This window comes from Rutidosis leptorrhynchoides, chromosome 8 (genome assembly GCF_046630445.1).
Source record: "Rutidosis leptorrhynchoides isolate AG116_Rl617_1_P2 chromosome 8, CSIRO_AGI_Rlap_v1, whole genome shotgun sequence".
Taxonomy (NCBI): domain Eukaryota; kingdom Viridiplantae; phylum Streptophyta; class Magnoliopsida; order Asterales; family Asteraceae; genus Rutidosis; species Rutidosis leptorrhynchoides.
Window position 1 is genome coordinate 180190091 of NC_092340.1, and position 72089 is coordinate 180262179.

The window sequence follows — 72089 nt, forward strand, 5'->3', positions numbered from 1 at the left end:
CGAGTAAAAATTTAGTATCCAAAGGTGTCAATGGGCAACTTAATTTAGCACAAAATTCTCTACTCATATAGCTTCTATCCGCACCTGAATCAAATAAAACATAAGCATATTTATCATCAATAAGAAACGTACCCGTAACAAGCTCTGGGTCTTCCTGTGCTTCTGTCGCATTAATATTGAAAACTCTTCCATGTCCCTGACCATTAGTATTCCCCTGATTTGGGCAATTTCTAATAATGTGGCCCAGTTTTCCACATTTATAACAAACAGCGTTGGTATTACTTGCTCCGACCCTATTCGTTTCTGCATTACTTGTTCCGACATTATTTGTTCCTTTAGTTCTGTTAAACTTTGGTCCGTAGACCTCACACTTTGTCGCGCTATGACCATTTCTTTTACACCTGTTGCAAAATGTCGTGCAAAACCCCTGATAATTTTCTTCACACCTATGACATGGCTGTTTTTGGTTTTTGTTGCCGTTGTTGTTATTGAGGTTGTTGTTGGGATTGTTATTGTTGTTGAAACAGTTGTTGTAGTTGTTGTTGTTGTTGGGATGTTTGTTGTAGTTATTGTTAGGATTGTGTTTATTGTTGCGATTATTGTTGCGGTTGTTGGGATAGTTGTTGCGATTGTGGTTGTAATTGTTGTTGTTGTTGTTGTTGTTGTACTGGTGACTCTTGTCACCGTTTTCCTCCCACTTCCTCTTGAGTTATTTCGTGTTGGCTTCTTCGGCCGCCTGCTCTTTAATTCTTCCCTCAATCTGATTTATAAGTTTATGAGCCATTTGACTTGCCTTCTGTATAGAAGCGGGCTCGTGTGAACTCACATCTTCTTGAATCCTTACTGGTAACCCTTTTACAAACGCGTCGATCTTCTCTTCTTCATCTTCAAATGCTCCCGGACACAATAGGTACAACTCTGTGAATCGTCGTTCATATGTGGTAACGTCGAACCCTTGTGTTCGTAACTCTCTAAGTTTTGCCTTGAGATTATTGACTTCGTTTCTAGGACGGTACTGCTCGTTCATCAATTGCTTGAATGCCGACCACGGTAGTGAGTAAGCAGCATTTTGTCCTACCTGTTCAAGATAGATGTTCCACAACGTTAACGCAATACCTGTGAAGGTATGCGTAGCGTACTTAACTTTGTCCTCTTCAGTACACTTACTTATGGCAAACACCGATTCGACTTTCTCGGTCCACCGTTTCAATCCAATTGGTCCTTCAGTTTCATCAAATTCTAAAGGTTTGCAGGTAATAAATTCTTTGCAGGAGCATCCTACACGATTTCTTGCGCCGTTAGCTGCATTGCTAGATTCAGAGTTATTGTTGGTATGTATCGCAGCCTGTACTGCGGCTATGTTTGCAGCAAGAAAGGTACGAAATTCCTCTTCGCTCATATTCATGGTGTGTCGAGTAGTCGGTGCCATTTCCTTCAAAATAGCCAACTGAATCGAGTTAATCATACAGAATATTAAGAGTAGTCAATAGTATTTCGTAGCATAATATGAACTCATTTATAAAAGCTTTTTCTTCATATTAGCGTTTTATAAGTTTAAATTCGGGTACTACCTACCCGTTAAGTTCATACTTAGTAGCTAATATACAATTCAACTACTACAATTCCATATGAAAAACTGATTATAATAATATATCACATACAAATATTCTTCAAACTTACAACTTCGCTATATTACATATAACATGAAATATAGTACACTATGATACAGGATAGTTTTGAAGATAAATCTAGTTAATACGCAAGTTGTTCTGCAAAGGAAATAAAGACAAGTAATTCATAAGCCCAGAAACAAGTCATGCATTCTGGTTTTACTAAGATGACTTTCCATCCTTGGTCTTGTAGAAAATAACCGTTATGACCATTGGCTAGGCAGCATGTTGTAATGTCGTCAAAAGGACGAGGGTTTCGTAATGTCCAACAGCCCCGTAATAATCTAAAAACCTTGTTTCTCACCCCAACTACTGAATCCGTCACTTGTGGGAAGGTTTTATTTAAAAGTTGCAATCCGATGTTCTTTTTCTCACTTTGGTAAGAAGCGAACATCACTAACCCGTATGCATAACATGCTTCTTTATGTTGCATGTTAGAAGCTCTTTCTAATTCACGAAATCCTATGTTGGGATATGTTGAGTCAAAATAGGTTCTTAACCCGTAGCGTAAAATTGCATTTGGGTTCCCCGCATTTAATGCTTTAAAGAAAACACGGCATAACTTACGGTCTCCCCAATGTGATATACCCCACCGATCAAAGGAAAGCCTTTTATAAACTAAGGCATTTCTGGAAAGTCTTTCAAATGTTTGACAAGTTAATTTCGCCATAACTAAATGTGCTGATAAATTCTGACCGACTCTAGATAAGATTTCCTCAATCATATCCTCTGGTAGGTCTTCTAAAATATTCGGTTGTCTACCCTTAACGTCCATTTTGTTTTTATACTGTAAAATAGACAAGGAATAGATTTGTAATAACAAACAATACAAGCAATTTTTACATAGAACATAAAAGTACAAGAACACTACAATACATATAATACACAACATGATTACAACCCTCTAATCTGAATCACTGGTTTCTTCTTCTTCGGACTTGGTTCGTTTTCCTAATTTTCTAGGAATATATGGTGTTCCTTTAATACGAGCCATCGTTTTCCATAATGGTTTAGAAAAACCTGGTGGTTTAGAGGTTCCCGGGTCATTGTTACATTGTAGAAAATACGGATGTTGCCGATACATATAAAGTTCATCGGGGTTGGAATCGGGTTTCTCTATTTTTATACCTTTTCCCTTATTATTTTCTTTCGCTTTATTAAATTGGGTCGAGGTAATTTCTATAACATCATCGGAATCCTCATCGGGATCCGATTCATCGAAAAATTGATAATCTTCCCAATATTTTGCTTCCTCGGCAGAAACACCATTGACCATTATTAACTTTGGTCCGTTGGTTGAGGATTTTCTTTTATTTAATCGATTTACTATAGGTATCAATATTTCTTCCTCCAGAACCTCTTCTTCATCTTCTGGTTCCTCCTCTTCCTATTCCTCCTCTTCTGGTTCCTCTTCTTCCGGTTCCTCCTCTTCTGGTTCCTCCTCTTCCGGTTCCTCTTCGGAAATTTGTGAATCTTCCCAAAATATATTCGACTCTTCATTATTATTAGGTGAATCGATGGGATTTGTACTAGAGGTAGACATCTATCACACAATATCAAACACGTTAAGAGATTAATATATCACATAATATTTACATGTTAGTAATATATAGTTTTCAACAAAAAATGTTAAGCAATCGTTTTTTAAGAAAAACATGATCGAAGTCCAGACTCACTAATGCATCCTAACAAACTCAGTAAGACATACTAATGCAATTTTCTGCTTCTCTAAGACCAACGCTCGGATACCAACTGAAATGTCCCGTTCATATTGATTATAAACGTTCCATATTAATTGATTTCGTCACCAGGTTTTGACCTCTATATGAGACGTTTTTCAAAGACTGCATTCATTTTTAAAACAACCATAACCTTTATTTTATGGTTTATAGTCGGAAATATAAGTTACAAGTCATTTTTGTAAAGGTAGTCATTTCAGTCGAAAGAACGACGTCTAGATGACCATTTTGGAAAACATACTTCCACTTTGAGTTTAACCATAATTTTTGGATATAGTTTCATGTTCATAAGAAAAATCATTTTCCCAGAATAACAACTTTTAAATCAAAGTTTATCATAGTTTTTAATTAACTAACCCAAAATAGCCCGCGGTGTTACTACGACGGCGTATATCCAGTTTTACGGTGTTTTTTGTGTTTTTCGGTTTTAAATCATTAAGTTAGTATATCATATAGATATAGAACATGTATTTAGTTGATTTTAAAAGTCAAGTTAGAAGGATTAACTTTTGTTTGCGAACAAGTTTAGAATTAACTAAACTATGTTCTAGTGATTACATGTTTAAATCTTCGAATAAGATAGTTTTATATATATGAATCAAATGATGTTATGAACATCATTACTACCTAAAGTTTAGTAGGTAATCCTACTGGAAGTGACAAGAAATGATCTAGCTTCAAAGGATCTTGGATGGCTTGAAAGTTCTTGAAGTAGAATCATGACACGAAAACAAGTTCAAGTAAGATTATCACTCGAATTAAGATAGTTATAGTTATAGGAATTGAATCAAAGTTTATATATGAGTATTAAATTGATTTATAATGATATCTTACTATAAACAACAAGGATTTCTTGAGGTTGGATGATCACTTTACAATATTGGAAGTGAGGTAGTAAACTTGGATGTATTCTTGATTTTTATGAAAGTAGAACTTGTAGAATTTATGAAGAACACTTAGAACTTGAAGATGGAACTTGAGAGAGATCAATTAGATGAAGAAAATTGAAGAATGAAAGTGTTTGTAGGTGTTTTTGGTCATTGTTATATGGATTAGATATAAAGGATATGTAATTTTGTTTTCATGTAAATAAGTCATGAATGATTACTAATATTTTTGTAATTTTATGAGATATTTCATGCTAGTTGCCAAATGATGGTTCCCACATGTTTTAGGTGACTCACATGGGCTGCTAAGGGATGATCATTGGAGTGTATATACCAATAGTACATACATCTAAAAGCTGTGTATTGTACGAGTACGAATACGGGTGCATACGAGTAGAATTGTTGATGAAACTGAACGAGGATGTAATTATAAGCATTTTTGTTAAGTAGAAGTATTTTGATAAGTGTCTTGAAGTCTTTCAAAAGTGTATGAATACATATTAAAACACTACATATATATACATTTTAACTTAGTCGTTAAGTCATTGTTAGTCGTTACATGTAAATGTTGTTTTGAACCTTTAGGTTAACGATCTTGTTAAATGTTGTTAAACCATTGTTTATTATATATAAAAAGATGTTAAATTATTACATTATCATGATATTATGATATATTAATATATCTTAGTATGATATATATATACAGTTAAATGTTGTTACAACGATAATCGTTACATATATGTCTCGTTTCGAAATCATTAAGTTAGTAGTCTTGTTTTTACATATGTAGTTCATTTTTAATACACTTAATGAAATGTTTACTTATCATTTATCATGATTAAACATAGTGTAACAATATCATAATATGATTCATATGTGATTAGTAAGACGTTGTTATAACGATAATCGTTATATATATCGTTTCTATTTTCTTAATTCAATAAACACAATTTTATGTATATAAATCATTGTTAAAATACCTAATGAGATACTTAATTATCATAATATCATGTTAACTATATATATAATCATATATATGTCATCATATAGTTTTTACAAGTTTTAACGTTCGTGAATCACCGGTCAACTTGGATTGTCTATATGAAACCTATTTCAATTAATCAAGTCTTAACAAGTTTGATTGCTTATAACATGTTGGGAACACTCAATCATGTAAATAATAATTTCTTTTAATATATATAAACATGGAAAAGTTCGGGTCACTACATCTAGTCCACGTTAAGAAAGTCGAGTCCGATGAGAAGCATATCGACGATGTGCCAATTGTTAGTGACTTTTACGATGTATTTCCCGACGAATTTCCGGGTCTTCCACCTCATCGACCGGTTGAATTCCAAATCGATCTTATTCCTGGAGCCGCACCCGTAGCACGTGCACCGTATAGGCTTGCTCCATCCGAAATGCAAGAATTGCAAAGTCAAATCCAAGAACTACTTGACCGTGGTTTTATCCAACCTAGCCATTCACCATGGGGTGCTTCGATTTTGTTCGTTAAGAAGAAAGATAGATCCCTACGAATGTGCATTGATTATCGTGAACTAAACAAATTGACGGTTAAGAACCGATATCCTCTTCCGCCCATGGACGACCTCTTTGATCAACTACAAGGATCTCGTGTATATTCAAAAATCGATCTCCGCTCGAGTTATCATCAATTAAGGGTTAAGGGGGAAGATGTCTCCAAAACCGCTTTCCGGACTCGTTATGGTAGTTATGAATTTCTTGTAATGCCATTTAGTCTCACTAACACACCGGTGGTGTTCATGGATCTTATGAACTGTGTGTGCAAACGATACCTCGAAAAATTTGTTATCGTGTTCATCAATGATATTTTGGTCTATTCTAAAAGCGAAGGAGAGCACGAACAACATCTCCGACTTGTGCTTGAACTCTTGAGACAAGAACGACTCTATGCCAAATTCTCCAAGTGTGAATTTTGGTTGAAGGAAGTTCAATTTCTTAGTCATGTTGTAAGTGATCAAGGTATTAAAGTTGATCCCACAAAAATCGAAGCCATTAGTAAATGGGAGACTCCTACTACTCCTACTCACATTCGTCAATTCTTGGGTCTCGCCGGGTGTTATTGTAGATTCATCGAAAACTATTCTTTGGTTACACGACCTCTAACCGCGTTAACTCACAAGGGAAAGAAATTCATTTGGGCGACCGAACAAGAATCCGCATTTCAAAGCCTGAAGACAAAGCTAACCACCGCTCCTATCTCGTCTCTTCTTGAAGGCAATGATGATTTTGTTGTATATTGCGATGCCTCGAAACACGGTTTTGGGTGTGTATTGATGCAACGGAAGAAAGTCATTGCTTATGCCTCTCGACAATTGAACATTCATGAATGGAACTATACGACACATGATCTCGAACTCGGAGTCGTTGTCTTTGCACTTAAAATGTGGAGACACTATCTTTATGGAACCAAGAGTACTATCTTCACCAATCACAAAAGCCTTGAACACATCTTCAATCAAAAACAACTAAACATGAGACTACGACGGTGGATTGAAACTTTGAACGATTACGATTGTGAGCTTCGTTACCATCCCGGGAAGGCAAATGTAGTAGCCGATGCATTAAATCAAAAAGAAAGAGCGGTGCCTCTCTGTGTCCGAGCTTTAAACATCACCATCCACACCAATCTCAATAGTCAAATTCGTGTAGCCCAAGACGAGGCTCTCAAGGATGAAAACATCTCTCTCGAACACTTGAACGTCCTCACCTCTCGATTAGAAGTTAAGGAGATCGGACTCCAATATTTCGCCGGAAGAATTTGGGTGCCTAGTTATGGGGACTTGCGAAGCCTTATTCTAGACGAAGCCCATAAGTCAAGGTATTCAATTCATCCCGGTGCCAATAAGATGTACCACGACCTTAAGGAATAATATTGGTGGCCGAACATTAAAAAGGACGTTGCTACTTATGTTGGAAAGTGCCTAACTTGCTCCAAAGTCAAAGCCGAACATCAAAGACCGTCCGGACTACTCTAACAACCCGAAATCCCACAATGGAAGTGGGAAAGGATAACGATGGATTTTATCACCAAACTACCAAAGACGGTGGACGGTTATGATACTATTTGGGTTATTGTTGACGGTCTCACCAAATCCGCGCACTTCCTAGCCATGAAGGAAACCAACAACATCAAAAAACTTGCACAACTTTACATTAAAGAGATCGTAGCCCATCACGGTGTGCCTTTATCGATTATTTCCGACCGAGATGGCCGTTTTGTTTCTAGATTTTGGCGTACTTTACAAGAAGCGTTGGGAACGCGTTTAGAAATGAGTACCGCATATCATCCACAAACCGACGGACAAAGCGAATGCATAGTTCAAACCTTGGAATACAAGCTACGAACTTGTGTTATCGATTTCGAAAAAGCTTGGGACAAGCACTTGCCTCTCGCCGAATTCTCTTACAACAATAGTTACCACACGAGTATTAACGGCGCACCTTTCGAAGCTTTGTATGGCCGAAAATGTCTGATAGTGCTCCAAATGAACATATATTTAGTAGCAATATCCTCCCAATATGTAAATTATTTAGTTGTAATTGTCCTATTTTAAGTTGTAATCATTTATATTAAATAAGTGCGAAGACAAAAGGGCGAAAACAACGATTTGAAGACGCAAATGACCAAAAAGATCAAATATACAAGATACAATCCAAGTGGTTCAATTTATTGATGAGAAACGTCTAAAAATGACAAAAGTACAAGTTGCGGAACGCAAAGTACAAGATATTAAATTATACGAAAAGACGTTTCAAAAATCCGGAACCGGGACCTGAGCCAACTATCAACGCCCGACGCAACAGACCAAAAATTACAAGTCTACTATGCATAAGAATATAATATAATATTTAAATAATTATATAAATTATTTATATATTTTATATTATATTAAATAGTGTCGGCAGACTAAAAAACAAATGAATGTGAGCTGGTGCCAGACGCCATGCGATCGCATGGCCAGAAGGCACATATCCCATGCGATCTCATGGCCCGAAAAAGTTGGTCAGGTCCTATAAATAGCCAGCTTATTCGACGAGTTTTACACAATAATAATAATAATACTCCTCTAATAATATATATATATATATATATATATATATATATATATATATATATATATATATATATATATATATATTATAGTATAGGGTAGTTTTATATTAGATTTAGTTTTAGGTTATGCAAAGGTTATTTTACGGGTTTTAAAGTCGGAGCTCTGTCCATGTAACACTACGCGATAAATAATCAATGTAAGCTATGTTTGTAGTGACCCGAACTTTTCCATGTTTATATATATATTAAATGAAATTGTTATTTACATGATTAAGTGTTTCCAACATGTTAAGCAATCAAACTTGTTAAGACTTGATTAATTGAAATATGTTTCATATAGACAATTGACCACCCAAGTTAACCGGCGATTCACGAACGTTAAAACTTGTAAAAACTATACGATGACATATATATGGTTATATATATAGTTAACATAATTTTATTATAAGTATGTATCTCATTAGGTATTTTAACAATGAGTTATATACATAAAAATGAGACTATTAATTTAAGAAACTCGAAAACGATATATATAACGATTATCGTTATAACAACGTCTTACTAGGTACATATGAATCATATTAAGATATTGATACACTTGGTTAATTATGTTAAATGATAAGTAAATATATTATTAAGTGTATTAACAATGAAATACATATGTAAAAATAAGACTACTAACTTAATGATTTCGAAACGAGACATATATGTAACGATTATCGTTGTAACGACATTTAACTATATATATATCATACTAAGATATATTATATATCATAATATCATGATAATATAACAATTTAACATCTCATTTGTTATAATAAATAATGGGTTAACAACATTCAACAAGATCGTTAACCTAAAGGTTTCAAAACAACATTTACATGTAACGACTAACGATGACTTAACGACTCAGTTAAAATGTATATACATATAGTATTTTAATATGTATTCATACACTTTTGAAAGACTTCAAGACACTTATCAAAATACTTCTACTTAACAAAAATTCTTACAATTACATCCTCGTTCAGTTTCATCAACAATTCTACTCGTATGCACCCGTATTCGTACTCGTACAATACACAGCTTTTAGATGTATGTACTATTGGTATATACACTCCAATGATCAGCTCTTAGTAGCCCATGTGAGTTACCTAACACATGTGGGAACCATCATTTGGAAACTAGCATGAAATATCTCATAAAATTACAAAAATATGAGTAATCATTTATGACTTATTTACATGAAAACAAAATTACATATCCTTTATATCTAATCCATACACCAACGACCAAAAACACCTACAAACACTTTCATTCTTCAATTTTCTTCATCTAATTGATCTCTCTCAAGTTCTATCTTCAAGTTCTAAGTGTTCTTCATAAATTCCAAAAGTTCTAGTTTCATAAAATCAAGAATACTTCCAAGTTTTCTAAATCCATTCCAAGTAATCATCCAAGATCAAGAAACCTTTGTTACTTACATTAGGTTATCTTTCTAATACAAGGTAATAATCATATTCAAACTTTAATTCAATTTCTATAACTATAACAATCTTATTTCGAGTAGAAATCTTACTTGAAATTGTTTTCGTGTCATGATTCTGCTTCAAGAACTTTCAAGCCATCCAAGGATCCTTTGAAGCTAGATCTATTTTTATCATTTCCAGTAGGTTTATCCAAGGAACTTGAGGTAGTAATGATGTTCATAACATCATTCTATTCATACATATAAAGCTATCTTATTCGAAGGTTTAAACTTGTAATCACTAGAACATAGTTTAGTTAATTCTAAACTTGTTCGCAAATAAAAGTTAATCCTTCTAACTTGACTTTTAAAATCAACTAAACACATGTTCTATATCTATATGATATTCTAACTTAATGATTTAAAACCTGGAAACACAAAAAACACCGTAAAACCGGATTTACGCCGTCATAGTAACACCGCGGGCTGTTTTGGGTTAGTTAATTAAAAACTATGATAAACTTTGATTTAAAAGTTGTTATTCTGGGAAAATGATTTTTATTATGAACATGAAACTATATCCAAAAATTATGGTTAAACTCAAAGTGGAAGTATGTTTTCTAAAATGGTCATCTAGACGTCGTTCTTTCAACTGAAATGACTACCTTTACAAAAACAACTTGTAACTTATGTTTCTGACTATAAACCTATACTTTTTCTGTTTATATTCATAAAATAGAGTTCAATATGAAACCATAGCAATTTGATTCACTCAAAACGGATTTAAAATGAAGAAGTTATGGGTAAAACAAGATTGGATAATTTTTCTCATTTTAGCTACGTGAAAATTGGTAACAAATCTATTCCAACCATAACATAATCAACTTGTATTGTATATTATGTAATCTTGAGATACCATAGACATGTATACAATGTTTTGACCTATCATGTCGACACATCTATATATATTTCGGAACAACCATAGACACTCTATATGTGAATGTTGGAGTTAGCTATACAAGGTTGAGGCTGATTCCAAAATATATATAGTTTGAGTTGTGATCAATACTGAGATACGTTTACACTGGGTCGTGGATTGATTCAAGATAATATTTATCGATTTATTTCTGTACATCTAACTGTGGACAACTAGTTGTAGGTTACTAACGAGGACAGCTAACTTAATAAACTTAAAATATCAAAATATATTAAAAGTGTTGTAAATATATTTTGAACATACTTTGATATATATGTATATATTGTTATAGGTTCGTGAATCAACCAGTGGCCAAGTCTTACTTCCCGACGAAGTAAAAATCTGTGAAAGTGAGTTATAGTCCCACTTTTAAAATCTAATATTTTTGGGATGAGAATACATGCAGGTTTTATAAATGATTTACAAAATAGACACAAGTACGTGAAACTACATTCTATTGTTGAATTATCGAAATCGAATATGCCCCTTTTTATTAAGTCTGGTAATCTAAGAATTAGGGAACAGACACCCTAATTGACGCGAACCCTAAAGATAGATCTATTGGGCCTAACAAACCCCATCCAAAGTACCGGATGCTTTAGTACTTCGAAAATTATATCATATCCGAAGGGTGTCCCGGAATGATGGGGATATTCTTATATATGCATCTTGTTAATGTCGGTTACCAGGTGTTCACCATATGAATGATTTTTATCTCTATGTATGGGATGTGTATTGAAATATGAAATCTTGTGGTCTATTGTTACGATTTGATATATATAGGTTAAACCTATAACTCACCAACATTTTTGTTGACGTTTAAAGCATGTTTATTCTCAGGTGAATACTAAGAGCTTCCGCTGTTGCATACTAAAATAAGGACAAGATTTGGAGTCCATGTTTGTATGATATTGTGTAAAAACTGCATTCAAGAAACTGATTTCGATGTAACATATTTGTATTGTAAACCATTATGTAATGGTCGTGTGTAAACAGGATATTTTAGATTATCATTATTTGATAATCTACGTAAAGCTTTTTAAACCTTTATTTATGAAATAAAGGTTATGGTTTGTTTTAAAAATGAATGCAGTCTTTGAAAAACGTCTCATATAGAGGTCAAAACCTCGCGACGAAATCAATTAATATGGAACATTTTTAATCAATAAGAACGGGACATTTCAGTTGGTATCAGAGCGTTGGTCTTAGAGAACCAGAAAATTTGCATTAGTGTGTCTTATCAAGTTTGTTAGGATGCATTAGTGAGTCTGGACTTCGACCGTGTCTTCTTTAAAAATGATTGCTTAACATTTTTGTTGGAAACTATATATTATTAACATGTATATATTATGTGATATATTAATCTCTTAACATGTTTGATATTGTGTGATAGATGTCTACCTCTAGAACAAATCCCATTAACTCACCTAATAATAACGAAGAGTCGAATATATATTGGACTGATTCACAAGTTCCCGAAGAAGAACCGGAAGAAGAATCAGAACCGGAAGAGGAGGAACCGGAGGAGGAAATAGAACCGGTGGGGAAATAATAAAACGGTTAAGTAAAAGAAAATCCTCAACCAACCGACCAAGGTTAATTATGATCAATGGTGTTTCTGCCAAGGAAGCAAAATATTGGGAGGATTACCAATTCTCCGATGAATCGGATTCTGACGAGAATTCCGATGATGTTATAGAAATTACCCCAACTGAATTTAAAAAGGCAAAAGAAAATAATAAGAGAAAGGGCATAAAAATAGAGAAATCTAATTCCAACCCCGATGAACTTTATATGTATCGTCAACCCCCGAAGCCCTTAAGTTGTAACAATGACCCGGGAACCTTTAAACCACCAGGTTTTTCTAAACCGTTGTGGAAAACGACAGCTCGTATTAGGGGAACATCATATATCCCTAGAAACTTGGCAAAACGAACCAAAACCGAAGAAGAAGAAACGAGCGAGTCGGAATAAGATAGTTGTATTCGTGTGGTGTAATATATGTAATATAGTGTGCTTATGCTTTATGATATATGTAAAAATTGCTTGTATTAATAAGTATTTTTTTTATGAATCTAACTCTTGTCTATTTTACAGTATAAAAACACAAAATGGATAGACAACCCAATATTTTAAGAGACCTACCCGGAGACATGATTGATGAAATCTTGTCTAGAGTCGGTCAGAATTCTTCGGCACAACTATTTACGGCGAAATCAGTTTGTAAGACATTCGAAGAACGTTCCAAGAATGTCTTGGTTTATAAGAGACTTTCGTTTGAAAGATGGGGGATATCACATTGGGAAACCCATAAGTTACGATGTCTTTACTTTGACGCATATATTGCGGGGAACCCAAATGCTATTTTACGCAACGGGTTAAGAAATTATTTTGACTCAATGTATCCGAATATAGGACTTCATGATTTAGAAAAAGCGGCTAACATGCAACATAAAGAAGCATGCTATGCTTACGGGTTAGTTATGTTCGCTTCTCACCAAAGTGAGAAAAAGAACATCGGGCTACAACTATTAAACAAAATGTTCCCACAAGTGACGGAGTCGGTAATTGGGGTAAGAAATGAGGTTTTTAGGTTATTACGAGACTGTTGGTCATTACGTAACCCTCGTCCCTTTGACGACGTTACAACACGCTGTCTTATCAACTGCCATAACGGTTATGTTCCACAAGACCAAGGATGGGAAGTAGTCCTAGTAAAACCAGAATGCATGACTTGTTTCTGGACGTATGAATTACGTGTCTTTATTGCCTTTGCTGAACGACTTGTGTACTAGCTAGAATTATCTTCACAACTATCTTGTATCAAAGTTATTGTGTGCTATATTTCATGCTTTATGTAAAATAAGCGGTATTGTAAGTTTGTAAAATATTGTATAAAAGTTTGAATGCGAAATATTATTATAATCAGTTTTTCATATAGAATTGTTGTAGTTGAATTGTATATTAGCTACTAAGTATGAACTTAACGGGTAGGTACTACCCGAATTTAAACTTATAAAATGCTAATATGAAGAAAAAGCTTTTATAAATGAGTTCATATTATGCTACGAAATACTATTAACTACTCTTAATATTCTGTATGATTAACTTGTTCCATTTGACTATTTTGAAGGAAATGGCACCGACTACTCGACACACCGTGAATATGAATGAAGAGGAATTCCGTACTTTTCTAGCTTCAAACATAGCCGCAGTACAGGCTGCGCTACATACCAACAATAACCTTGGATCTAGCAGTACAGGAAATCGTGTAGGATGCACCTACAAAGAATTCACTGCCTGCAAACCGTTGGAATTTGATGGAACCGAAGGACTGATTGGATTGAAACGGTGGACCGAGAAGGTCGAATCGGTATTTGCCATAAGTAAGTGTCCTGAAGAGGACAAAGTGAAGTACGCTACGCATACCTTCACAGGTTCTGCGTTAACATGGTGGAATACCTATCTAGAGCAAGTGGGACAAGATGATGCGTACGCACCACCGTGGTCAGCATTTAAGCACTTGATGAACGAGAAGTACCGTCCCAGAACCGAGGTCAATAAGCTCAAGACAGAACTTAGAGGGTTACGAACCCAAGGATTTGATATTACCACGTACGAAAGACGATTCACAGAATTGTGCCTATTGTGTCCGGGAGCGTTCGAAGATGAGGAAGAGAAGATCGACGCGTTTGTGAAAGGATTACCGGAAAGAATCCAAGAAGATATAAGTTCACACGAGCCCGCCTCCATACAACAGGCATGTAGAATGGCTCACAAACTAGTGAACCAGATTGAGGAAAGAATTAAAGAACAGACGGCTGAAGAGGCCAATGTGAAGCAAGTCAAAAGAAAGTGGGAGGAAAACGGTGATAAGAATCACTAATACAACAACAACATCAATTACAATAATAATCGCAACAATTATCCCAACAATCGCAACATCAATCGCAACTATAACAAACGGCCCAACAACAACAACAACAACAACAGCAACTACAACAATCATCCCAACAACAATAACAACCGCAACAACAACAACAATCAGAAGCAGCTATGCCAAAGGTGTGAAAAGTATCACTCGGGGTTCTGCACCAAATTTTGCAACAAGTGTAAAAGAAATGGTCATAGCGTGGCGAAATGTGAGGTCTAAGGACCAGGGGTTAACAGAACGAAAGGAACAAATGGTGTCGGAACGAGTAATGGCGGAGCAAGTAGTGTCGGAGCAAGTTATGCCAATGTAGTTTGTTATAAATGTGGAAAACCGGGCCACATTATTAGAAATTGCCCGAACTAGGAGAACACGAATGGACAAGCCCGTTGAAGAGTTTTCAATATTAATGCGGCAGAGGCACAGGAAGACCCGGAGCTTGTTACGGGTACGTTTCTTATTGACAATAAATCTGCTTACGTTTTATTTGATTCGGGTGCGGATAGAAGCTATATGAGTAGAGATTTTTGTGCTAAATTAAGTTGTCCATTGACACCGTTGGATAGTAAATTTTTACTCGAATTAGCAAACGGTAAATTAATTTCAGCAGATAATATATGCCGGAATCGAGAAATTAAACTGGGTAGCGAAATATTTAAGATTGACTTGATACCAGTAGAGTTAGGGAGTTTTGATGTGATAATCAGTATGGACTGGTTGAAAGAAGTGAAAGCAGAGATCGTTTGTTACAAAAATGCAATTCGCATTATACGAGAAAAAGGAAAACCCTTAATGGTGTACGGAGAAAAGGGCAACATGAAGCTACATCTTATTAGTAATTTGAAGGCACACAAGCTAATAAGAAAAGGTTGCTATGCTGTTCTAGCACACGTCGAGAAAGTACAAACTGAAGAAAAGAGCATCAATGATGTTCCCGTCGCAAAAGAATTTCCCGATGTATTTCCGAAAGAATTACCGGGACTACCTCCACATCGATCTGTTGAATTTCAAATAGATCTTGTACCAGGAGCTGCACCAATAGCTCGTGCTCCTTATAGACTCGCACCCAGCGAGATGAAAGAACTGCAAAGCCAACTGCAAGAACTATTAGAACGTGGTCTCATTCGACCAAGCACATCACCATGGGGAGCTCCTGTTTTGTTTGTCAAGAAGAAGGATGGTACATTTAGGTTGTGTATTGACTACAGAGAGTTGAACAAACTTACCATCAAAAACCGTTATCCACTGCCGAGAATTGATGACTTATTTGATCTACTACAAGGCTCGTCGGTTTATTCGAAGATCGATTTACGTTCTGGATATCATCAAATGCGATTAAAGGAGGATGATATTCCAAAAACTGCTTTTAGGACACGTTATGGTCATTACGAGTTTATGGTTATGCCGTTTGGATTGACTAACGCACCAGCTGTGTTCATGGACCTTATGAACCGAGTGTGTGGGCCATATCTTGACAAGTTTGTCATTGTTTTCATCGATGACATACTTATTTACTCAAAGAATGATCAAGAGCACGAAGAACATTTGAGAAAAGTGCTAGAAGTATTGAGGAAAGAAAAACTGTACGCTAAGTTTTCAAAGTGTGCATTTTGGTTGGAAGAAGTTCAATTCCTCGGTCACATAGTGAACAAAGAAGGTATCCAGGTGGACCCGGCAAAGATCGAAACCGTTGAAAAGTGGGAAACCCCAAAAACTCCGAAGAATATACGTTAATTTTTAGGATTGGCTGGTTACTACAGAAGATTCATCCAAGATTTCTCCAAAATAGCAAAACCCTTGACTGTATTAACGCATAAAGGGAAGAAATTTGAATGGAAGGATGAACAAGAGAAGGCGTTTCAATTATTGAAGAAAAAGCTAACTACGGCACCTATATTGTCATTGCCTGAAGGGAAAGATGATTTTGTGATTTATTGTGACGCATCAAAGCAAGGTCTCGGTTGTGTATTAATGCAACGGACGAAGGTGATTGCTTATGCGTCTAGACAATTGAAGATTCACGAGCAAAATTATACGACGCATGATTTGGAATTAGGCGTGATTGTTTTTGCATTAAAGACTTGGAGGCACTACTTATATGGGGTCAAAAGTATTATATATACCGACCACAAAAGTCTTCAACACATATTTAATCAGAAACAACTGAATATGAGGCAGCGTAAGTGGATTGAATTGTTGAATGATTACGACTTTGAGATTCGTTACCACCCGGGTAAAGCAAATGTGGTAGCCGACGCCTTGAGCAGAAAGGACAGAGAACCCATTCGAGTAAAATCTATGAATATAATGATTCACACTAACCTTACTACTCAAATAAAGGAGGCGCAACAAGGAGTTTTAAAAGAGGGAAATTTAAAGGATGAAATACCAAAAGGATCGGAGAAGCATCTTAATATTCGGGAAAACGGAACCCGGTATAGGACTGAAAGAATTTGGGTACCAAAATTTGGAGATATGAGAGAAATGGTACTTAGAGAAGCTCATAAAACCAGATACTCAATACATCCTGGAACGGGGAAGATGTACAAAGATCTTAAGAAACATTTTTGGTGGCCAGGTATGAAAGCCGATATTGCTAAATATGTAGGAGAATGTTTGACGTGTTCTAAGGTCAAAGCTGAACATCAGAAACCATCAGGTCTACTACAACAACCTGAAATCCCGGAATGGAAATGGGAAAACATTACCATGGATTTCATTACTAAATTGCCAAGGACTGCAAGTGGTTATGATACTATTTGGGTAATAGTTGATTGTCTCACCAAGTCAGCACACTTCCTGCCAATAAGAGAAGATGACAAGATGGAGAATTTAGCACGACTGTATTTGAAGGAAGTCGTCTCCAGACATGGAATACCAATCTCTATTATCTCTGATAGGGATGGCAGATTTATTTCAAGATTCTGGCAGACATTACAGTAAGCATTGGGAACTCGTCTAGACATGAGTACTGCCTATCATCCAAAAACTGATGGGTAGAGTGAAAGGACGATACAAACGCTTGAAGACATGCTACGAGCTTGTGTTATTGATTTCGGAAACAGTTGGGATCGACATCTACCGTTAGCAGAATTTTCCTACAACAACAGCTACCATTCAAGCATTGAGATGGCGACGTTTGAAGCACTTTATGGTAGAAAGTGCAGGTCTCTGATTTGTTGGAGTGAAGTGGGGGATAGACAGATTACGGGTCCAGAGATAATACAAGAAACTACCGAGAAAATCATCCAAATTCAACAAAGATTGAAAACCGCCCAGAGTCGACAAAAGAGCTACGCGGACAGTAAAAGAAAAGATATAGAGTTTGAAATTGGAGAAATGGTCATGCTTAAGGTTTCACCTTGGAAAGGCGTTGTTCGATTTGGTAAACGGGAGAAACTAAATCCAAGGTACATTGGACCATTCAAGATTATAGATCGTGTCGGACCAGTAGCTTACCAACTGGAGCTACCTCAACAACTCGCGGCTGTACATAACACTTTCCACGTCTCAAATTTGAAGAAATGTTTTGCTAAAGAAGATCTCACTATTCCGTTGGACGAAATCCAAATCAATGAAAAACTTCAATTCATTGAAGAACCCGTCGAAAAAATGGATCGTGAGGTTAAGAGACTTAAACAAAACAAGATACCGATTGTTAAGGTTCGATGGAATGCTCGTAGAGGACCCGAGTTCACTGGGAGCGTGAAGATCAGATGAAGAAGAAATACCCGCATTTATTTCCAGAAGATACGTCAACACCTCCAACTGCTTAAAATTTCAGGACGAAATTTATTTAACGGGTAGGTACTGTAGTGACCCGAACTTTTCCATGTTTATATATATATTAAATGAAATTTTTATTTACATGATTAAGTGTTTCCAACATGTTAAGCAATCAAACTTGTTAAGACTTGATTAATTGAAATAGGTTTCATATAGACAATTGACCACCCAAGTTGACCGGTGATTCACGAATGTTAAAACTTGTAAAAACTATACGATGACATATATATGGTTATATATATAGTTAACATGATTTTATTATAAGTATGTATCTCATTAGGTATTTTAACAATGAGTTATATACATAAAAATGAGACTATTAATTTAAGAAACTCGAAAACGATATATATAACGATTATCGTTATAACAACATCTTACTAGGTACATATGAATCATATTAAGATATTGATACACTTGGTTAATTATGTTAAATGATAAGTAAATATATTATTAAGTGCATTAACAATGAAATACATATGTAAAAATAAGACTACTAACTTAATGATTTCGAAACGAGACATATATGTAACGATTATCGTTGTAACGACATTTAACTGTATATATATCATACTAAGATATATTATATATCATAATATCATGATAATATAACAATTTAACATCTCATTTGTTATAATAAACAATGGGTTAACAACATTCAACAAGATCGTTAACCTAAAGGTTTCAAAACAACATTTACATGTAATGACTAACGATGACTTAACGACTCAGTTAAAATGTATATACATGCAGTATTTTAATATGTATTCATACACTTTTGAAAGACTTCAAGACACTTATCAAAATACTTCTACTTAACAAAAATGCTTACAATTACATCCTCGTTCAGTTTCATCAACAATTCTACTCGTATGCACCCGTATTCGTACTCGTACAATACACAACTTTTAGATGTATGTACTATTGGTATATACACTCCAATGATCAGCTCTTAGTAGCCCATGTGAGTCACCTAACACATGTGGGAACCATCATTTGGCAACTAGCATGAAATATCTCATAAAATTACAAAAATATGAGTAATCATTCATGACTTATTTACATGAAAACAAAATTACATATCCTTTATATCTAATCCATACACCAACGACCAAAAACACCTACAAACACTTTAATTCTTCAATTTTCTTCATCTAATTGATCTCTCTCAAGTTCTATCTTCAAGTTCTAAGTGTTCTTCATAAATTCCAAAAGTTCTAGTTTCATAAAATCAAGAATACTTCCAAGATTGCAAGTTTACTTCCAAGTTTTCTAAATCCATTCCAAGTAATCATCCAAGATCAAGAAACCTTTGTTACTTACAGTAGGTTATCTTTCTAATACAAGGTAATAATCATATTCAAACTTTAATTCAATTTCTATAACTATAACAATCTTATTTCGAGTGGAAATCTTACTTGAAATTGTTTTCGTGTCATGATTCTGCTTCAAGAACTTTCAAGCCATCCAAGGATCCTTTTGAAATGTCCCGTTCTTATTGATTAAAAACGTTCCATATTAATTGATTTCGTTGCGAGGTTTTGACCTCTATATGAGACGTTTTTCAAAGACTGCATTCATTTTTAAAACAAACCATAACCTTTATTTCATAAATAAAGGTTTTTAAAAAAAAGCTTTACGTAGATTATCAAATAATGATAATCTAAAATATCCTGTTTACACACGACCATTACATAATGGTTTATAATACAAATATGTTACATCGAAATCAGTTTCTTGAATGCAGTTTTTACACAATATCATACAAACATGGACTCCAAATCTTGTCCTTATTTTAGTATGCAACAGCGGAAGCTCTTAATATTCACCTGAGAATAAACATGCTTAAAACGTCAACAAAAATGTTGGTGAGTTATAGGTTTAACCTATATATATCAAATCATAATAATAGACCACAAGATTTCATATTTCAATACACATCCCATACATAGAGATAAAAAATCATTCATATGGTGAACACCTGGTAACCGACATTAACAAGATGCATATACATAAGAATATCCCCATCATTCCGGGACACCCTTCGGATATGATATAAATTTCGAAGTACTAAAGCATCCGGTACTTTGGATGGGGCTTGTTGGGCCCGATAGATCTATCTTTAGGATTCGCGTCAATTAGGGTGTCTGTTCCCTAATTCTTAGATTACCAGACTTAATAAAAAGGGGCATATTCGATTTCGATAATTCAACCATAGAATGTAGTTTCACGTACTTGTGTCTATTTTGTAAATCATTTATAAAACCTGCATGTATTCTCATCCCAAAAATATTAGATTTTAAAAGTGGGACTATAACTCACTTTCACAGATTTTTACTTCGTCGGGAAGTAAGACTTGGCCACTGGTTGATTCACGAACCTATAACAATATATACATATATATCAAAGTATGTTCAAAATATATTTACAACACTTTTAATATATTTTGATGTTTTAAGTTTATTAAGTCAGCTGTCCTCGTTAGTAACCTACAACTAGTTGTCCACAGTTAGATATACAGAAATAAATCGATAAATATTATCTTGAATCAATCCACGACCCAGTGTATACGTATCTCAGTATTGATCACAACTCAAACTATATATATTTTGGAATCAACCTCAACCCTGTATAGCTAACTCCAACATTCACATATAGAGTGTCTATGGTTGTTCCGAAATATATATAGATGTGTCGACATGATAGGTCGAAACATTGTATACGCGTCTATGGTATCTCAAGATTACATAATATACAATACAAGTTGATTAAGTTATGGTTGGAATAGATTTGTTACCAATTTTCACGTAGCTAAAATGAGAAAAATTATCCAATCTTGTTTTACCCATAACTTCTTCATTTTAAATCCGTTTTGAGTGAATCAAATTGCTATGGTTTCATATTGAACTATATTTTATGAATCTAAACAGAAAAGTATAGGTTTATAGTCAGAAAAATAAGTTACAAGTCGTTTTTGTAAAGGTAGTCATTTCAGTCGAAAGAACGACGTCTAGATGACCATTTTAGAAAACATACTTCCATTTTGAGTTTAACCATAATTTTTGGATATAGTTTCATGTTCATAATAAAAATCATTTTCTCAGAATAACAACTTTTAAATCAAAGTTTATCATAGTTTTTAATTAACTAACCCAAAACAGCCCGCGGTGTTACTACGACGGCGTAAATCCGGTTTTACGGTGTTTTTCGTGTTTCCAGGTTTTAAATCATTAAGTTAGCATATCATATAGATATAGAACATGTGTTTAGTTGATTTTAAAAGTCAAGTTAGAAGGATTAACTTTTGTTTGCGAACAAGTTTAGAATTAACTAAACTATGTTCTAGTGATTACAATTTTAAACCTTCGAATAAGATAGCTTTATATGTATGAATCGAATGATGTTATGAACATCATTACTACCTTAAGTTCCTTGGATAAACCTACTGGAAAAGAGAAAAATGGATCTAGCTTCAATGGATCCTTGGATGGCTCGAAGTTCTTGAAGCAGAATCATGACACGAAAACAAGTTCAAGTAAGATCATCACTTGAAATAAGATTGTTATAGTTATAGAAATTGAACCAAAGTTTGAATATGATTATTACCTTGTATTAGAATGATAACCTACTGTAATAAATAAAGATTTCTTGAGGTTGGATGATCAACTTACAAGATTGGAAGTGAGCTAGCAAACTTGAAAGTATTCTTGATTTTATGAAACTAGAACTTTTGGAATTTATGAAGAACACTTAGAACTTGAAGATAGAACTTGAGAGAGATCAATTATATGAATAAAATTGAAGAATGAAAGTGTTTGTAGGTGTTTTTGGTCGTTGGTGTATGGATTAGATATAAAGGATATGTAATTTTATTTTCATGTAAATAAGTCATGAATGATTACTCATATTTTTGTAATTTTATGAGATATTTCATGCTAGTTGCCAAATAATGGTTCCCACATGTGTTAGGTGACTCACATAGGCTGCTAAGAGCTGATAATTGGAGTGTATATACCAATAGTACATACATCTAAAAGCTGTGTATTGTACGAGTACGAATACGGTTGCATACGAGTAGAATTGTTGATGAAACTGAACGAGGATGTAATTGTAAGCATTTTTGTTAAGTAGAAGTATTTTGATAAGTGTATTTAAGTCTTTCAAAAGTGTATAAATACATATTAAAACACTACATGTATATACATTTTAACTGAGTCGTTAAGTCATCGTTAGTCGTTACATGTAAGTGTTGTTTTGAAACCTTTAGGTTAACGATCTTGTTAAATGTTGTTAACCCAATGTTTATAATATCAAATGAGATTTTAAATTATTATATTATCATGATATTACCATGTATGAATATCTCTTAATATGATATATATACATTAAATGTCTTTACAACGATAATCGTTACATATATGTCTCGTTTAAAAATCATTAAGTTAGTAGTCTTGTTTTTACATATGTAGTTCATTGTTAATATACTTAATGATATGTTTACTTATCATAGTATCATGTTAACTATATATATATCCATATATATGTCATCATATAGTTTTTACAAGTTTTAACATTCGTGAATCACCGGTCAACTTGGGTGGTCAATTGTCTATATGAAACATATTTCAATTAATCAAGTCTTAACAAGTTTGATTGCTTAACATGTTGGAAACATTTAATCATGTAAATATCAATCTCAATTAATATATATAAACATGGAAAAGTTCGGGTCACTACAGTACCTACCCGTTAAATAAATTTCGTCCCGAAATTTTAAGCTGTTGAAGGTGTTGACGAATCTTCTGGAAATAGATGCGGGTATTTCTTCTTCATCTGATCTTCACGCTCCCAGGTGAACTCGGGTCCTCTACGAGCATTCCATCGAACCTTAACAATTGGTATCTTGTTTTGCTTAAGTCTTTTAACCTCACGATCCATTATTTCGAAGGGTTCTTCGATGAATTGAAGTTTTTCGTTGATTTGGATTTCATCTAACGGAATAGTGAGATCTTCTTTAGCAAAATATTTCTTCAAATTCGAGACGTGGAAAGTGTTATGTACAGCCGCGAGTTGTTGAGGTAACTCAAGTCGGTAAGCTACTGGTCCGACACGATCAATAATCTTGAATGGTCCAATATACCTTGGATTTAATTTCCCTCGTTTACCAAATCGAACAACGCCTTTCCAAGGTGCAACTTTAAGCATGACCATCTCTCCAATTTCAAATTCTATATCTTTTCTTTTAATGTCAGCGTAGCTCTTTTGTCGACTTTGGGCGGTTTTCAACCGTTGTTGAATTTGGATGATCTTCTCGGTAGTTTCTTGTATAATCTCTGGATCCGTAATCTGTCTATCCCCCACTTCACTCCAACAAATCGGAGACCTGCACTTTCTACCTTAAAGTGCTTCAAACGGCACCATCTCAATGCTTGAATGGTAGCTGTTGTTGTAGGAAAATTCTGCTAACGGTAGATGTCGATCCCAACTGTTTCCGAAATCAATAACACATGCTCGTAGCATGTCTTCAAGCATTTGTATCGTCCTTTCGCTCTGCCCATCAGCTTGTGGATGATAGGCAGTACTCATGTCTAGACGAGTTCCTAATGCTTGCTGTAATGTCTGCCAGAATCTTGAAATAAATCTGCCATCCCTATCAGAGATAATAGAGATTGGTATTCCATGTCTGGAGACGACTTCCTTCAAATACAGTCGTGCTAACTTCTCCATCTTGTCATCTTCTCTTATTGGCAGGAAGTGTGCTGATTTGGTGAGACGATCAACTATTACCCAAATAGTATCAAAACCACTTGCAGTCCTTGGCAATTTAGTGATGAAATCCATGGTAATGTTTTCCCATTTCCATTCCGGGATTTCGGGTTGTTGAAGTAGACCTGATGGTTTCTGATGCTCAGCTTTCACCTTAGAACACGTCAAACATTCTCCTACGTATTTAGCAACATCGGCTTTCATACCCGGCCACCAAAAATGTTTCTTGAGATCCTTGTACATCTTCCCCGTTCCAGGATGTATTGAGTATCTGGTTTTATGAGCTTCTCTAAGTACCATTTCTCTCATATCTCCAAATTTTGGTACCCAAATCCTTTCAGCCCTATACCGGGTTCCGTCTTCCCGAATATTAAGATGCTTCTCCGATCCTTTGGGTATTTCATCCTTTAAATTTCCCTCTTTTAAAACTCCTTGTTGCGCCTCCTTTATTTGAGTAGTAATGTTATTATGAATCATTATATTCATAGATTTTACTCGAATGGGTTCTCTGTCCTTCCTGCTCAAGGCATCGGCTACCACATTTGCCTTCCCCGGGTGGTAACGAATCTCAAAGTCGTAATCATTCAATAATTCAATCCACCTACGCTGCCTCATATTCAGTTGTTTCTGATTAAATATGTGTTGAAGACTTTTGTGGTCGGTATATATAATACTTTTGACCCCATATAAGTAGTGCCTCCAAGTCTTTAATGCAAAAACAACCGCGCCTAATTCCAAATCATGCGTCGTATAATTTTGTTCGTGAATCTTCAATTGTCTAGACGCATAAGCAATCACCTTCGTTCGTTGCATTAATACACAACCGAGACCTTGCTTTGATGCATCACAATAAATCACAAAATCATCATTCCCTTCAGGCAATGACAATATAGGTGCCGTAGTTAGCTTTTTCTTCAATAACTGAAATGCTTTCTCTTGTTCATCATTCCATTCAAATTTCTTCCCTTTATGCGTTAATGCAGTCAAGGGTTTTGCTATTCTGGAAAAGTCTTGGATGAACCTTCTGTAGTAACCAGCTAGTCCTAAAAACTGGCGTATGTGTTTTGGAGTTTTCGGGGTTTCCCACTTTTCAACAGTTTTTATCTTTGCCGGATCCACCTTAATACCTTCTTTGTTCACTATGTGACCGAGGAATTGAACTTCTTCCAACCAAAATGCACACTTTGAAAACTTAGCGTACAATTCTTCCTTCCTCAATACTTCTAACACCTTTCTCAAATGTTCACCGTGTTCTTGGTCATTCTTTGAGTAAATAAGTATGTCATCAATGAAAACAATGACAAACTTGTCAAGGTATGGTCCACACACTCGGTTCATAAGGTCCATGAACACAGCTGGTGCATTAGTTAAACCAAACGGCATGACCATAAACTCGTAATGACCGTAACGTGTTCTGAAAGCAGTCTTTGGAATATCATCTTCTTTCACCCGCATTTGATGATACCCGGAACGTAAGTCAATCTTTGAATAAACAGACGAGCCTTGTAGTTGATCAAATAAGTCATCGATTCTCGGTAGTGGGTAGCGGTTCTTGATGGTAAGTTTGTTCAACTCTCGGTAGTCGATACACAACCTGAATGTACCATCTTTCTTCTTGACAAACAAAACAGGAGCTCCCCACGGTGATGTGCTTGGTCGAATGAAACCACGCTCTAAAAGTTCTTGTAATTGGCTTTGTAGTTCTTTCATCTCGCTGGGTGCGAGTCTGTAAGGAGCACGAGCTATTGGTGCAGCTCCTGGTACAAGATCTATTTGAAATTCAACGGATCGATGTGGGGGTAATCCCGGTAATTCTTTCGGAAATACATCAGGAAATTCTTTTGCGACGGAAACATCATTGATGCTCTTTTCTTCAGTTTGTACTTTCTCGACGTGTGCTAGAACAGCATAGCAACCTTTTCTTATTAGTTTTTGTGCCTTCAAATTACTAATAAGATGTAGCTTCGTGTTGCCCTTTTCTCCGTACACCATTAAGGGTTTTCCTTTTTCTCGTATAATGCGAATTGCATTTTTGTAACAAACGATCTCCGCTTTCACTTCTTTCAACCAGTCCATACCGATTATCACATCAAAACTCCCTAACTCTACTGGTATCAAATCAATCTTAAATGTTTCGCTAACCAGTTTAATTTCTCGATTCCGACATATATTATCTGCTGAAATTAATTTACCATTTGCTAATTCGAGTAAAAATTTACTATCCAAAGGTGTCAATGGACAACTTAATTTAGCACAAAAATCTCTACTCATATAGCTTCTATCCGCACCCGAATCAAATAAAACGTAAGCAGATTTATTGTCAATAAGAAACGTACCCGTAACAAGCTCCGGGTCTTCCTGTGCCTCTGCCGCATTAATATTGAAAACTCTTCCACGGCCTTGTCCATTCGTGTTCTCCTGGTTCGGGCAATTTCTAATAATGTGGCCCGGTTTTCCACATTTATAACAAACTACATTGGCATAACTTGCTCCGACACTACTTGCTCCGCCATTACTCGTTCCGACACCATTTGTTCCTTTCGTTCTATTAACCCCTGGTCCGTAGACCTCACACTTCGCCGCGCTATGACCATTTCTTTTACACTTGTTGCAAAATTTGGTGCAGAACCCCGAGTGAGACTTTTCACACCTTTGGCATAGCTGCTTCTGATTGTTGTTGTTGTTGTTGTTGCGGTTATTATTGTTGTTGGGATGATTGTTGTAGTTGCTGTTGTTGTTGTTGTTGTTGGGCCGTTTGTTGTAGTTGCGATTGATGTTGCGATTGTTGGGATAATTGTTGCGATTATTGTTGTAATTGCTGTTGTTGTTGTATTGGTGATTCTTATCACCGTTTTCCTCCCACTTTCTTTTGACTTGCTTCACATTGGCCTCTTCAGCAGTCTGTTCTTTAATTCTTTCTTCAATCTGGTTCACTAGTTTGTGAGCCATTCTACATGCCTGTTGTATGGAGGCGGGCTCGTGTGAACTTATATCTTCTTGGATTCTTTCCGGTAATCCTTTCACAAACGCGTCGATCTTCTCTTCCTCATCTTCGAATGCTCCCGGACACAATAGGCACAATTCTGTGAATCGTCTTTCGTACGTGGTAATATCAAATCCTTGGGTTCGTAACCCTCTAAGTTCTGTCTTGAGCTTATTGACCTCGGTTCTGGGACGGTACTTCTCGTTCATCAAGTGCTTGAATGCTGACCACGGTAGTGCGTAAGCATCATCTTGTCCCACTTGCTCTAGATAGGTATTCCACCATGTTAACGCAGAACCTGTGAAGGTATGCGTAGCGTACTTCACTTTGTCCTCTTCAGTACACTTACTTATGGCAAACACCGATTCGAGCTTCTCGGTCCACCGTTTCAATCCGATCGGTCCTTCGGTTCCATCAAATTCCAAAGGTTTGCAGGCAGTGAATTCTTTGTAGGTGCATCCTACACGATTTCCTGTACTGCCAGATCCAAGGTTATTGTTGGTATGTAGCGCAGCCTGTACTGCGGCTATGTTTGAAGCTAGAAAAGTACGGAATTCCTCTTCATTCATATTCACGGTGTGTCGAGTAGTCGGTGCCATTTCCTTCAAAATAGTCAAATGGAACAAGTTAATCATACAGAATATTAAGAGTAGTTAATAGTATTTCGTAGCATAATATGAACTCATTTATAAAAGCTTTTTCTTCATATTAGCGTTTTATAAGTTTAAATTCGGGTAGTACATACCCGTTAAGTGCATACTTAGTAGCTAATATACAATTCAACTACTACAATTCTATATGAAAAACTGATTATAATAATATTTCGCGTTCAAACTTTTATACAATATTTTACAAACTTACAATACCGCTTATTTTACATAAAGCATGAAATATAGCACACAATAAATTTGATACAAGATGGTTGTGAAGATAATTCTAGCTAGTACACAAGTCGTTCAGCAAAGGCAATAAAGACACGTAATTCATACGTCAAGAAACAAGTCATGCATTCTGGTTTTACTAGGATTACTTCCCATCCTTGGTCTTGTGGAACATAACCGTTATGGCTATTGATAAGACAGCGTGTTGTAACGTCGTCAAAGGGACGAGGGTTACGTAATGTCCAACAGTCCCGTAACAATCTAAAAACCTCATTTCTTACCCCAATTACCGACTCCGTCACTTGTGGGAACGTTTTGTTTAATAGTTGTAGCCCGATGTTCTTGTTCTCACTTTGGTGAGAAGCGAACATTACTAATCCGTAAGCATAACATGCTTCTTTATGTTGCATGTTAGCCGCTTTTTCTAAATCACGAAGTCCAATATTCGGATATATTGAGTCAAAATAATTTCTTAACCCATTGCGTAAAATAGCATTTGGGTTCCCCGCAATATATGCGTCAAAGTAAACACATCGTAACTTATGGATTTCCCAATGTGATATCCCCCATCTTTCAAACGAAAGTCTCTTATAAACCAAGACATTCTTGGAACGTTCTTCGAATGTCTTACAAACTGATCTCGCCATAAATAGTTGTGCCGAGGAATTCTGGTCGACTCTAGACAAGATTTCATCAATCATGTCTCCGGGTAGGTCTCTTAAAATATTGGGTTGTCTATCCATTTTGTGTTTTTAAACTGTAAAATAGACAAGAGTTAGATTCATAAAAAAAATACTTATTAATACAAGCAATTTTTACATATATCATAAAGCATAAGAACACTATATTACATATATTACACCACACGAATACAACTATCTTATTCCGACTCGCTCGTTTCTTCTTCTTCAGTTTTGGTTCGTTTTGCCAAGTTTCTAGGGATATATGATGTTCCCCTAATACGAGCCGTCGTTGTCCACATTGGTTTAGAAAAACCTGGTGGTTTAGAGGTTCCCGGGTCATTGTTACAACTTAAGAACTTCGGGGGTTGACGATACATATAAAGTTCATCGGGGTTGGAATTAGATTTCTCTATTTTTATGCCCTTTCCCTTATTATTTTCTTTTGCCTTTTTAAATTCTGTTGGGGTAATTTCTATAACATCATCGGAATTCTCGTCGGAATCCGATTCATCGGAGAATTGGTAATCCTCCCAATATTTTGCTTCCTTGGCAGAAACACCATTGACCATAATTAACCTTGGTCGGTTGGTTGAGGATTTTCTTTTACTTAACCGTTTTATTATTTCCCCCACCGGTTCTATTTCTTCATCCGGTTCCGATTCTTCTTCCGGTTCCGATTCTTCTTCCGGTTCCGACTCTTCTTCCGGTTCCTCTTCGGGAACTTGTGAATCAGTCCACGAATCATTCCAATTTACATTTGACTCTTCATTATTATTAGGTGAGTCAATGGGACTTGTTCTAGAGGTAGACATCTATCACATAATATCAAACGCGTTAAGAGATTAATATATCACATAATATTCACATGTTAAAAATATATAGTTTCCAACAAAATTTGTTAAGCAATCATTTTTCAAGTAAACACGGTCGAAGTCCAGACTCACTAATGCATCCTAACAAACTCGATAAGACACACTAATGCAAAATTCTGGTTCTCTAAGACCAACGCTCGGATACCAACTGAAATGTCCCGTTCTTATTGATTAAAAACGTTCCATATTAATTGATTTCGTTGCGAGGTTTTGACCTCTATATGAGACGTTTTTCAAAGACTGCATTCATTTTTAAAACAAACCATAACCTTTATTTCATAAATAAAGGTTTTTAAAAAAAAGCTTTACGTAGATTATCAAATAATGATAATCTAAAATATCCTGTTTACACACGACCATTACATAATGGTTTACAATACAAATATGTTACATCGAAATCAGTTTCTTGAATGCAGTTTTTACACAATATCATACAAACATGGACTCCAAATCTTGTCCTTATTTTAGTATGCAACAGCGGAAGCTTTTAATATTCACCTGAGAATAAACATGCTTAAAACGTCAACAAAAATGTTGGTGAGTTATAGGTTTAACCTATATATATCAAATCATAATAATAGACCACAAGATTTCATATTTCAATACACATCCCATACATAGAGATAAAAAATCATTCATATGGTGAACACCTGGTAACCGACATTAACAAGATGCATATACATAAGAATATCCCCATCATTCCGGGACACCCTTCGGATATGATATAAATTTCGAAGTACTAAAGCATCCGGTACTTTGGATGGGGCTTGTTGGGCCCGATAGATCTATCTTTAGGATTCGCGTCAATTAGGGTGTCTGTTCCCTAATTCTTAGATTACCAGACTTAATAAAAAGGGGCATATTCGATTTCGATAATTCAACCATAGAATGTAGTTTCACGTACTTGTGTCTATTTTGTAAATCATTTATAAAACCTGCATGTATTCTCATCCCAAAAATATTAGATTTTAAAAGTGGGACTATAACTCACTTTCACAGATTTTTACTTCGTCGGGAAGTAAGACTTGGCCACTGGTTGATTCACGAACCTATAACAATATATACATATATATCAAAGTATGTTCAACCAGTGGCCAAGTCTTACTTCCCGACGAAGTAAAAATCTGTGAAAGTGAGTTATAGTCCCACTTTTAAAATCTAATATTTTTGGGATGAGAATACATGCAGGTTTTATAAATGATTTACAAAATAGACACGAGTACGTGAAACTACATTCTATGGTTGAATTATCGAAATCGAATATGCCCCTTTTTATTAAGTCTGGTAATTTAAGAATTAGGGAACAGACACCCTAATTGACGCGAATCCTAAAGATAGATCTATTGGGCCTAACAAACCCCATCCAAAGTACCGGATGCTTTAGTACTTCGAAAATTATATCATATCCGAAGGGTGTCCCGGAATGATGGGGATATTCTTATATATGCATCTTGTTAATGTCGGTTACCAGGTGTTCACCATATGAATGATTTTTATCTCTATGTATGGGATGTGTATTGAAATATGAAATCTTGTGGTCTATTGTTACGATTTGATATATATAGGTTAAACCTATAACTCACCAACATTTTTGTTGACGTTTAAAGCATGTTTATTCTCAGGTGAATACTAAGAGCTTCCGCTGTTGCATACTAAAATAAGGACAAGATTTAGAGTCCATGTTTGTATGATATTGTGTAAAAACTGCATTCAAGAAACTGATTTCGATGTAACATATTTGTATTGTAAACCATTATGTAATGGTCGTGTGTAAACAGGATATTTTAGATTATCATTATTTGATAATCTATGTAAAGCTTTTTTTTAAACCTTTATTTATGAAATAAAGGTTATGGTTTGTTTTAAAAATGAATGCAGTCTTTGAAAAACGTCTCATATAGAGGTCAAAACCTCGCAACGAAATCAATTAATATGGAACGTTTTTAATCAATAAGAACGGGACATTTCAGTTGGTATCAGAGCGTTGGTCTTAGAGAACCAGAAAATTTACATTAGTGTGTCTTATCGAGTTTGTTAGGATGCATTAGTGAGTCTGGACTTCGACCGTGTTTTCTTTAAAAATGATTGCTTAACATTTTTGTTGGAAACTATATATTATTAACATGTATATATTATGTGATATATTAATCCCTTAACATGTTTGATATTGTGTGATAGATGTCTACCTCTAGCACAAATCCCATTGACTCACCTAATAATAACGAAGAGTCGAATATATATTGGACTGATTCACAAGTTCCCGAAGAAGAACCGGAAGAAGAATCAGAACCGGAAGATGAATCAGAACCGGAAAAGGAGGAACCGGAGGAGGAAATAGAACCGGTGGGGGAAATAATAAAACGGTTAAGTAAAAGAAAATCCTCAACCAACCGACCAAGGTTAATTATGATCAATGGTGTTTCCGCCAAGGAAGCAAAATATTGGGAGGATTACCAATTCTCCGATGAATCAGATTCCGACAAGAATTCCGATGATGTTATAGAAATTACCCCAACTGAATTTAAAAAGGCAAAAGAAAATAATAAGGGAAAGGGCATAAAAATAGAGAAATCTAATTCTAACCCCGATGAACTTTATATGTATCGTCAACCCCCGAAGCCCTTAAGTTGTAACAATGACCCGGGAATCATGATGTTGGGCTAAAAATATTAAAATTGGGTAATTGGGCTTTGTACCATAATTGGGGTTTGGACAAAAGAACGACACTTGTGGAAATTAGACTATGGGCTATTAATGGGCTTTATATTTGTTTAACTAAATGATAGTTTGTTAATTTTAATATAAAGATTTACAATTGAACGTCCCTATAAATAACCATATACACTCGATCGGATACGATGGGCAGGGTATTTATATGTACGAATAATCGTTCATTTAACTGGACACGGGAATGGATTAATAGTCACTAGAATTATTAAAACAGGGGTGAAATTATGTACAAGGACACTTGGCATAATTGATAACAAAGTATTAAAACCTTGGGTTACACTCAGTCGACATCCTGGTGTAATAATTAAACAAAGTAATAAAACCTTGTTACAGTTTAAGTCCCCAATTAGTTGAAATATTTGACTTCGGGTATAAGGATAATTTGACGAGGACACTCGCACTTTATATTTATGACTGATGGACTGTTATGGACAAAAACCAGACGGACATATTAAATAATCCAGGACAAAGGACAATTAACCCATGGGCATAAAACTAAAATCAACACGTCAAACATCATGATTACGGAAGTTTAAATAAGCATAATTCTTTTATTTCATATTTAATTTCCTTTATTTTATATTTAATTGCACTTTTAATTATCGCATTTTTATTTATTGTTATTGTATTTAATTGCACTTTTAATTATCGTACTTTTTAATTATCGCAAGTTTATTTTATCGCACTTTTATTATTCGCAATTTCATTATCGTTATTTACTTTACGCTTTAAATTAAGTCTTTTATTTATTTAATATTTTACATTTTGTTTTAACTGCAACTAAAGTTTTTAAAATCGACAAACCGGTCATTAAACGTTAAAAACCCCCCTTTATAAAAATAATATTACTTATATATATATTTGTATTTTTATAAATTTAAACTAATATAGCGTTAAGCTTTGTGAAAAAGATTCCCTGTGAAACGAACCGGACTTACTAAAAACTACACTACTGTACGATTAGGTACACTTGCTATAAGTGTTGTAGCAAGGTTTAAGTATATCCATTCAATAAATAAATAAATATCTTGTGTAAAATTGTATCGTATTTAATAGTATTTCCTTGTAAAATTTAATAGTATTTTATACCCCTTAGCTTTAACATCAAGTATTTTTGGCGCCGCTGCCGGGGAACTTAAACGCTGAAAGCGCAACGCTAATATATATAAAAAAAAGATTTTTATTTTTAGTTTACTTTTAAAAAAAAATACGCTTTTGTAAAAATACGTTTTAAATATTCAAAAATATAAAAATAAAACAAAAATATAAATATTTTTAAGAGTTTGTTAAATATTTAAGTTCTATAAAAGTTTCTTTATCTTTATTTTATAAAAATATAAGTTTTATTTAATTTATATAAATATATTACATAAATATATAAAACAGAAAATTCAAAATAGAAAAAAAAAATATAAAAACACTCGGGTCTGCTACTGTAGCAGCCCGTAACCTGGCCCAAAACCTCAGCTCATGCGATCGCATGAGCCCGAGGGCATAAACTCATGCGATCGCATGAGAGTGTCTGACACGCCAACTGCAACCCTAAAACTGCATTAATTACGGGTATTATTATTATTATTTAATAAACCCTAATTAGGTTTTATTATTTAATTAGTTATTAGTTTTTAGATTTAATTTATATATTTAGTTTAATTAGTTTAATTAAATTTTAAAATTAATAGTTTTATAAAAATAATAATATAAAAATAATATTTTTATAAAAATTGTACTTTTTACAACTTTAAGATTATTTTTATATTTTGTATCTTTTTGTTTGTTTTAGCGTAATATTTGTATTTTATCGCTCGTACTTAGTTTTAAACTTAGTTTTTGCCGTAGTTATTTTTATTTCTAGATTTTTAGGCTTTGCCGTAAAATCCCTTAAGTGCTTTTTCTTTAGACTAAGATTTAGGTGCTTTAGAGTTTTGCGACGCCGTTTTTAGTACCTTTTTAAATTATTGCCATTTTGGGATATAGTATTTCTTTTAAGCTTTAATATTTTTAGACGCAACTTTTAATTCTTAGTTTTTAGACTTTTAAGTTTCGACGCGTTACTTTCTTATTTTTGTTTTCGCCATTTATTTTTCGACATTTTCCGACGCACTTCTTTTTCTTTATTATTTCTCGACGATCTAGTTTTTAGGACATAGAATTTTCTATTTCTTCTCTAAAATTTCAAAAACGAAAAATTATTTTAAGCGGTAAAATTGATAGACATCCAAATTTTCTGCTTCGTAGTAATAGTTGGATTTGTTAGTGGCTGAGTTGTGAGCTTTCGATTTAAAGGGTTCTGGCTCCCTGCTGCATCTATTGGCTATTCGAAACGTGGGCAAAAGCAGAAAAGTTTATTAATTTGATAACTTATATAATTTTTATTTTTATAACTAATAGGATAATTAAGTAAATGCACCACATTGTAGCTAAAATTTGGTATTAAGCGCATTATGGAAAATCTCGAGAATATTTTGGAAACTCTTTATGACATCCGAAATCAATTTAATCAATACTCTCAAACGGATGTTGATGACAATTCATTCGGTCAATCTTGGATCACGAATGACGAAACAATAACTGGTTGTGAAATCTGTGGAGATTATCACTCAACATGGGAATGTTATTATTACGTTCCTATGGAAAATTACGCACCCACGGAACCTGAATGGAACGATTATGAAGAATACAAATCAAATTGGGATTATTCCCAAGAATATATCCAAACTCAACAACCAGAAGGCGAGAAAAATTATGTGTCTGAAAATCTTTTAGACAATATGAAAATCAAACTCGAAGAACTCGATGCTCAAAATGAACAAATGAGAGAGTTTGTAAATCAGCAAGCTGAAACTCTATCAGATTACACACATGTTGATCTGAGGAGTATTGTGCAAGAAAATCTCATATCATCGAATTTTGATGAATTCGAGAGCTCCGAAATCACCAATTATCCCGATGATACTTTTTATTTAGCTTTACCAATTTTACAACATATCGACACATTAGCCTCTACCGACGAAATCAACGATCCATCAATGGATGAAGAAGAAGAAGTAAGGGTGAAAAATTGGTACTCTTGGAAAAACGATAACGTTGAAAATTTTACCCCCGAGACCAAAATGGTGGGACCGATTAATGAAGAAGAATTTGCTTTGATCCCGAAATTCACCATTCCACAACCTTCCAATCCAATATTCTCAATAGACGAGTCATCTACCAAAGATGAACTACAAGCTGTAATAGATATTGACACCTCAAATTTCACCCAAATGGGTAATAGAGGTGAAAACTTTGATCCCAAGAATAAACGGAAGGAAATGTTAGGAATTATCCACCCTATAGAAATATGTATGTCGGTGTATATCGATCCATTTGACCAAGAACCAGAAAAGAGACATATCCATTTACTAAAAGCTACACTTAAAAAAGAATTAAGTAGTGACGATCGGGTGGGTCTAAACTTTAAACCCATTGATATATTTTATACCACCCGAGATGTAAATAACTGGCTCACTATTTTAATTCGTGGAACTTATTCTACCGACTTTACATGTCGTCAGCTAAGTATGGGGAAGTCTAACCCCACTTAACGTTAAATTAGGGGTTCGGGTTAGTGCATAACTCGTTAATAAACATGCATAATAATTAAGGGTAAAAGACGCATTTTCAAATATTAACAAACAGCTCAGAAAAGCAGCCGTTTTTGAAGAAAAAAAAAACATGTGTGATAAAACAAGAAGGGATGAACGATGATGTGCACCATCTATCATTCGACGAGCTTTGAAAATACAAACTGGGTATTTTTAATCATTTTCTACACTAATCACCCTCATGAATTTATAATTAGAGTCTGATTTCATGCAAATGAGGGCATTGCATGATCTCAAGTGTGGGGAAGAGTTATAAATTCTCTTGAGTTTATACTTGGTTTATTTTCTAAATTTTGTGAAAATTTTTAAAAAAAATTCAACGAAATGAATTCAAAATCATGTTTATACATATTTATGAACGATGAAAACTAGGTGTTAATGCCGAAATTATTGTTACCTCGGAAAGGACATAAATTGAGAAACAACTAAAATGCTTGAATTTATTTATTAAATATAAAAAGACGCATGATAAAAGCCAAGTGTGGGGAGAATGTACCAAGTTATTCAATTAAAAACTATCTATCATATGTTTCTGTAAAGTTATTGCAGGTGCTTCTGTTTTGGACTAAATTAACTGTTTTACCCGATTTATTGTAATACTTTTGAAAGAATAGATGGTTCTACACGATGAATTCCATCATTAAAAGGAAGTAAAGTCTTCTGAAAAAGACATGCACTTCTTGATTTAGGTCAAGAAGTTGTCGTCCAGACCAGCTGTAGGTTGACAAAAAATCTAGAAAAGTCATCTCTAAAATCAGCAGGAAATCCACGGACCTCAGCATCAAACAGGGTCGCCAAGTGGTCAGACTTATCCTAACCATGAGAGGATCTGTCTCGTAAAATGGGGAGGGCGCCGTGCAAATTAGCTTGATAAGACTAATGAATCAGATCCCCAGAAAGAATAATCTCCTTAAAGATTAAAAATCAGCTTTTAAGACTGATATTACTCAATCCTAGAGATTGACCTTAAAGATTGAGAATTACAAACTCATGGAATTCAATGATATCTAAACTCGAGCTTGAACGAGAAAATATTTTGATCAAAATTAAAACCGATTTGTTTTTTGAAAACCCATTTTCAATGCGTTCATTATCATTGAACGTAAAATCCTAGGAATTCACCTGGAATTCATTAGGTCATCTGAACCAAATCGGGTGTCAACCGTAAGAACGGTGGTTGCATAGCATGGTCGAAGACAGGACCTTGTGCCAGACCAAAAAATCATAGGATGATCTTTACTATTGCTCCTACAAAGGATAGTAATAGCATCTGACACATTTTTGGACCATAATCAAATGCATGTCATTAGACATTGCCTTAACAGTTGCTTGTTCAACGCTTTCCTTTACAACCGGACGGTAGTTTGCCGAAAGGTAATATACGGAACAAGTAAACTGGACGTGTTGCTTTCCTAATACAAGGTTAGCAAGTGGGTGACACAAAACCGCAAGTTTTAAGCTAAAATTTTCAAATCTGAAACCCACAAAACCCACAAAATCAATTTGCAAACACCGGTGAAGGGTTATTCCGGAAAACTTATCTAGGGTGAAAGCTAGATTGAATTTTCAAAAGATCAAATGTTTTCATAAAGATCCAATTTCCTTAAAGGATCTAAATTTTCATAGTCATGTGGGACTGTAAATCACGTCGTTACTATCATTTTTATACCACTGTATCAAAATCACTGATGTATAAAGTGTGAGAATAAAAAAAAGTGATTCGAGTGAAGTGTGATTTTATTTCAAGTTCTGTATTGCTTGAGGACAAGCAACGTTCAAGTGTGGGGATATTTGATAGTGCTCCAAATGAACATATATTTAGTAGCAATATCCTCCCAATATGTAAATTATTTAGTTGTAATTGTCCTATTTTAAGTTGTAATCATTTATATTAAATAAGTGCGAAGACAAAAGGGCGAAAACGACGATTTGAAGACGCAAATGACCAAAAAGATCAAATATACAAGATACAATCCAAGTGGTTCAATTTATTGATGAGAAACGTCTAAAAATGACAAAAGTACAAGTTGCGGAACGCAAAGTACAAGATATTAAATTATACGAAAAGACGTTCGAAAATCCGGAACCGGGACCTGAGCCAACTATCAACGCCTGACGCAACGGACCAAAAATTACAAGTCTACTATGCACAAGAATATAATATAATATTTAAATAATTATATAAATTATTTATATATTTTATATTATATTAAATAGTGTCGGCAGACTAAAAAACAAATGAATGTGAGCTGGTGCCAGACGCCATGCGATCGCATGGCCAGAAGGCACATATCCCATGCGATCGCATGGCTCGAAAAAGTTGGTCAGGTCCTATAAATAGCCAGCTTATTCGAAGAGTTTTACACAATAATAATAATAATACTCCTCTAATAATAAATAAATATATATATATATATATATATATATATATATATATATATATATATATATATATATATATATATATATATATATTATAGTATAGGGTAGTTTTATATTAGATTTAGTTTTGGGTTATGCAAAGGTTATTTTACGGGTTTTAAAGTCGGAGCTCTGTCCGTGTAACACTACGCGATAAATAATCAATGTAAGCTATGTTCTCCTTTTTAAATTAATGTCCCGTACTTAAGTTATTATTATGCTTATTTAAGACGAAGTAATCATGATGTTGGGCTAAAAATATTAAAATTTGGTAATTGGGCTTTGTACCATAATTGGGGTTTGGACAAAAGAACGACACTTGTGGAAATTAGACTATGGGCTATTAATGGGCTTTATATTTGTTTAACTAAATAATAGTTTGTTAATTTTAATATAAATATTTACAATTGAACGTCTCTATAAATAACCATATACACTCGATCTGATACGATGGGCAGGGTATTTATATGTACGAATAATCGTTCATTTAACCGGACACGGGAATGGATTAATAGTCACTAGAATTATTAAAACAGGGGTGAAATTATGTACAAGGACACTTGGCATAATTGATAACAAAGTATTAAAACCTTGGGTTACACTCAATCGACATCCTGGTGTAATTATTAAACAAAGTAATAAAACCTTGTTACAGTTTAAGTCCCCAATTAGTTGAAATATTTGACTTCGGGTATAAGGATAATTTGACGAGGACACTCGCACTTTATATTTATGACTGATGGACTGTTATGGACAAAAACCAGACGGACATATTAAATAATCCAGGACAAAGGACAATTAACCCATGGGCATAAAACTAAAATCAACACGTCAAACATCATGATTACGGAAGTTTAAATAAGCATAATTCTTTTATTTCATATTTAATTTCCTTTATTTTATATTTAATTGCACTTCTAATTATCACATTTTTATTTATTGTTATTGTATTTAATTGCACTTTTAATTATCGTACTTTTTAATTATCGCAAGTTTATTTTATCGCACTTTTATTATTCGCTATTTCATTATCGTTATTTACTTTACGCTTTAAATTAAGTCTTTTATTTATTTAATATTTTACATTTTGTTTTAACTGCAACTAAAGTTTTTAAAATCGACAAACCGGTCATTAAACGGTAAAACCCCCCTTTATAATAATAATATTACTTATATATATATATATATATATATATATATATATATATATATATATATATATATATATATATATATATATATATATATATATATATGTATTTTTATAAATTTAAACTAATATAGCGTTAAGCTTTGTGAAAAAGATTCCCTGTGAAACGAACCGGACTTACTAAAAACTACACTACCGTACGATTAGGTACACTGCCTATAAGTGTTGTAGCAAGGTTTAAGTATATCCATTCAATAAATAAATAAATATCTTGTGTAAAATTGTATCGTATTTAATAGTATTTCCTTGTAAAATTTAATAGTATTTTATACCCCTTAGCTTTAACATCAAGTATTTTTGGCGCCGCTGCCGGGGAACTTAAACGCTGAAAGCGCAACGCTAATATATATAAAAAAAAAAATTTTTATTTTTAGTTTACTTTTAAAAAAAATACGCTTTTGTATAAATACGTTTTAAATATTCGAAAATATAAAAAGAAAACAAAAATATAAATATTTTTAAGAGTTTGTTAAATATTTTAGTTCTATAAAAGTTTCTTTATCTTTATTTTATAAAAATATAAGTTTTATTTAATTTATATAAATATATTACATAAATATATAAAACAAAAAATTCAAAACAGAAAAAAAAATATAAAAACACTCGGGCCTGCTACTGTAGTAGCCCGTAACCTGGCCCAAAACCTCAGCTCATGCGATCGCATGAGCCTGAAGGCATAAACTCATGCGATCGCATGAGAGTGTCTGACACGCCAACTGCAACCCTAAAACTGCATTAATTACGGGTATTATTATTATTATTTAATAAACCCTAATTAGGTTTTATTATTTAATTAGTTATTAGTTTTTAGATTTAATTTATATATTTAGTTTAATTAGTTTAATTAAATTTTAAAATTAATAGTTTTATAAAAATAATAATATAAAAATAATATTTATATAAAAATTGTACTTTTTACAACTTTAAGATTATTTTTATATTTTGTATCTTTTTGTTTGTTTTAGCGTAATATTTGTATTTTATCGCTCGTACTTAGTTTTAAACTTAGTTTTTGCCGTAGTTATTTTTATTTCTAGATTTTTAGGCTTTGCCGTAAAATCCCTTAAGTGCTTTTTCTTTAGACTAAGATTTAGGTGCTTTAGAGTTTTGCGACGCCGTTTTTAGTACCTTTTTAAATTATTGCCATTTTGGGATATAGTATTTCTTTTAAGCTTTAATATTTTTAGACGCAACTTTTAATTCTTAGTTTTTAGACTTTTAAGTTTCGACGCGTTACTTTCTTATTTTTGTTTTCCGCCATTTATTTTTTGACGTTTTCCGACGCACTTCTTTTTCTTTCTTATTTCTCGACGATCTAGTTTTTAGGACATAGAATTTTTTATTTCTTCTCTAAAATTTCAAAAACGAAAAATTATTTTAAGCGGTTAAATTGATAGACATCCAAATTTTCTGAGCTCCGTTGGAACCGTTGCTTATCGTTTAGATCTTCCGCCTCAACTGAGCTCCGTTCATCCTACTTTCCATGTGTTAAATTTAAAGAAGTGTTTTGCCGAACCCGAACTCATCATTCCTCTCGAAGAGCTTACTATTGATGACAAACTTCATTTTGTGGAGGAACTGGTTGAAATTGTGGACACCTCCGTCAAGACGCTAAAACAAAGTAGAATTCCTATCGTTAAGGTCCGTTGGAATGCCAAAAGGGGACCCGAGTTTACTTGGGAAAGGAAAGATCAAATTTAAAGGAAATACCCTCATCTATTCGCGGATTTAGAAATGCAACATCTCGAGGAAGAAACAACGACTACTACGCCTACGTAAATTTCGGGACGAAATTTCTTTTAAGGAGTAGGTAATGTAACATCCTGCCTTTTTTCATTTACCTTCCGTTAAATTATTTTAAAGTCCATTATATAATTATAACATCTTCCGTTAATACGCATTTTTAAATTATCTCGTTTAGGTAATTCACGCACCCGCTTTAAACTTGAGGGACCAATGTTGCCAAATGACCAAAGTTTTGACTAGGTCAAAGTGGTCAACCTCACTCTCATCCATTCATTCACCTCCCTCTCTTTTTCAATACTTCAACTTTTTCTCTCAAACACTAATTCAAAGATTCATCATCCATTTACAATCTAGCAATCAAACATCAAAACAAATTACATATTTGGAATCCTTGCATCTTCCTCTTCGATTCCATACTGATTTCATCACATTTGGGTAACTTTCTAAAAACACTAGATATTGTGTTCTTGATAATTTTAACTTATAAAAGTGTTAATTAGTGTCTATGGCTCAAGTCTAACATGAATATATGATTTGTATGCTCGATCTTGTTGTTTTAGTGTAACTAGCATAAACTTGAAATTTGTGTGTTTGATCTTGTGATTTGGTTGCTTAAATGTTGTTAGATGTTAAAAGTGCATGTATTAAATGTGTTACTAGCATTACTAGCTTCATTTTGATGTGTAGGTTGATCAAGAAAGCTTCATTAACATGATTATTGATTTTGTGATTTTGGTTAGGGTTTGATAGATTTAATTATGAACTTTTGATGCATTAAATGCTTGACAATGTTGTTGGTAAGTGCTTAGTTGCAATGTGTGTTTAATTACCTTCGAAACTGCATATCATATATGTAAATTGGATTGCCGAATCAAGAAAAGCATTTAATGAACTTGAATGTAATAAATGATGAGCATTTAATGTGATTTTGGTTGTTAAAAATATTGAATTGATTGATGAAATGTGCTTAGTTGTTTTCCTCGTCAAAATACCTTTCCAATGATATAAGATACATGTTTTGATTGTTTGCGGATCATAAATTGTGTTTGTTTGAGTTTTGGTTCGTGCACTTGTGTAATTTCTGCAAGCAGGATCTGCATACTGATTTGGATGCCGTCCAACCATCTGGACGCCGTCCAGAACCTTTGGACGCCGTCCAAATGAACTAGCAGGGACTGATCCACTTGGTCATTCTTCGTTAAATTCTAACTATGCTACGCACCTCCGATTAACATGTAACTTGTTCTAACATGCTTATATATGATTAAAAATCTCAGAAAAATAGTTCGAGACCCGCCCGAATGTGTTGACTTTTTCATTGACTTTGACTTGGCCAAAGTTGACTTTCGATCGAACTTAACCGAATACTTATGCAATCATCCTAACATACTTTTACATTTGAATCATGCATGAAACTTGGCAACGTGATTCACATGTTATATATAATCGAGTCGTAACGAGCCATATGACTAATTGAACAACCTTGACCCATCGTGTTTACCGTTATTGATACAACCTACTTGTTTAGGTCAAGACTAGCAATTGTCCTTGCACATATTTACTTGTGAAGTACTTTATTACTCCTGCACTCAAGTTGAGATCATAGTCCCATCTTTACTCTTTTAAACTTACATTTGGGATGAGAAAACATAAACGTTTCATTTTACAAAGTGAACACAAGTATGAAAACAAACATTCTACATACGAGTTAGAACAAAATATTCAATTCGATTATCACTAGTTACACTTGCCGGGTGTAAGCGAGAACTTATATTGTATGGCCATATGGGTTTGACAAACCCTCATTCGGACGGTTCGCTACCGTTACTTCGGATGAAATATATTTTCGAGAAACAGTGTATGTTCTAACACTATTGTGATGGGGTTCTATGGAAGGAAAGTTAAGCCTTGATAATTGGGTGCTCGTGATAACAATTTTTGGAATGGTTTACTATTATTGAAATGTTATAAATCTTGTGGTTCATTTGTACTTACTTACTTACTTACTTAAACCTATGATTTCACCAACGTTTTCTTTGACAGATTTCTATGTTTTTCTCAGGTCCTTGAACATTTTGTGATACATGCTTCCCCTCATTATTTTGATACTTGCATTGGATGTCGAGTATATATGCATACATGGAGCGTCTTTTGGCTACTTTTAAATTGTGTCGCATAGGTTTCAATTGTACTTATAACGTTGTAACGTAACTTGTGGTTGAACTATTCTTGTAAAATTTGAAACAAATCTTTACATTTGAAATGAATGCGACATATTTTTTGGTCGAACGTTGTTTTAAAGACTTATGATCACGTAATGGGACCTAAGTAGCGGCGCCGTCAATGACGATTTTGTCGGGTCGCTACAACGAGTATGTGGACTATGATTTAGACGACGGGTTTAGTAGACCATGAGTTGGACTACTTGAGTAGATTATACGTTAGACCACTCGTAGGTGGGATGACCCGCCCATACTGACAACTTCATGTTTTTTAATATCTTATGACTAATTTATGGATTTTAATGATGAAAACTGCAATATTACATTTACTCGACCAGACATCACTTATGTTGTTCAGCAGATATGTCTCTTCATGCATGACCCTCATGAGCAACATATGCACGCTCTCAAGTGGATCATTCGTTACATTCAGGGCACCACTGAACCTGGTCTACAGCTATATGCATCTTCTCCCTCCACACTGGTCGCTTATTCTAACGTTGACTAGGCATACTGTCCCACCACCAGACGATGCACCTCCAGCTATTGTGTTTTCCTCGACAACAATCTTCTGTCATGGTCTTCTAAGTGACAACTCATGCCCTGTCGTTCAAGTGCAGAGGCGGAATATCAGGCAGTTTCCAATGCCATTTCCGAGACTTATTGGATTCTTAATCTTATGCACGAGCTTCATTGTCCACTTACTTTTGGCACCTTGGTTACTGTGATAATGTCAGCTTTGTCTAACTCTCTACTAATCCGGTTCAACATCATCGAACCAAGCACAATGAGACTGATATTCACTTTGTTCGTGATCTAGTTGCTCAGGGACATATTTATTGCGCAATATCGACCTCATTTCATTCGGTTTTGATGATCGTTGGGGCTTTAAAGTTGTTTTCCTGTGCCAAAGTATCCACTCAAGGCAAAATGCCTAACTTGGTGTAAAATTGACCAAGAAATGTTTAAAAAGTGCAAAGAAAATGACAAGTGCAGGAAACAGCATCAAGAGTGCCGCTCCTGATTAAGGAGCGCCGCACCTCACAGCCCAGAGCGTCGTACCTATGGTAAAAGCAGCGTAATCACCAATGTTTTGTCTCAAATTCTTCACAGTGAGCAGAAGCGCCACTCTTCAGAGGCAGAAGCGCCGTTCCTACAGCTCCAAGAGCGCCGCACCTAAGTCAATAGAGCCGCACCAGATGAAGTATAGAGCACCGTACCTATGGTAAAAGCGCCGCACCAATTGAAGCCAAGAGCGCCACACCTATGTCAAAAGCAGCGCTCCTGACGCTGATTCAGCCCACTTTCCTCACCACTATAAATAGAATAAGATAGGTCATTTGGCAAGAGAGCTGCAGTTTTTACTCCGAATTACACACACAAAACCCTAATTTCATCATCCATTAGAGTTCTAAGGTGATTTGGAGGAAGCAAGCTCAAGTTTCATCTTCATTAGTGATAGATCTTTCTTTTGTTATCAATTTAGGTTGTAATCTTAACTTTAATCTTTCTTATTTTGAATCAAATAGTTGTAATCTTTACTTAATCTTCATCTAAGTTTAATCTTTACTTATAATCTTTGTTTATCATCATTTATCTTTGAATCTTAGCTTGTAATCACTCAAGATGATGTTTATTGATGCTTTCATGATTATTGCTAGTGTAATTTTTGCTATGAGTAGCTAAATCCCTTGTGTTTGCTTATCTATGAATCTTTAATGCATGATGTGCCCTTAATCTATTGAATGAAAGTTGTTTTGAATGAAAATACATGAGCTAGTGTTATTGAGTTAGCCATGAGGTCCATTTCTATGTTTGATATTGGTTTTACTTTGATTACATGGATTGAGTAGCTCTTTAAGTGATTTTAGTAGTGAATCAATTTGTGCTTCAACACCTTTGGTGATCTAGACAACTAGAATAGGAATTTCAAGTGATTGTGTTTCTAGGCTAGGTTGGTTTTCAATTGAACTTTGTTCATCATAGTGGTGTTTGACTATCTTAGGTGACTTTGATGGTTAAAGGGTTTTAAGTGATTTTAACCCGGGCATAATCTCAATAATCAACTCATACATTACTTGATCTAGTGTTGCTAAGCTTATGTGAATTTGCAAGGTAAAATTGGATTAAGAATAATTACTAGTTCAAACAACTTAAGTGATAACAATTTGGGGGAAAACAAGGGCCATCTAAGCATAAAGAGGATTAGATAAGTGAACACTCTTCATCATATTGATTACTTCTCATTTCTTGATTACTTGTTAAGTTTTAGTTTGTTTATCGCAAATTTAGTTGATTAGTCAAAATCTCTCGCAAACCCCCCCAATCAAACAAAACCCCTAGGATAACTATTAGTTTCAAATACATAATCTACACCGCTCTCACGGGACGAACTTGACAAGAATACTTGCATTAAGTACTATAGCAACCGGGTTTTAAGTGCTCGATAGATTGTGCGTGCTTTTTGTGATATTTGAATCTTGTATAAATTTAGGGAGTTATGTATGGTATATCCATGCCACGTCACACTTTCTTAGCGCCGCTGCTGGGGATCGAACCCGGGTCACCCGCGTGACAGGCGGGAATACTTACTACTATACTACAACGACCAATCCAACCCAAATTACCAAGGAAACCAAAGTTATCAAAACCAAGGTTATAGTCAACCCTAAAACAACCAAGGTTACAATCAACAACCGCAACAAACTCAACCAAATAACCAACCCTCCTAATCTTCTAAAGGACTAGAAGAGCTTATGCAAACCTATATCAAAAAGGTGGAATCAACCGAAGCATTTTTGTTAAAGGAGAACGAGTTCTTGAAGCAACAACTTAAGTAACAACAAACCTCATTTCAAACCTTAGAGAGCATCGTTGGGAGACTTTCAAGTTATGTTTCCGATAGACCTCAAGGAACTTTACCACCCAACACTCAAGTTAACCTAAACACCTACAACAATAACCGTCAACAACACCAAAACCAAAACAACAACACTACAAGGGTTATTCCTATTGAAGGCAACAACAACCAAAACCCTAGCTACCCAAACCGAAATGAAAACATCAATGCCATAACCATTCGTAGCGGTCTCACCACTCAAGGAGTTGAAGAACCACAACCACAAACCTTTATCACCCAAGAACCACTACCAAGCTTCATTAAGGAAGAAATCGGGGTTAGTAATGAGAAGGGTAAAGAAAAGGGTGATGCAACCGGGGTCAATGGTAATGATGCAAAGGGTGACAATGAAAAAGGTAAGGATAAGGGTAAAGAGTCTTCGAAGGTCACAAGGCCGGTTCCATATCCAAAAGCTTTAAGGAAGGACAAGTTGGTGGCTCAATATAAAAAGTTCCAAGACATGATGAAGAATGTGTCGGTCAACTTGCCTATTATCGATGTGCTCAAAGGAATGCCCAACTATGGACGCTTCATCAAAGAGTTAATCTCTCAAAAGGGTAAATATCATGAGGAAACGTTCTTCTTTATCGAAGAGGAGTGCAATAAGATACTTGCATCAAGGCCAAGGATCCCTAAAAAGTTAGGTGATCCGGGAAAATTTGTTTTCCCATGCAAGTTTGGTGAATCGGAAGTGTTCAATGCACTAGCCGACTTGGGAGCAAGCATTAACTTAATGCCCCACTCAATTTATGAAAGACTTGGCCTTGGACCTCTCAAACCAACCAAAATTCGTATAAGATTGGCCAACCATTCATTTTATGCCGCAATTGGAATAGCATTGACTCCTTGGTGTTCTCGGTTGATTTTGTTATCATGGAGATGAAGGAGGACCTTCAAGTCCCCCTCATCTTAGGTAGACCATTTCTTGCCACCGCTGACACCATCATCTTAGTACAACGCAACCAACTCAACATTGGAGTTGGCGATGAGCGTGTGACCATAAACATTCGGGAAGCTATGAAGCAACCAAGCAACACCGATGATGATGAGTGCTATGCCCAAGACCATATAGACCTTTATGTGAATGAAGAGCTTGAAAAGCTCTTGGGGGTTGATACTTCGGGATTTAACCAAGTTTTTGAAAGTGATATTGTGGTCTTAGAAGACGATTTTAATGAATTGATGAATGTTAGTGTCGACGATAATGAGCTTGAAGGTGAAACAATTCGGGAAGAGTCATTTGAGGCTATTCCTAATGAGGATAGATTTCGAATCAAATCCTCATAGGAAGAACCTCCCACTCTCGAGCTTAAAGAGCTCCCCGAGCATCTTGAGTATGCTTTTCTAAAAGAGTCGGGTCAACTACCGGTGATCATCTCTAAGAGACTCACCGTTGACCAAAAGTCAAAGCTTATTTCACTTCTCAAGTCTCACCATAAAGCAATTGCATGGAAAACCACGGATATCCCGGGGATAAATCCATCATATTGCACTCACAAAATCCTTATGGAAGAGAACTACAAACCGGTTGTCCAACGACAATGAAGGCTAAACCCTAATATGAAGGATGTTGTGAAAAAGGAGGTTATTAAGTTATTAGACGAGGGCCTAATTTACCCCATCTCGGACTCACCATGGGTGTGTCCCGTGCAAGTGGTTCCCAAAAAGGGTGGCACCACGGTGATCGTTAACGACCAAAATGAACTTGTCCTGACCCGAACCATCACGGGATGGCGTGTGTGTATTGACTATATGCGTTTAAACGACTCACGAGGAAGGATCATTTCCCCCTCCCATACATTGATCAAATGATAGAGCGTTTAAGCGGGAATGAATTCTATTGTTTTCTCGATGGGTTTTCGGGGTACTTCCAAATCCCCATTGACCCCATGGACCAAGAAAAAACGACCTTTACATGCCCATATGGTACTTTCGCATATCGCCGAATGCCCTTCGGGTTATGCAACGCCCCGGGGACATTCCAAAGGTGTATGCTAGCGATTTTCTCGGATATGATTGAGGACTCCATGGAGGTTTTCATGGATGACTTCTCGGTTTTTGGAGAGTCTTTCGACCATTGCCTCCACAACCTTGATAAAATGTTGACACGATGTGAGAAGGCTAATTTAGTGCTTAATTGGGAAAAATGCCATTTTATGGTAAATGAAGGGGTGGTTTTGAGACATAAAATTTCTAAAGCGGGAATTGAGGTCGATAAAGCCAAGGTTACCGCCATAAAAGACTTACCCATACCCTCGGATGTCAAGGCAATCCGAAGTTTTCTTGGACACGCGGGATTTTACGGCCGATTTATAAAGGATTTTTCTAAAATCGCTCGACCCATGACCAAATTGCTAGAAAAGGACCAACCTTTCTTGTTTGACGATGCTTGTATCGAGGCTTTTAACTTACTTAAGGGGAATCTCATTAACCCTCCAATTCTAATCTCTCCCAATTGGGATAAAGATTTTGAATTGATGTGTGACGCGAGCGATTATGCGCTCGGGGCGGTCCTTGGTCAAAGAGTTGACCAACATTTTCAACCGATTTATTATGCTAGTAAGACGTTGACCGGGGCACAATTAAACTACACTACTACCGAGAAAGAACTTCTCGTGGTTGTGTTTACTTTTGACAAATTTCGTTCTTACCTTGTGCTTTAAAAAATCGTCGTATACACGGACCATTCCGCGTTGCGATACCTCTTTCAAAAACAAGATTCAAAACATAGGTTGATTAGGTGGGTTCTTCTCTTGCAATAGTTTGACATAGAAATCAAAGATAAGAAGGGGGCCGAGAATGTGGCGGCCGATCATTTGTCTAGGTTAGACAATCCCAGGTCGCAACCCTTAGATGAGTCCAAAATTTGGGATACTTTCCTGGATGAACATTTGATGAGAATTGAGTTAGTAGATGAGATCCCATGGTTTGCCGATATTACAAACTACTTAGCTTCAAATGTTTTGAGAAAAGGTCTTTCCTATCAACAAAAGAAGAAATTTTTCAATGACCTTAGGTATTATTTTTGGGATGACCCAGATTTGTTTCGCATTGGGGCGGATCAAGTAATCCGAAGGTGTACGTATGGGCAAGAAGCCCGGGATATTTTGAAAAGTTGTCATAGTGGGCCCACCGGTGGCCATTTTGGACCGAATCACACCGCGAAAAAGGTGTTCGACTCGGGTTTCTATTGGCCCACTATATTTAAAGATGCCCACGATTTGGTAAAACGTTGTGATTCATGTCAAAAGTCCGGTTCCATTTCAAAGAGGGATGAAATGCCTCAAACCGGGATTCAAATATGCGAGGTATTCGACGTGTGGGGCCTAGATTTCATGGGGCCATTTCCAAACTCGAATAAGTGCCTTTACATTTTGGTAGCGGTTGATTATGTTTCGAAATGGGCCGAGGCTAAAGCCTTGCCAACGAATGATGCAAGAGTTGTAGTGAAATTCTAAAAAAAGCTTGTTTGCTAGGTTTGGTGTTCCAAAAGCATTGATCTCGGATCGAGGAACTCATTTCGCGAATCATCTCATGGAAAAAGTCATGGAAAAATATGGTGTAGTGCATAGGTTCTCGACTCCTTACCATCCCCAAACTAGTGGTCAAGTAGAAAACACTAACCGAGCTTTGAAAAGGATTCTAGAAAAGACGGTTCAAAACAACCCAAAGATTTGGTCCACCAAGCTAGAAGATGCATTATGGGCATTTAGAACCGTCTTTAAGACACCCATAGGAATGACACCATTTAGACTAGTGTATGGTAAAGCTTGCCACCTCCCGGTTGAGGTGGAACATAGGGCTTTTTGGGGAAAAAATTGGTTAACCTAGATTTGGCCAAGTCAAAAGAGAAACGGGTCATGCAACTTCATGAATTAGAGGAACTAAGGTTAGATGCATACGAGAACTCGTTGTCATATAAAAAGAAAACAAAGAAGTGGCATGATGCCCGATTGAAAGGTCCTAAGGAATTTCACCCAAACGACAAAGTGCTTGTTTTTAACTCAAGGTACAAATTCTCGTCTGGAAAACTTAAATCTAGGTGGTCGGGTCCTTATGTGGTAAAGAGAGCGTATCCCACGGGCTATGTAGAATTGTATGGGAATGGAAACACCTTCAAGGTAAACGGTCATAGGCTAAAGATTTACAATGATGAAGTCAATGCTTTCGAGCTTGATGACATCAAGCTTTACCCCAAGTAACATCTTTGTGGTAAAACGGGTCTAGTGATGGACCCGTGATCAAAAACTATCACATTTGTTTATATGTTCATTTTTAGCTTACATTTCATTTAAGATTGTATGATATTCTTGTTTTGATAGTTGCATTTGCATTTAGCTGCATTTCGTGCATTTTGGAAAACTGAAAAATGTTAAAAATGGCTTGTGAATGAGTTGAATTGTTTGGAAAAAATGCTCCAGGTAGAGGAGCGACGCTCTTGGTGCAAGAGCGACGCTTTTGGCAGCTCAGGAGCGGCGCACCTTCTCCAGGTGCGGCGCTTTTGGTGGTAACTTTTGAACAAATTTGATCAGTAGCCAGAAGCGACACTCCAATTCATTGAAAATGGTGCTCTTTGTGCCCAGGTGCGGCGCTCCTGTGCCTGGCACTTTAAAGGTCGTGTAAACTCAGCAAAATTTAAATTTTTCTTTCACCCATTTCATTTTTCTTTCTCTAAAACGGCTAAGCTCCCGAAAATTCGAACTTTTGCTCCAATCTAACATCTTTTGTGAAGATTTCTTGCACTTTTATCAACATTTAACATGAGTCAAGTAAGATCTATGCTTCATTAACACTTTTCTTTAAATTATTGCATGATTCTTGCTATGTTCTTATTTTTACTTGTTGCTAGATCTCTGAACATTTGATGATGTCTATGATAAATTGGTGATAGATTCTAGTTATTCTTGTGATTCCTAACGTGATTTATGTGTTTGACTTCACAAATTGGGATCTTGAATTTCTAGGGTTCATCCCAATTTGGGGGTTTTTGAAATTGATGATTAATTGAGAGTTTAATGATGAAATTGGTTGCATTGCGCTTCTATAACATGCTTAAATTTAAAAGAATCAAACTTTCATGCTTGTATGCTCCACAATTTGCATTAGGGTTCTTGATTTTTGCATGTTGACTTTGTTTGACCAAATTGGGTGACTTTATGACTTAAGCTTCTTATAATGTTGATGATTGATGTATTATGGCTAATTGCTTTGTGACTTGGCATGCTACTAGTCTTAATCTTAATTTGACTTTTGAATTTTGACTAAAAGTTGACTTTTGCATGTGAGCAATTTTGACCATATTTGTTCTCTATGAAGCTTTTTGTCTCGAATTAAATGTAGGGGGTGCATTACCCCATTGATTTTGAAGAGACACAACCACCTCACGCTAACGCCATAAGGTTGTTTGTGTATTCATTGTTTGATTGAGTGTGTTTCAGGGAAGTTCTTCAAATAGAGAAGGGTGTGAAAAGACCACCGATGACCATGAATGGTTGCAAATACTTTTGTCGGATGAAACAATTCAATTCAAGACGGTTAATAGGATTCACATGCCGGTAATCCCGGCCAAGTTCATCAATTGGACCGACTTTGATTTAGTGGGTTTAGGTCATCAAATTAGGGAAACGTTCACGGTTGAAGATAACAATAAGGTTAAGCGTCCATGGGAGATGCTACTTTACATGAAAGAAAGCATTTACCCGTTGTTAACTCGTGAGTTCCTAGCAACTCTTAGGGTTGATTTCAAGGTCATCTCCCCATGGATTCGCAACTACCTTCGATTTAGACTAGGCAGAATGGAGTGGCAAATGAGCATGGCTCAATTCATAGAATGCTTAGGGCTCTACACCGACTCGGATCCCGCCTATACCTTTGAATACTTAGCAAAGTGTGAAACCTACAACCCAAATGAGTTTGATCCAAAGCAAGCATGGAGCGAAATTAGTTATGAAAAATTAACCCCTACAAATCAAGTTCCAGAAGCACTCAAAGGCCCCATCCTTCGTTGCATCCAAAGGTTCATTGCCAAATCGGTTTTCCATCGAACGAAGGGTGTCGATAAGATGAAAATGTTTGATATTTGGTTGGTTCATGGTATCTACAAGAGAAAGCACCTTCACATTCCAAACCTCATCGCAAGTTATCACTTTGACCCAAGTGGCGAGAAGTCAGAGCTTCTAACTCGAATCGCTAAGTTTTTGAAAGTCAATTTTAATGAGTCAGATGAGTTGCCAATGGAGCGATTGGGTTATCAAGAATTCATGAGTAAGCATCCCGTGGTGGCGCACAAACAATATGTGGAACTTCGGTAATCAATCTTCATCATGGTTTGTGAAACACTTTAATTAACGCACTAGCATGTAACTTAACTTTATTTAGCATTGTGTGTGTGAAACATGGAATTATTGATTCGTTGTGAGGTAGTAGGCTCATATTGCTACTCTCACACATGATCATTTCAAACTTTGTAATAATTCAACAATGCGTGTGCGTGGATAATCTTGTAGTTGTTTGTATGCTCTTGCTTGTTATGGTTCTTAGTGGCAGGATTCACATTATTGATGATTGATCCAAGCCTGGCATTAAGTTCAGGAGTCAAGCTCATCGACTTGCAATAATTTGGTGACTAAGTTTCTCGAATGGTGACAATAAAGATCAATTGATCTACTCCGGTTTTTATTTTCTCTTCTCTTCTCTTTTCTAATTCAAAATGCCCCTCAATTTTCAAAATATTCTTTCGTTTAATACATTGAGGGCATTGCATCAAACTAAATATAGGGGGAGAGTAAATATCGCGTCATTTTGAACTTTTTCGGGTTAAACTTATCTCATACGCTCTATAAAGGCTAAAACTTGCATTGTTGATCAATTTTTGGAACAAGTTTTGAACCATTACATTAACTAACATCATAAACATCTAAAATGGTTAAAACTTGTGAAAATTTTCAAACTTTTTGGAAAAAGTAAAGTCTTTTTCCATTGTGTTTCAAATTTTTGGGGAAGTAAAGTCTTCCCTTATGTTGGCAATTGTAATACCAAGTGAAAGTAAAGTCTTTCACTTTTTATGTGAGTTTGTGCTCCAAATGTTGAATATTAATAGAAAAATCAAACTTGTGCTTGAAAGTTAAAGTCTTTCATGCACATTGCTTCAAAAAAACCAAGTGTTTAAAGCTTCGCGCTTTAGCACTTCCGGATGACTCAAGTCCATCCATTTTGGTAGGGAGTAAAGTCTCCCGAATTTCGTACTACTTGGTGTGGGACACTTCCTAATCCACACCATTTCATATTGATATTGGTTGTCTCATCATTTCAAGATGGTTCAACCGATGTATCATATCGAGGGAAGAGGAGCCACCGAGCTTCAACGTATGCTATCTTCTTGATGAAGAGCAATGGCCTCGTGCTAGTGTTTCTAGACAACACAACCCATAGCCAAAAGCTATGGCACCTTGTTGAGATTTCAACTAACGGAAATGTAGTAACTACTTCCTACCTTTTCTTAAAATAAGCATAAAAGCTTGTTATGTGGGAAGTAGAAAAATCGAACACTTGGAAGTAAAGTCTTCCAAGTAATCTCGGGTACTAAACTTGAAAGTAAAGTCTTTCAAGTCAATTTTTGTTCCAAGCTTGGTAGTTAAAGTCTCCCAAGTTAAGTTTGTCTCACCCGCTTGGCAAGGAATTCAAATTCCGCCCAAAAATTTGAAATTGATGGATCTCTTATTTTGGCCAAGTGGGGCCCTAATTCCACGAACCTTCGTCAATGCTTTCGCCCTACTATGAGAGAAACCATAGAGTTGTGATAGAAATCTTGATGAGTGTCGGTCATCCTATGCCCGGATCGACCATAAAGATAGGGGTAACCAGTCCCCTACGCTTTGGCGCACCCACCTTAACCCTAAACTTGGAATTGACAATATCATATTTTGGAATTGACTAAAAATTAGGTGTTTTGGGGGCATGGAGGTGGAAGAGGGATAGCTATCGCGGGGTTGACTAAAGGATCATACTTTTCGGGGCATGTGCTTTTTACATGAAGGAATTCTTGGCGAACGGTAATTTTGATGATTTTTCATGACCCGTTCTCAATTTGCGTACATTTTGTGAGCTTTATGGTGATTTGAGCTTGTTGCCTATATTTTATGTCACCTTGTTTGTATAGTGGTGAATTTGCTTATTTCATGAATAGCGTTGATTTTTGGCTTGATTGATGGCTATCCCGTGAATCCTACATAATTGGTCAAGGTCAAGGAGGTTAAAGTGTTGATTGTGATGAACCTTAGGCTTGATGATTTGCTGTTTGATGGCCTCTTAGGTGATGTAGTTGATCTTGACCGGGGAATGATTGTTTCGGGTAGACCTAGGTTTGGATTGTTGTTGATTTGTTGGTGATTGAAGATTATGGAAGCGTTGATTTATGCTCATGCCACTAGTGGAAGAAGAAGAGTAGGAGAATGCTTGGTCCTCAGCAATTTTAAAAGGTTTTGAAGTTCATGTTAGCCAACAAAGTGCTCATTCTAAAAAGGTATCACTTGTTGCCTACATTGCACTTTGGCTCTAATCATTAAACGTTTATTTTCTCCAAGCCTTGTTCTATTGATTTGCTTGCTTGAGGACAAGCAAGGGTCAAATGTAGGGGGTTTGATATTGCTCCATTTAGACATATTTATTGCGCAATATCGACCTCATTTCATTCGGTTTTGATGATCGTTGGGGCTTTAAAGTTGTTTTCTTGTGCCAAAGTGTCCACTCAAGGTAAAATGCCTAACTTGGTATAAAATTGACCAAGTAATGTTCAAAACGTGCAAAGAAAATGACAAGTGCAGGAAACAGCATCAAGAGCACCGCTCCTGATTAAGGAGCGCCGCACCTCACAGCCCAGAGCGCCGCACCTATGGTAAAAGCGGCGCAATCACCAATGTTTTGTCTCAAATTCTTCACAGTGAGCAGAAGCGTCGCTCTTCAAAGGCAGAAGCGTCGTTCCTACAGCTCCAAGAGCGCTGCACCTAAGTCAACAGCACCGCACCAGATGAAGTATAGAGCGCCGCACCTATGGTAAAAGCGCCGCACCAATTGAAGCTAAGAGCGCCGCACCTATATCAAAAGCGGCGCTCCTGACGCTGATTCAGCCCACTTTCCTCACCACTATAAATAGAATAAGATAGGTCATTTGGCAAGAGAGCTGTAGTTTTTACTCCGAATTACACACACAAAATCCTAATTTCATCATCCATTAGAGTTCTAAGGTGATTTGGAGGAAGCAAGCTCAAGTTTCATCTTCATTAGTGATAGATCTATCTTTTGTTATCAATTTGGGTTGTAATCTTAACTTTACTCTTTCTTATTTTGAATCAAATAGTTGTAATCTTTACTTAATCTTCATCTAAGTTTAATCTTTACTTATAATCTTTGTTTATCATCATTTATCTTTGAATTTTAGCTTGTAATCACTCAAGATGATGTTTATTGATGCTTTCATGATTATTGCTAGTGTAATTTTTGCTATGAGTAGCTAAATCCCTTGTGTTTGCTTATCTATGAATCTTTAATGCATGATGTGCCCTTAATCTATTGAATGAAAGTTGTTTTGAATGAAAATACATGAGCTAGTGTTATTGAGTTAGCCATGAGGTCCATTGCTATGTTTGATATTGATTTTACTTTGATTACATGGATTGAGTAGCTCTTTAAGTGATTTTAGTAGTGAATCAATTTGTGCTTCAACACCTTTGGTGATCTAGACAACTAGAATAGGAATTTCAAGTGATTGTGTTTCTAGGCTAGGTTGGTTTTCAATTGACCTTTGTTCATCATAGTGGTGTTTGACTATCTTAGGTGACTTTGATGGTTAAAGGGTTTTAAGTGATTTTAACCCGGGCATAATCTCTATAATCAACTCATACATTACTTGATCTAGTGTTGCTAAGCTTATGTGAATTTGCAAGGTAAAATTGGATTAAGAATATTTACTAGTTCAAACAACTTAAGTGATAATAATTTGGGGAAAAACAAGGGCCATCTAAGCATAAAGAGGATTAGATAAGTGAACACTCTTCATCATATTGATTACTTCTCATTTCTTGATTACTTGTTACTTGTTAAGTTTTAGTTTGTTTATCGCAAATTTAGTTGATTAGTCAAAATCTCTCGCAAACCCCCCAATCAAACAAAACCCCTAGGATAACTATTAGTTTCAAATACATAATCTACACCGCTCTCACGGGACGAACTTGACAAGAATACTTGCATTAAGTACTATAGCAACCGAGTTTTAAGTGCTCGATAGATTGTGCGTGCTTTTTGTGATATTTGAATCTTGTATAAATTTAGGGAGTTATGTATGGTATATCCACGCCACGTCAAAGCCATACCACTATTGTAGTGACATTCGATGAGGGTTTAAAGTTCGATGTTGACGATACCTCATATGTGTGGGTTTTAAGTTCGATGTTGACGATACCACATTAATTGGGACGGATGGGATTTAAGTTCGATGTTGACGATACCATTCATAGGGCTAGCCTTGGAATTTGAATACTAATGGATGTTGTGAACATCAATGTTTGTGTATTGTGGTATAGCATATTATATTGCTTGTGTTATATGCTATTGTTATACTAACTTGTGTTATCGGGGATTTTAGCGTTATACTTTATGATGGTATGCTAATTATATTGCTAGTATGTATGCGGAAATGGTGTAAGTGTTTGCAAGTAAGTGAGTTATATATGTATATGTATAATTATTGCATTCACTAAGCGTTTTGCTTACCCTCTCGTTGTTTACCTTTTTATAGGCTCCGGCGTGGACAAGGGTAAGGGCGTTCGTTTGGATTAGTGATCCCGCTTGTGTTGATAGGAGACGCTTTTTGGAAGTTTAGCTTTTTAAAGTTTGACCAAGATTTGGGTAGTTTAACCCCCAAACATCATGCTCTAGTGTCGTTTGGAATTTAAACTAATTTGGTCGAAACTTATATTTTTGTACGACACTCATATTTCGGCATATGTGGGCCCGATTTCGTAAAACTTGTTTTATTATTGAAACGTGTTAGTTTTACTTATTATAATGTGTTGTGAAAAGCGTTTCATCTAAAAGTGTCGGGAAGTGGGAGATCTTTAAACGAAAATTGGATATTTTGGACAGCGGGCTGCCAGGCCTTGTGCGCGCCGCGTACACAAGGGACTGCGCGCCTCGCACTCTACTAAATAATTTTTTTTTTGCGTGTTCAGTTGTATAACGGGTTGGGTTGTTACCAGTGGTATCAGAGCATGGTCTAAGGGATTTAGGCAACTTGAGATAGGTGCCTAGACTTAGACTTTATTGTGCATGCATTTTATGCGAGACTTGTAGGAGACAGGTCGGACCGGGTTTGGCTAGTGCTTAGGTTTATATGAACTAACCTTGCACTAATTGTTTGTGTTGTAATTGCAAACATCAAGAAAGATAGACGTTGTACTAGCAAGTTAAGGCGACGTGCTCGGGTAACAATGACTAGCTACCATTGTTACGGGTTCAAATCGTGTCAAACAAGCGATGTACAATGATTGTTGAGCAAGATGGGGCGGTGAGGTGTATATGTATATATGTGACATGTCTTTTCGTTCGTTTTTTATCCTATTCCTTTTTATAGAATGAAGATGAGAAACGGACACGACACTAATGACGGAGGCCCGAGCGAGGACTCCGAATTCACGGCTGTGACGACCCGGGAATTTCCGACCAAATTTAAACTTAATCTTTGTATGATTTCGACACGATAAGCAAAGACTGTTATGTTGAGTCTCAAAAATTTTAAACTGTTGCCATACATTCATTTGTACCTTTGACCAATCCCACCGATTCACGAACTGTTGTTGTAAAACAATTATGTACATATATGTATATATAAATGAATATAAGTATAAGTATATATAAATAACAAAATACAATTTGATCATTAGAATTAAAGATATGAAATAATACACAAAATAAATAAAATAAGTAGATTAATAATATATAATACAAGTCAAAATATAGTTGTTATAATAATATTATTACTTTCATTATCATTGTAGATAATAATACTAATATTAATATTAATATTAATATTAATATTAATATTAATATTAATATTAATATTAATATCAGTATTATTAATATTATATGAAATCTGATATATTTGATTTAATATATTATTATTATTAATATTATTATCATTGCTAATAATATTATTATTATAACTAGTAATAAAATTTAATTATAGTTATTATGATTTACAGATATGAAATTTGATATTATTATTACTAATATTATTATCAAAACTAATATAATCAGTATTATTATTATTATTATTATTATCATTAATAATATTATTATTATCAATTTTATTAAAAATTTATTTATTGTGACTTATTATTATTACTACTCTTATTATTATTATTATTATTATTATTATTATTATTATTATTATTATTATTATTATTATTATTATTATTAGTATTTATATTATTATTATTAATATAATTAAAATTATTAATTATTAAAATTATTTATTTATATAATCTATATAGGATCGTAATACTGATTAAAAAAATATGAATCTGTTTCCAGTAGCAATCAAAGTGTACTGAGATTTGATTTCATGTCTAGATGTCGATTTCAATCCTTTAATACAAACAATTTCTGTTAGACATTATAATCAAATTGTACTCTTTTATTATTATTTTTTACTGAACGAATATTTGTGGTCCAAAAATCTGTTTAAGGTCAATACGAATCAATTATAATTGGGATAACTATTAAATCATGAAGTCACTCACATTAGATATATATCCTTCTGCAATTCCAGAATTAAAAACACAAAGTTTATTTAATTTTATTTTTTTCCCTCTGTTCTTGATCCAAATAAATAAAAGCTTGATTTTGAACGAAATTTAAAAATGTAATAATGCAGTTCCATTATAAATCTTCTTCTCAAACTTCCTGCAAAGTTTCAAATCCCAATTTTTAGTATTGATTTCAAATTCGTCGTGTCAAACCAATTTTTAAAAAGTCAACAATTTATGTTCATCACAAAATTTGATTTTAGATTGTTGTTTTAGGATCAATTGAGGTTACAGAAAGATTCTAGGGGTGAATTTACATCTTTTCATGTTATAGTTTTCACCTAAAACCATCTCGATTTCGAAAACCGATCTTGAGTTCATGTTTGAAGTACAGTGGACTGTTTTTCAGCATTTATTTTTTTTTTTAATTTCACCAATTAAACTCCAAATGTATGAACAATTGATTTCTGTTTCAATTCTAATGATAATTCAAATACAATTTGGTGTTAAAACTTATTTCCTTGGTCGACTGAGTAATTGGTGAAGATGATGATATTATAATCCGGGTTATATTTTATTCAAGTGGGTTTAAATCAGAAAAGACGAGAGTGGTGTGGTGGTCTGAGTGTTTGTTGAGTTAAAGAAAGGTCGCGGGTTCGAGTCTACTTCGTGCCATATTATTTTTGAAGGCTTTTAGAGGTAGTATGACTATTCCATTTATTTTTATTATTATTATCATTATTATCATTATTGTTATTATTATGATAATTATTATTACTATTATTATTAGTGTGACGACCCGGAAATTTCCGACCAAATTCGAACTTGATCTTTATATGTTTCCGACACGACAAGCAAAGTCTATAATGTTGAGTCTAAAAATTCTGAACTAATTTCATATATGCAATTACCCTTTGACAAATTCTGACGATTCACGAACCATGATTTGTAAATAGATAAGTATATATAAATAAGTAAGTATAAATAATTACATATATAAAAATATTAATAAATCGATTGTTGTTATGAATAATATGTAATATCAATATCTTAAACTTACTTACAAATAAAAATTTCTATATTATTATCACTTTCATTAAAATAAATATTAATAGTAATATTAGTAATAATAATATAATATATAGATATAAAATTTAAATATGTAACTTGTTATTACTAATAATATTATTGTGTTTTGTCATTGAGAATCATTATTATTATTATATATTATTATTACTATTGTTATAAAAATAAAATAATTTATTAATATTATTAAAATATCATTAATATGATAAATATTATTATTATTAGGATAATTATTATTAATTGTATTATTATTATGTTATTATTGTTAATAATATTCAGTATTATCATTGTGTATTATTAATAAAATGATTATTATTAATTTTATCTTTATAAAAGGAAAATCAAGGAAAGAAATTCAATTCAGATTGCTAGCATCTGTCAAGCTGTATATGAATGTGATCTTGTCTATAACTTTATTAAAAGAATCGAATTCCAACACATATATAGCCAAAGTCAGTTATGAATCAGCATCATTAATAGTTACATTTTATTTATTTATTTATTTAATTCCCATATGATGGGACAAAAACTGATGAATGCATAATTGCTATAAATCAAACTTTATCAATTGTGATTTCCTATTTACAAATCAATAAGAATCGATCTCCATACACAAGATAACAAAATCAGTTTGCAATCCCTTTCATCTTTTTATTTTTATTTATTTAATTCTGTACTGGATGAACAATTGTTGTCGGCCTCTTCTTGCTACAAATCAAACAAATCCTATCTGTTATCCTCACAAACATTCATGTCATAACTCCAATCAACCACTTGCACTCGAAATAATTCATCTACTGCAGGTCACGAAGAACACCACCATGTGTTCCTATATTAATTCCATTTACACTTCCTTTTACAATTAATATTACCACAAATACCATCTTTGATATACGTTTACTGCTACTATGATTACTCCTTTGTTGCAGCTGCCATATATTCTTATTGCTTGTGAAATGATCGAACGTGCCACTTAATCGCCACCATCAATAACCACTACCATCATATATCTCTCTTTTGAGTTTTTTTGAAAACGATAGCAAGGAAACCTTCATCATCGCCATCTCTAATCAACATGACACCATCTCACTCTCTCTAACATCCTTTATCGAAACCACCTATATCTATATATCACATATACACAAATACATATTCAAAGATATAGATACATATATACTAGATACATATTCATACTTTCTTGTTTTCTTCTTGATGAAACCTTCACCACCATCTCGTCCACTTCAAACCTACCATTGCAACCACCATCATCGACACCTCCCTTACTCCATTGTGACCACCAAATCCACCAAGACAATCACCATACACCACCACCCTTTCTCTATTTTTTTTCTCACTCTCTCTCTTTACCTTTGGTAACACCATCATCGAACCAAACATTTATATTTGCAAAGCTTATAACATATGTAGTACTTTAATAAGATGCTAGATATTAAAGGATATCATTATGGCGTATTATTTTTTTTATTTTTTTTTGCTTTGCTTTTTTGAGGCCGACATCCATCACATGCATAAAGCCACAATCCAATATTGAGTGTAAAGTTAAAACATGATGTACATGGGCATTCGAATTTCTTAGCCAACCATGTGCATTGTATTTTAATTTCTATTCGTTATCCACAATATACATGTAAAGGCGTTTCTTGTATTAAAATACTACACCACCATCATATTAAATAATGAAGACATGCAAGGAAAGGTGCCAACCCAAAAGGGGTCACTTTTGTCACGCGTATATTTTAAAATGATGATATACATAGTGGAGATGATAATTGGAAAAGTGGATGTTAAAGAGATGCTGTTTCTGTTTCCCATATCCACGAAAACCGAACCCCTTATAAAAGTTAATTTTACAAACTATAGGCTGCAATCTGTTGGGCCACATAAGGTTTAGATGGATTGCAACATGGTTTTATGTTATTTGGTCTTAGTTTGTTGGGCCGAACAGGAGGGATAATGATAGCAGATTTTTGCTACTACAATCGTTATTCCATCTTCTTTTCTGATAAAGTGGAAAGGAAATTTGCATGACTTGTTGATACAAAGCCCCACAATGAGCTGTACAAAGTGAAGTGCAAATTTAAAATGCAAGTGCTCTCAATGGATAGAGGGGTCTACGTAATTGGAAACAGATGCTAGCAAAGTACTATTTTGGCCAACATAATAAGTTACGTGGTGATACTTGATAAAAACTAAATCCAATAAGTTTGATATCCAGCTTCCTTATTTATTTATTTTGGGCCGTGAACTATATTTCATAGTGGGCCGAGTTCATTTTCTGTGTTGGGCCATACTCTTTCTGTTGGGCTATGGTAAAAACGATAAATAGGATGATGAAAACAGTGGATGGGTTTTATACATTTAGGTTCTAATAAATCTATAAAAACTGAAATGGAAGGATGGTTAGTGGTGATTGTGTTGGGCGAGAGGTCTCGGGTTCGAGCCTGAGTTGTAGCATTTTTCTTTATGGAAAAAGAAGGAGAAGAAGAAGGAACAATTAATAGGTTAAACTAAATCAAGTATGGTCATTATCAGAAAATAAGGAATAGAGGAGTGGTTTGTAGTGTTATCGGGTTAGCGGGATGTCGCGGGTTCAAACCCGAACTTGAGCATTTTTTTTAAGAGCTACTCATTTGAGGTAGTATTACTATTATTATTATTATTATTATTATTATTATTATTATTATTATTATTATTATTATTATTATTATTATTATTATTATTATTATTATTATTATTATTATTATTATTATTATCATATCATTTTTAGGAATAAAAGTATTATTATCAATATTATTATTTTCATTATAAAAATGAAATAACTTGTTATTATTATTATTAAAGATTATCATTATCATTTTTATTACTAGTATATTCATTATTAATAAAGTAGTTATTATTATTATTATTATTATTATTATTATTATTATTATTATTATTATTATTATTATTATTATTATTATTATTATTATTAGTAAATCATTAATAACAAAACTATCATTTTAACGAATAACTATATATAACATGTAATTTAAGATATAAAATAAATATACATTTTTAAAAGGAATTTATTATAAATTCCATATAACCACAAATATATAAATAATATATATTAATAAATGAAATTATGTGATCTCCATTATATGTTTAAATAGATATACAATTGATATAGGTTCGTGAATCCGAGGTCAACCCTGCATAGTTCAGTTCCGTCGTATGAATATTTTTACTACAAAATATTGTAGGGTGAGTTCATTTGCACCCTTTTACTCTTTACATTTTTGGGACTGAGAATACATGCGCTACTTTTACAACTGCTTTATTAAATGCTTTTGAAATACATTTTGAACTGCGAATACATGAAATGCTTTTATAAATGTTTGACGAGATAGACACAAGCAAAACATTCCTCGAATAATTATGTGGACGTGATAATTGCCACAATTGATATGAATATTTTTCCCCTGATTATTATTGCTTGGTAACCTAAGAATTAGGGAACATCACTAATTTTGAGAATTAGTGCACGCCTAATTGACGCGAATCCTAAAGGTAGCTACCGGGTTTAACACCCCCACCCAGAATGTTCACTAGACGGAAGGGCTAGTGGGCGTGGTGTTTAGTACTTCAAAGTTTATATGATTATGATACAGAAGAGATGTTCTGTTTTGGGGATATTATTATGCGCATTATATGTTAAGGTCGGTTACCAAGCCAAGTTATGAAGCAATGAAAAGTGAATGTTATGTATCGAGAGAATGATTTTATACATAGGTTATGTGTATGTTATTTTTGTGCACGAGATATGTGTACGGTTACTACGATTTATGAAAGATGATTTCGTACACGAGAAAGGTGTACTGTATTTAAAAGATATCGTATTGTAACATCCCGCATTTTTTTTTTTAGATAATATCTTCCGTTATCTAAATTCGTAGTTTCCGTTGACTAACGTTCATAATATTTCCGTTACTTAATTATAACATCACTCGTTTACTCGAGCGTTTTCAAAATATTCGTTCGGTAAAATCCCGCACCCGCTTCTAAACTCGAGGGACTAAAATTGACACGGGGCAAACTAGTTGACTAGGTCAACTAGTCCACCCCAATCACCACCATTCAATCATCTCCATCTCTCTCTCTTTCTCTCTAGCAAGAACACACACACATTTACCCAATTCAATCATTCATCATCTAAATTCGATCTAGGAGGCCAACATCAAAACAAATTACGTATTTGGAATCCTCTCTTCATCCTCTACAATTTGATACCAACTTCATCTCGTTTGGGTAACATTTCTAAAACTCTAGATTTCTCTAAATTCGTGTTTTTGGCTTGAAATGGTGTTAGTTAGTGTCTATGGCTCGTGTGTAACATGAATATATATTTTGTTTGCTCGATTTATTGTTTTGAGTAACTAGTTTGAACATTTGAAATGGGTTTGCTTAATCTTGCATTTTGGAAGATTAAATGTTGTTTGATTGTTAAAGTTCATGTTTTAATTGTGTTACTAGTATCACTAGCTTCGTTTTGATGCGTAGGTTGATTAAGAAAACTTCAAACACATGATTATTGATTTTTGTGAATTTTGGTTAGGGTTTGATAGACTTTGAAATGAACTTTTGATGCGTTGAATGCTTGTTAATGTTGTTAGTAAGTGTTTAGATGCAATGTATGCTTAATTACCTTCGAAACGGCATATCGTATGTGTAAATTGGATTCCCGAATCATAAAATACGTTTTACAAACTTGAAACTTTGAAAATAAACCTTTCTTGATCAATTGACGAGTTTTCGGTTATTGTAATTGATGTTTTTGCTTGATGAAAAGTGGTTAGTTGTATTCCTTGTCAAAATACCTTTCCGATGATATAAGACACATGTTTTGGGTGTTTGCGGGTCAAGAATTGGGTTGGAAAAGGTTTTGGTTCGTGCACACTTGGAAAAACTGACCAGAATTCTCTGCCCAGGTAGTGGCGCGGCGCGCCACATCCCCACGCGGCGCGCTGAAAAACATGGCCAGATTCTGACCTCTTGGACACATTTCACGCGAAATGTTTGACTAGCTATCGACCTCCGATTCACATGAAACTTGTTCTAATATACTTATATATGAATAATTAGCATAGAAAAATAGTTCGGGACCCGACCCGAACGTGTTGACTTTTTCGTTGACATTGACCAAGTTTGACTTTTAGTCAAACTTAACCAAACTTTTATGCAATCGTTCTAACATGCTTTTATACGTGATTCTTGTATGAAACTTGACAAATTGATTCACATGCTATATTTAATCGAGTCGTAACGAGCCATAGGACTAATTGAACACATTTCACCCGACCTTGTATCGTAACCGGTTAATTGACACAACTTACTTGTTTAGGTCAAGGCTAAGCAACTTTCATGCATACGTTACTTTGTGAAGTACTTTTATACTCGTGCACTCGAGGTGAGATCATAGTCCCACCTTTTCAACAACTTTTATTCTTTTAAATCGTGGGCTGAGAAACATATACATTACATACTTATATACATTTCACATGTATATATACTTTTCATACTTTTATACTTTGAACACAAATACGAATACAAAGATACAGACGAGTTAGAACAAAAGTCCTCAATCCAATTATCATTAGTTCCACTTGCAGGGTGTAAGTGTAAGCGAGTGATTATGTTGTGTGGCCATACGGGTTTAACGAACCCTCATTCAGACGGTTCGCTACCGTTAGTGGATGAAATATAATTTCAACGTGCATAGTGTATGTTCTAACACTATATTCAAAATTCAGAGGGAAGATTCAGTTAAGTTTTGGTAATTGGGTGCTCGTGATACAGACTAAATCTTTTGGGATGTATACGCTTGATATTCACTTTATACTAAATCTTATGGTTTACAAACACATCTTTAGAGATGTATACGCCTTGATACTAAACCTTGTGATTCAAAATATACTTTTACAAATACATTTATGATCTCACCAACGTTTTTCGTTGACAGTTTTCTACATGTTTTCTCAGGTTTATACTTGGCTACTTGATACATGCTTCCGCACTCTTTGATTACTTGATTGGAGTCAACCATGCATGCATACGCTAGGGATAGCACTTTTGGATTCAAACTTTTGTTTACATACTTACGCTATTTATAGCAACTGTGTTTTTAAACTAATTATATCACAAGTTATTTCATTTATACTTTATGACTTTTGTAAACTTAGACTTGTTGTCGAACGGTTTTGTAAACTAAACTTGCAAGTCTTGTACCTTTCAAATGAATGCGACATAATTTTGGTCAAACGAGTCTCATATAGGGACTACGACCACGCAACGGGACCTAAGTTAACGGCGCCGTCAATAACATTTTGGTCGGGTCATTACAAGTGGTATCAGAGCGTTGGTTGTAGGGAACTAGGATATGCATTAGTGTGTCTGACAGAGTCGTTAGGACGCATTAGTGAATCTAGACTACAACCGGATAGTTAGCATTTGCATTCTGACATACATTTGCTATAGATAGCACTTACTTGACTACTTGTGCATTATACTTGAATCATTCTTAGGCAAACTTTTTAATGGTACCCAACCTTCATCATACGAACTCGTATTCCGCCACTTTTTGGTAACACACGTAAATTCATGATTCATACACGTATGGATGATGACGACTTCATTAGTCACACTTGTTCGGGAACTCTGTCTCCCGGATTGTTATTTGCCACCGTTTCAACTTACTATCGGTTTCCCACTGGTGTTTCTTACTATCTACTTTTTGGTGTTACTACCATCACTACTCTAGGTGAGTATCGTCATCAACATTTATCACTACGGTTGCGTGCTACTCGTTATCATGACTCGTTACTCTTTTCATACCTGAATACCTTATTGTCTGACTCGAACCACATTGACGTGAACAATCATTTATACACTTCCCTCGGGGAACGCTTCTTTATAGTTGCACTAATTCTTTCGATTCAATACGAGTCACGTTAGAGACGTCGTTACACTTTGTTTATTTTAAACTTCACGATTACACGAACTTGAATCTATAGAGTGATGTGGGAATGGAGGTATGAGTTAGCGTAATATAACGACACTCGATCAACGTGGTTATATTACGGTAAGACATACCAAAGTTCTAGTGACACGTGATGGTGGTTAGACTCGATCAACCTAAACACCACCATGAGCCATGTACATGACTTCATCTATTCATGTTGGACATCTGAAAACTCCGAGAATATTGATAACAACCATACCGGGGACACACCTTCGATTTTTGTCGAACTATACTTATGCTTCCGAATGAATTAACGATTCCTTTCGACTTCAACCGTATGTTACACGTGTATACTATCTCGTCCTCGCACAGTCTTATTGACTAACTATAATTTACTCGTTATGCTCGCATCGAGGCGGAAACTTCTCTCGCCTTATACTCGTAATTCTGGTTCAGGAAATCTTTTATTTTAAATTCTCAATGGAGAGAGACTCTTCACGCTATGCTAGTATTCACCTCGAGGGTGAATAGTCCCGACGAACGTTTTTGGAAACCGATAAATCTTCCGCAACGCAAATTTCTTGAGAAACTTGTTCTAACTAACGTTTTCGAGTCCTAACAGATTTGTTCAAATATACCTTACGGAATGTACTCCGTTTCGGACCGAGATCCTCGTTTCAATGCTAGACTTCGGAGTGCCTCACAAAAAGCCTCGAGACCACGTTTAGACATGAGTACCGCGTACCATCCGCAACCCGACGGACCGAACAAACATACGATTTAAACCTTAGAATCCATAATACGAGTTGTATTACTAACTTCAAATTTACTTGAGAAAAGTATTTTCCTTTAGCTTAATCCTCGTACTACAATGATTTTCATTCGAGTTTTAACGTCACACCTTTTGAAACCACATGTGACCGGAAACGTCATCCTCCTTTTTGTCGAAACCAAGTAAACGATGATCAATTCACCGGGGCCGAGCTTATTCATGAGCAATCGAGAGGATTTATTCATATTCAAGCAAGACCCAACGCGACTCGTAATCACCAGGAGCTTTGCCGATGTTACACGTAAACCTTTCGAATTCCATAGGAAACCGCGTCACGTTAAAAGTCGCACTTTGAGGAGGTGTAATCCGTTTCGGGAAACATAGAAAGCAAAATCCGTGATATTTTAATCCTTTTGAAATCGTGGGGCGTTTTAGACCCGTTGCTAGCCGTTTAGATTTTCCGGCTCATTTCGAGTCTCCGTTTATCCTACATTCGATGTATCAACTTAAAGACGTGTTTTGCGAAACAAGAACTTGTCATTCCTTTTCGATAAGCTTACTATCGACGATAAACTTCATTCCTAGGAGAACCGGTTAAAATTTTGAATCATGAAACCAAACTTTGAACCAACGTAAAATCGCGACTGTCGAAGTTCGTTGAAATACCCGAAGGAGTACCTTCACTTATTCGTAAAACCGACAACGCAAGATCTCGATGAAGGAACAACGACTACTACTTTTAACTAAATTTCGGGACGAAATTTCTTTTAAGGTGTAGGTAATGTAACATCCCGCATTTTTCCGTTAAATTATTTTAACGACCGTCTTTTTTTTTTTAGATAATATCTTCCGTTATCTAAATTCGTAGTTTCCGTTGACTAACGTTCATAATATTTCCGTTACTTAATTATAACATCACTCGTTTACTCGAGCGTTTTCAAAATATTCGTTCGGTAAAATCCCGCACCCGCTTCTAAACTCGAGGGACTAAAATTGACACGGGGCAAACTAGTTGACTAGGTCAACTAGTCCACCCCAATCACCACCATTCAATCATCTCCATCTCTCTCTCTTTCTCTCTAGCAAGAACACACACACATTTACCCAATTCAATCATTCATCATCTAAATTCGATCTAGGAGGCCAACATCAAAACAAATTACGTATTTGGAATCCTCTCTTCATCCTCTACAATTTGATACCAACTTCATCTCGTTTGGGTAACATTTCTAAAACTCTAGATTTCTCTAAATTCGTGTTTTTGACTTGAAATGGTGTTAGTTAGTGTCTATGGCTCGTGTGTAACATGAATATATATTTTGTTTGCTCGATTTGTTGTTTTGAGTAACTAGTTTGAACATTTGAAATGGGTTTGCTTAATCTTGCATTTTGGAAGATTAAATGTTGTTTGATTGTTAAAGTTCATGTTTTAATTGTGTTACTAGTATCACTAGCTTCGTTTTGATGCGTAGGTTGATTAAGAAAACTTCAAACACATGATTATTGATTTTTGTGAATTTTGGTTAGGGTTTGATAGACTTTGAAATGAACTTTTGATGCGTTGAATGCTTGTTAATGTTGTTAGTAAGTGTTTAGATGCAATGTATGCTTAATTACCTTCGAAACGGCATATCGTATGTGTAAATTGGATTCCCGAATCATAAAATACGTTTTACGAACTTGAAACGTTGAAAATAAACCTTTCTTGATCAATTGACGAGTTTTCGGTTATTGTAATTGATGTTTTTGCTTGATGAAAAGTGGTTAGTTGTATTCCTTGTCAAAATACCTTTCCGATGATATAAGACACATGTTTTGGGTGTTTGCGGGTCAAGAATTGGGTTGGAAAAGGTTTTGGTTCGTGCACACTTGGAAAAACTGACCAGAATTCTCTGCCCAGGTAGTGGCGCGGCGCGCCACATCCCCGCGCGGCGCGCAGAATCACCTGGCCAGATTCTGACCTCTTGGACACATTTCACGCGAAATGTTTGACTAGCTATCGACCTCCGATTCACATGAAACTTGTTCTAATATACTTATATATGAATAATTAGCATAGAAAAATAGTTCGGGACCCGACCCGAACGTGTTGACTTTTTCGTTGACTTTGACCAAGTTTGACTTTTAGTCAAACTTAACCCAACTTTTATGCAATCGTTCTAACATGCTTTTATACGTGATTCTTGTATGAAACTTGACAAATTGATTCACATGCTATATTTAATCGAGTCGTAACGAGCCATAGGACTAATTGAACACATTTCACCCGACCTTGTATCGTAATCGGTTAATTGACACAACTTACTTGTTTAGGTCAAGGCTAAGCAACTTTCATGCATACGTTACTTTGTGAAGTACTTTTATACTCGTGCACTCGAGGTGAGATCATAGTCCCACCTTTTCAACAACTTTTATTCTTTTAAATCGTGGGCTGAGAAACATATACATTACATACTTATATACATTTCACATGTATATATACTTTTCATACTTTTATACTTTGAACACAAATACGAATACAAAGATACAGACGAGTTAGAACAAAAGTCCTCAATCCAATTATCATTAGTTCCACTTGCAGGGTGTAAGTGTAAGCGAGTGATTATGTTGTGTGGCCATACGGGTTTAACGAACCCTCATTCAGACGGTTCGCTACCGTTAGTGGATGAAATATAATTTCAACGTGCATAGTGTATGTTCTAACACTATATTCAAAATTCAGAGGGAAGATTCAGTTAAGTTTTGGTAATTGGGTGCTCGTGATACAGACAACATCTTTTGGGATGTATACGCTTGATATTCACTTTATACTAAATCTTATGGTTTACAAACACATCTTTAGAGATGTATACGCCTTGATACTAAACCGTGTGATTCAAAATATACTTTTACAAATACATTTATGATCTCACCAACGTTTTTCGTTGACAGTTTTCTACATGTTTTCTCAGGTTCATACTTGGCTACTTGATACATGCTTCCGCACTCTTTGATTACTTGATTGGAGTCAACCATACATGCATACGCTAGGGATAGCACTTTTGGATTCAAACTTTTGTTTACATACTTACGCTATTTATAGCAACTGTGTTTTTAAACTAATTATGTCACAAGTTATTTCATTTATACTTTATGACTTTTGTAAACTTAGACTTGTTGTCGAACGGTTTTGTAAACTAAACTTGCAAGTCTTGTACCTTTCAAATGAATGCGACATAATTTTGGTCAAACGAGTCTCATATAGGGACTACGACCACGCAACGGGACCTAAGTTAACGGCGCCGTCAATAACGTTTAGTACTTCGATGTTGTTTTTATCATGTCTGAAGGATTTCCCGGAATGATAGGGTATATTCTTATATGCATCTTGTTAATGTCGGTTACCAGGTGTTCAATCCATATGAATGATTTTTTTCTCTATGCATGGGACGTTTATTTATGAGAACTGGAAATGAAATTCTTGTGGTCAATTAAAATGATGGAAATGATTATTTATGTTAAACGAATGAACTCACCAACCTTTTGGTTGACACTTGAAAGTATGTTTATTCTCAGGTATGAAAGAAATCTTCCGCTGTGCATTTGCTCATTTTAGAGATATTACTTGGAGTCATTCATGACATATTTCAAAAGACGTTGCATTCGAGTCAATGGGTTCATCAAGTTTATTATTAAGTCAATTATAGATTGAATATATTCTGAAATGGTATGCATGCCTGTCAACTTTTGATGTAATGAAAGTTTGTCTTTAAAAAATGAATGCAATGTTTGTAAATGTATCATATAGAGGTCAAGTACCTCGC